This window comes from Chelonia mydas, chromosome 3 (assembly GCF_015237465.2).
Source record: "Chelonia mydas isolate rCheMyd1 chromosome 3, rCheMyd1.pri.v2, whole genome shotgun sequence".
NCBI classification, from domain to species: Eukaryota; Metazoa; Chordata; order Testudines; family Cheloniidae; genus Chelonia; species Chelonia mydas.
This window is the reverse complement of record NC_057851.1, coordinates 139313847-139385935: the sequence shown is the minus strand read 5'-3', so window position 1 is coordinate 139385935 and position 72089 is coordinate 139313847. Positions and strand designations below refer to the sequence as shown.

Here is a 72089-nt window from a genome sequence, read left to right as displayed (position 1 = left end):
AATTGTATTTGTTTATTTCTACAATAATTCTTTTCTAAGATGTGGTCTATCATTGTTCATGTAAAATTCTATAAAATAAATGAGATCATGTGCAATTTGCCAGGGACTGAGTCTCTTGGAAGGCCACTTTAAGCATGCCTCACTAAGGAAGTGTTACTTGAAGAACAAGTTCTATCCCCCTAGATCCAGGCACAGAGAGGATCCTTTGCTTGTGAACCTTCCACATGGAAGTAAGGATTATCTACCTTAATTGTGCTGTCTCTCTCTTCTCAAGACCCCGTATCTTTGCTTTTTGTGGGGTCAAGAAGTATCTTTTCAGGGCTCACAAGAACAGGGCCATTCAGGTGCACATCATCTCTTTACCAGCCCTCCAAAAAGATTCCAGGGAAAGTTAACACAGCCCTGGCACCACTCTGAGGCCTCCAAGGAGTTCTCCAGGGAATATGAAATTTGACACTTCCGATAGTTTAAAGGTTAAAAATAGAAAGAAAAAAACCCTCGCACATTGCTATTTTCAGTGCACTAGCTTGAGCTGAGCTAGCTCAAGTCTGTCTACCAGCACTGGGAATCTCACCTCCCAGCTGCAGTGTAGACATATTCTATGTGGCCAGAAAAGGGACCATTGTCATCGTTTAGTCTGATCTCCTGCAGAACACAGGCCAGAAAGTGTCACCCAGTACTTCTTAGTTAAACACTCTCAGGAACATTAAATAGTCTTTAAAAATGTCCCAGGTTACTTCCATGAAATTGAATGTTGTAAAATAAAAATAAGTCTTAAGAAGACCAGATGTATAGATTAAGAACACAATATCAGCCTTGTCTGTGAATTTTCTGGCTTTATTTTATTAAAATATATATCTTGTATTCATAATTTAAGTTAAATGTGTACCATTTAAATTTTCTTCAACCTCATGATAAAATACACAATTAAATCATTTACAAAATCCATCATTGTCTAACAGTAAACAGAACAGGCCACACCCATTATATGAATACAGAATTATTCTGATTATACCCAGAAAAATAAACTGCTCTTGGTAGTTTGTCATACAAATATGCTGCTTTTTATTGGCATCAGCAAAAAGGAAGAAATCAAAGCACTCGAATAAAATCTTTTCCTAGAACCACAGAAATGGAATTCTTCATTATTATTGCCAGAGGTAAGAATTTCTTCTCATAGTTCCAGTGATAAATTCCTGAAAATGCACTTCTTTACATGAATATATTTGGTATACGCTTGAAGAACGAAGTACAAAGTATTATATAGATGGCTTACGTGATGGAGATATTAACTGACATTCTCCCCAGAATAGTCATACAACTTGAAGTGCAATAGGCCCCAATCTTTCAAGATACAGGAATAACTTTGTGCATGTAGCTATTACCACTGAATGCTTATGTGCGAGACAAAAAGCCATCCTGTAAAAACTTTCCAATTAAATGATAATAATATTCCTTGTGACAAAAATATGTCAACCTCATTTCCCTAAAATGACCATTTGTAGCATACTGTCTTCTAGTTCACTTAATGATTGCATTGATATTTTCAGAGTGATAGAACCAAAGGAAACCATTAATATATAACAGACACAGAATGAGATGTTTTAAAGTAATGTTTTTTCATGGATCAATTCGCCTTCAGGAGATGGTCACAGTGATTGATGTAATTAAAATACACTCCCATTCCAAATAGGTCTTCAACAATATTTTAAAATCTACTTTGAAGGTACACTTAAAAACCTCAGACATACTTTTAGGTAATGCTCAAAAAGGTTCCAGCAACTTTTCCTGTTCCTACTTAACAGGAATAACTGTTCACTGTGAAAATTAAAATGTTCACATTTGAAAGATTTCTGATGAAACTTATATAAGTTCCAGCCAGTTAAGTGAACTATAAAGGATTATTTTTCAGCAAATAAATTCTGTGTAAACTTAGTTTCAAAAAAGCTCAGAGTTTTTTAATCTACTTCCACACTGTAGCACATTGAAAGTCTTTGACATCTTTAAGCCCTATTGTGATGGGGTGTATAAACTTCACACTGATGAAAAAGGTACCAATAGAGGCCCTAGGGGCAGGGCTAGTCCCACCCCTCCAGCCATGCATCATAGGCAGGAGACCTTTAAAAGGGAGGAAATTGTGGTCAGTTTGGGGATGGGGATGGGGAGGGAGCAGGACCAGGACCAGGACCAGGACTTCTGGAGCCACAGGAGTAACTTCCATCCAGAAGCTCCTCACCATGACCTTACGGGGCATGCAGCAGACTCCCAGGGAGAGATTAAAGAAGGCCCACAAGGAGAAAAGACCACATATAAGGAGTAAGGAACTAGGGTCTGTGCAGGAGCTCCCAGTGCAAGTAACTGGGTGTGGCCAGGTTCTCCCACAACTGAGAGACAAACCTCAGAGGACTCCTTTACAAGTGTGGAGAATGCAGGCATCCATTGCAGGCCCTGCTGAGAAGGGAAAAGGAAAAACCCACAAGAGAGGTTCTGAGATTCAAAAGACCCTCAAAAGAGGATCTAGAATGGCTGTTAAAATCGGTCACTTGAAATCCAGCAACAACAGCAACTGCTGCAACATCTCACTACCCAGCAACAACAATGGCTGGTGCAGGAGCAACAACAGCAGCAGCAGCTGATATGGGAATTAGCTACATGCCAACAGAAGCAGCAACAAACCCTGGTGCAGCAGATGCTGTGTGTGCTCCTGCCTCAAGGGACGATAGAGTGGGAGGAGCAAACATTAACACTCCCCCCCCCAGCACCCACCTCAGTGACACTGGCCAAGATGGTCCCAGATGATGACCCTGAGGCATTCCTCACTACTTTTGAGAGGGTGACATCTGCCACAGGATGGGCTCTGAAACACTGGGCTGTGCTAGTGGGATCCTATTTGTCTGGCCTGGCTCAACCCCCCTGAACCCAGAACTTGACTCAGCGTTGGCCCAAGACTAGGCAACGGTAAAAGAGGTGATCCTTCTTAGACATCACTGAGGAGATCACTGCCAGCGGTTCTTGGAGGAGATATACTCTCTGGGTGCATACCCACAGACAGTAACCCAGAAGTTAAAATATCACAGCGGGTAGTGGTTGAAGCCAGAGTCCTAGATGGGGGAACTCTTAGAACAATTTGTCCAGATTCATAGAATCATAGAATATCAGGGTTGGAAGGGACCTCAGGAGGTCATCTAGTCCAACCCCCTGCTCAAAGCAGGACCAATCCCCAATTAAAGCATCCCAGCCAGGGCTTTGTCAAGCCTGACCTTAAAAACTTCTAAGGAAAGAGATTCTACCACCTCCCTAGGTAACGCATTCCAGTGTTTCACCACCCTCCTAGTGAAAAAGTTTTTCCTAATATCCAACCTAAACCTCCCCCACTGCCACTTGAGACCATTACTCCTTGTCCTGTCCTCTTCTACCACTGAGAATAGTCTAGAACCATCCTCTCTGAAAGCACCTCTCAGGTAGTTGAAAGCAGCTATCAAATCCCCCCCTCATTCTTCTCTTCTGCAGACTAAACAATCCCAGTTCCCTCGGCCTCTCCTCATAAGTCATGTGTTCCAGACCCCGAATCATTTTTGTTGCCCTTTGCTGGACTCTCTCCAATTTATCCACATCCTTCTTGTAGTGTGGGGCCCAAAACTGGACACAGTACTCCAGATGAGGCCTCACCAATGTCGAATAGAGGTGGACGATCACGTCCCTTGATCTGCTCGCTGTGCCCCTACTTATACATCCCAAAATGCCATTGGCCTTTGCCATTTTGCCAGCGGCCTTTTGCCATTGGCCACTGCTGACTCATATCCAGCTTCTCATCCACTGTCACCCCTAGGTCCTTTTCCGCAGAACTGCTGCCTAGCCATTCGGTCCCTAGTCTGTAGCGGTGCATTGGGTTCTTCCGTCCTAAGTGCAGGACCCTGCACTTATCCTTATTGAACCTCATCAGATTTCTTTTGGCCCAATCCTCCAATTTGTCTAGGTCCCTCTGTATCCTATCCCTGCCCTCCAGCGTATCTACCACTCCTCCCAGTTTAGTATCATCCGCAAATTTGCTGAGAGTGCAATCCACACCATCCTCCAGATCATTTATGAAGATATTGAACAAAACTGGCCCCAGGACCGACCCCTGGGGCACTCCACTTGACACTGGCTGCCAACTAGACATGGAGCCATTCTACTGGCAGGAGGTTGGACGTGGCTGTTAATAATCAGGCTGAGACCCTGAAGGATGCCAGGAGTCTTACAGAGGTCTATGCAGCTACCTCCAAGCCCCCTGACATGCCCAGGGTCTGGTCACTGGGAACAGGGAGACTCACCGAGAGCCAGTGACATGAGATATGAAGTCCAATTTAGCCCTGCAAGGACCCTTTACAGCAAAGAAGAAGCTAGGCCCCCAAGCTGGGGCAGGGAGGAAGGATAGCAGCTCAGCAGAGTCACCCATAAAGGGCCTGCACCCACATAATAGAACCCACAGCAAAGTTCCAGAGAAGTCAGACCAACAGGGCAATGACTTTCAGCGACGTCCCCGATGTCTGCACCATCCAGTGGGAAATGCTTCTCCTGCAGGCAGGCAGGCCACTTCTGTAGGGACTTTCTGTATATGGAATGTGACTTTGGGCAAGTGTGGACCACAAAGTCTAGGGTCCATAAGAAAAGCCCTGCCAAACCAGTAGTCCCAGTGTCGGGGAGGGAAAGAAGGTAATAGGGCTGGTGGATTTGGAATGTAATCAGACCCTGATCCGCTTGCAGCTCATAGACCCAAGGAAGGGCACAGTGGGAATTATTCCAGGGTGCACATGGGGATATTAAACCTACCCCATACAGCAAGCACAGCTGAGGCATTTAGCAAGCACGTGGGTGGGCTAAGCAGCCATATTGACCTACCTGGTTATATTGGACAGGGATTGGGAACAATTCAGTGAGGTCTTGGCGGGGGAAGTGAAATTGAAACCTCAGGACCTAAGGCCTTCCTCCAAGGAGCCTGAATGGGTAAGTGGAACCCTGGCATGGGATCATGTAGCCAACCCTTATCCCACCTGAACCCTCCACTTGAAGCTGAGACCTAAAATGCCCATGCAGATATCCTCATCCACAATACCAATTTTATTCAAGAGCAATGGACAGACTCCACCCTTTCCCATGCATACAACCAATTGCCATAGCAAATGGGGAAGTTGTAGACCCCCAGAAAGAAAATCAATGGCCCTGCTTTGAATTACGGGGAAAAGCGACTTTATTGCACTGAATGAGTGAGACAGACTGGGGAAATTAGGACCCAACTGCTAGTCCCCCAAATTTATAGATGGGAGATACTCTGCTTGGCCCTGAGGTCCCCTGCACAAGGCATCCAGGGAGGGAGAAGACTTTTGATCATTTTGGTGCCTACTTTTATTGGCCTGGGTTGTTCCAAGATGTCACAGAATACTGTGCTTCTTCTTTGGACTGCTGACTCTCAACCGGTAAGGTGATCAAATGGGCACCTCTCATTTCACTACCCCTAGTAGAAATCACTTTTGAGAGGATAGGATTGGATCCAATTGGCGCCTTGGAGAAGAGTTTGGTAGGCCATCAATATATTTTAGCAATAGTAGATTGCACAAAACATTACCCAAAAGCACCCCCTTGTGATCTATCAACACAAGCACAACACAAGCAAGTTGATGAAACTGTTTGCCAGGATAGGGCCTCCTGTAGGAAATCTTAACAGACCAAGGGCCCAATCTTACATCCAACCTGATGCAGGACTTGTGTGGCCTCTTGAAGATAGACAAGTTAAATACATTGGTGTGACGCTGGCAGACCAGGTGCCAGCTCATGCCAAAGCCCCTGGCCTCATTGAATGCTTACAAATGCATAGCTGTAAGCCAGGCCAATCCACTTGTATAAGTCAAAGTGATTGTTAAATGTGTAAGAGTGTACTTGGTATTTAAACTTCATGAAAACTAACAGAATGTTGCATGCACTGTTTTCACTTATCTGCATCCCATTATATTGCAATTACAAATATTTGCACTGTATATACCCTTGTACCTAAATAATGCATCAAATGAGAAAGAAGCCTTGTATAATGCAAATGAAGTAATTTAATAAAAAAGTACTCATTTCAAAGATGACTCGTGCAGTCCCTTTTAACCCTGTGGTTCTATGAGTCTATAACACCACCAAGTGTGGGGAGATGCTAGCGGCTGAATAAAAGGCCAGATGGAGAAGCTGATACAAGCATTCCCGCAGGTATTCTCCGCCCTTCCTGGGCATAGGCACATAATGTACCTCCACACTGAGACAGATCCTTGGCAGATGGTGAGAGAGAGCCCTCAGCCCCTACCCTAGAAGATGTGGAACAGTGTCAGGGCCCAACTTCAAGCCATGCTAGCCCTGGCATGGTGGAGGAATCTCACAGTGCATGGCAGAGCCCCATAGTCATTGTCCCAATGAACAACAGCATAATGAGGTTTTGCATTGACTTCCGTAAAGTCAATGCACTCTTCAAGTTTGATGTGTATCCCATGCCCTGAGTGGATGAGCTATTGAAATGGCGCAGGGCAGCCAAGTACCTGTCTACAATTGACCTTACAAATGGGTATTGGCAGATCCCCTTGACTCCAGAATCCAGGGGGAAAATGGTATTTGCCGTGCCCTACTGTACCATATTCTAACAATGCCATTCGGGTTGTATGAGGCAGTGGCAACTGTAGTAGGAAGAGAGCCTGAAACATAAGCCCTTATATGAGGCCTGAGCAAAGGACTGATCAAAGATTTGCTAATATAAAGCAAAGTCAGGCTGTGAACTAGAGGCAGGGGCCCTACTCACAGAATCTGGCAAGAGCAGGGTTGATATTAGAAGAAACACACATTCCTAAGAAGTGCTAGGCACAGAGCACACACACAAACACATTTCAGAAGGGTGGTACTAGAACACCTCATACCAAGTATAGTACAAACACCGCTCCCCCGCACCCCCAGAGATAACTAGAACACACTGACCCCTCCTAAAGATAAGGTCAGGACGACAGCATGATGAATACAGATGTTTTGATCAAATCAACATGTACAAGGTAGAGGGTGGCACCTAGCCACGTCAGAGGGGCAATATGTAACTTGTTTGTATTGGTGTATAAAAAGGTTTCTCAGGGGGAATGTCTTTGGCCAGCATAGGGGGGAATGGAAAGTCCCAGCATTCACCGAGCTGCATTCATTGTCATGGGCATACATGTTTTAGTCTGCTGGGTGCTATTACTGTGCTTTGTCCACAATAACCTGGCCGGGTGCCTTCGTACCTTAATGGATCTTGTGGTCATTGGGTGGTTCGCTCGAGGTCTGCTCTGCCATCTATCTGTGCACAGCAGGGACTGTACACAGAGAGAACACATCTGGGACTGCACACAGAGAGCCAAACATCTGACTACAGCAACCTTTCAGAGGTTAATGGATCGAGTGCTCCTTCCACATGGACAATACACCATGGCTTATTTGGATGATATAGTCATATATAGCCCAGACTGGGGCAGCCATCTCCACGACATGACTGTGCTACTACTATCGATTGCTGTAGCTAGCCTGACTGCCAACCCAGCCAAGTGTAGATTTGGAAATAGCAAAACCACATACCTGGGATATATGGTGGAAGGTGGGCGTATATGTCCACTTGTGGACAAGACACAGGCCCTGACCCAATATCCAATACCCATGGCCAAGAAACAAGTCAGGCAATTTTGGGGGTTGGGTGGTACTACAGGTGCTTCATGCCCAACTTCACCACCAGCACAGCCCTTCTTGTAGATCTGACAAGAGAAGAGAAACCTCAGAAAGCACAGTGGTTGGATGAGTGGGATCGGATCTTTAAAATACTGAAGGTGACTTTATGGCAAGGGTTGTGCATTAAATTTATTCAGTGCATGCTTTGCAAAATCAGCTTTAATGGCACCAAGACCAAAAACAATGTACACCTTATTGCCATCTAGTCTCCTGTTAAAAAAAAAAGGAGAAATCTGTGTGGGACGGTGTATAGAAGCCCCAGTTCAGGAAAGCCTTCCTATTCAGGTGCTTAAATCCTTATATAATTGCCATTGAGATGCTTTTCTGAATTAGGGCCTATCTTTTGCCAGGTTGGGAACACCTGTATGTAGGACACATCCCATCATGGCACTTCACAGCTCCTCTCATGGAAGGCCTGCAGAATAGCCTCTCTGACATTCAGAGGAATTGGAATATGGCTGAACATCCACCCTGCTGTTCTGCTGCTGATTATAAAGTATTTCGAATGCACTTCTGTACAATGCTAGCCAGAGTTTTGTTCATAAAGAGCAGTTAGCAATGAATCACAGCCATGTCATTGTCTGTGAGGTGGTATTTTTGACATTGTCTTTTAAAGAACTCATGAGGAGCTCACTAATTTCTTTCTTTCTCGCAAAAATAGTCTAATTCTTTATGCAGATGAACTGTGGTTTAGCACCAGTGTCAGAAATTCTGATGCCTAAAGTGCTGGTTGATTATCTCTGGTGCCAAAAAAAAAAAAGGTACCCAGTTCTAAACTGTCTTTTAAACTTGGAAACATTTGGAATTCCCTGCTGGTTTGGACTCAGACTGTGGAACTTTGGCATTTATACAAAGCTTCAAGGCTCTCAAACTTGCACGTTTGTCACTTGCTTAGAACTATGGAGATGATCTGTAAGTAGGTCAGTGTACTCGGAGCAGAGTTTATTCCCTCTTACCTTACTATTTCCTTTTCATGTTTTGGATACAGTGAATTTCTGCTATTTGTGTATCCCCATGTAAAAGATAAAATAAAATAAAACTTTCCACAGCAACCGATCCTTAGCTGAGTCAATTATCATATCCGGATCAGGATTTTTTATCAAGCAATGCTGTCACAAATTCTGTTCACCAGTCTAAACCTGCTGAAGGCATTGAAGTTTCTCTGGAATTACATCAGAGAGCAGAGCATCTCTTTTGTATGCCTGGGGTTGTGCACATTGAGCCTGAGGATGGTGCAGCATGCTCTCTCAGTGCACGCGGTCAGCTGCTATGATCAGGGAAGAGCTAAGAGATGGACGGTCTCTCCTTGACTCCCTCTGTAAGTGTTAAGAGAGTACAGTCCCTGCACGATTGGGAAGTATGATGATCCCCCATTTTGCAGATGAGTAACTAAAGGACAGAGAGAATAAGGGACTTGTCCAAGGTCACACGGGAAGTCTGTAGCCAAGTGAGGAAGTGAATTTGGATTTCCTAAGCTACTACCTTAATCATTGGACCATCCTTCCCTTCTAATTAGAGCAGCACAGGTCCATTGAAATAAATTATCCATCCCATTGGCATCAATGGAGCTTCACTGATTTACACCATCAGAGACTCTAGCCCTTGTTCTTTTATTGTGAGTATCTCTAGACAATATTGTAAGACATATTCCCAAGGAAAACAAAACATCTCTAGCTGGGGTATAAAAGGAATTTTCAAGATTTATGAAAAAGTTTTTAGAATGAGCTATTTGTTCAATAAGGTGAAAGGAATCCCTAAAATTCTGTACAGAATATATATGGTGGTAATATCCTTGTGCTAGATTGAACGGCCATGTGATAAACTGCCTGACCCACTGACCACCTCACCTGCATCTGCCAAGCAATTCATCTCCACTGGGACTACTTCTAGCATTCCAAATCTCTGAGCAGCTTCAAACAGAGATTTGGAATGGTTGCAATATGCAAAACAAAAATAAATAGAACAGCTTGTTAAAAAATGTTTCCATCTTTCCGCCAAATTCAAAATTTACTTACCAAAATTATACTGGGCTGAAGCATAGAATGGGCATATTCAGTGCTGGAGATATATTTAACATCCGGTATTCTACAACCCATAAAAGCAAGAAATGGAAGCTTTCTTCTACAGGATAGGGGAGATTCCCTCTTTTATCCCACATCTCCTTTCCCATTAATAAACAAAGTCAACATCCAAGGTTCTCAAAGTGTTTTACAAATATTAGGCGGCAACTCAGCAATCCCCTGAAGCGCATGCTCTTAATTCTAAGCATGTGTTTAAATACTTTGCTGAAGTGAAGCCTTAATTCATTTAGCCTCATAACTAGAACCAGTTGGAAAATGAATCCTCCTCCCTGTAGAAATTTTGGATTTTCGTCAAAATGCTAAAAACCTGAAAAGCAAACGCTTTCAGCCAAAACCTTGCACCAGCAACATGAATTATGGCATTTCCTAATTTCTGAGGGCTGGATTTGCAACCTTAGAGTAGTTTTTCTGTGTGGAATAGCCATCATCTGGGTCAACACACCAGGGACTGAAGTGCGGGCCTCCGGAGCTAAAAACATGAGCTGCTAAACCTTGAGCTAAAGAGCCAATACTCTGTAGCTGGGGCTGTAGCAGATTCATAATTTCTGAATCTTAGGAACAGAGGGGGACCCGTGACATACACTCACTTGCCAAAGGGCTGCAATAGTTTATAGATTATGCATTTTATATTAAGGTTTATAATAATATGTGATGTTATTCAAATGGTACATATACATCTACATAAAGGTTGAGATTTTGTGCTGAACCATCAGGAGACACAGTACAGAATGTGCAGCCACGAGGAGGGTGGGCAAAGGTGGTTTTAAACCACTCTTGCATCCTTCTGATTCTAGAATGCTGTGGAAACCAATGAGACCCCTAGTGTAAATTAGAGTATCCAGAGGCTTCTCAAATCTATTGCAGCATTCCACCCCTATCAGGGCTGCCTATGGGATGCTCTGCAGCCCACAGAAACAGAGACTCTTCTTCAAAGTGCTATGGGGATTCTCCTGATGGGGTCCCTTCCTGATCCCAGCAGCCGATTTTAGCAGTCCTCACAGTGGCCATGCTACCAGAATTCTCCTCTGGCCAACTATGGGACTTTGTAGTCCCTGTAGTCCACCAGGATGGTGAAGGGCAATCACATCAAAGAGAAGAACATCTCCCAAGATTTTCCACATAAACATAGGATGGTTATCCAGTAGAACTGGGTGGATTATTTGCAGCACACAATTTATTAGATGTAGCCCTTGGTTCTGTTTGATTCTGAATCCTCTGTGAACAGACTTTGATTTAATAAATGTGTTTGTTATTCAAAATTATTGAATGAATACTTTATACAAATATGTCTCAAGCCATGGACCACCTACAAAGTGTTCACTGTGCTTATTGCTTGGAGTATTTGTTCTTCATAATCACCCAGTTATTCATACTGTGCAATTGGTTACTTCAGTCACATAGTATTGTTTCAGCATCTTACTGGATGGCTCCCATGCCCTCGGTCACATGTATAATCAGAGTGAATACATATTTGCAGTAGTAACTGCATGCAAACCCATATTGCCAGAGTATGCAGGAAAATTCATATGAACAATTTTTTTTTGCAAAAGTGTTTGTGAAAAGTGAATAAAAGGGGTCGCAAATACAAAGTGAATTGGGGGTTTTCATTTGAATGAGTAAAGCCAAGAGGTTTATTTCAGTATTCTCCGAGTTCTAATATGACACTGGTTCTTATATTTTAGACAGTCATGTTGTAGACAGTCCTTACATTGGTTTCTCTCAGTACTAACTTTATTTTGGCAGAATGGGAGTTTATTGTCTAGTATTCATAGAGCCTAGGTTGAGGCTGACTGCATACATTTTTTGATTCATCTGTGGTAAGAGATAGAGAAAAATGTCTGTTTCTAATGAACACCACAGTCCTATGATCTTACAAGTTCTGCCTCTGTTCATTTCCACAGAGAAACCACAAATTCCATGTGAAGGAGCCCTTTTCTGTACAATCTCCAGTAATTAGATGACCATAAATTGTACATGTGGTGGGATTTGTCTAATGATGTTTACATTCCCCAAACTAATTTTAAACCCAATCTTTTGCTCCTTAATCAAGCAAAAGTCTCTACTCTCTTCAAAGAGATGTTTACTTGAGCAAAGAATGTCCCTTTATCTGTGATTCTCATCTTAGAGTGCAATTCAGTTCTGTACAGAGGGCAAGCACTAGGCCTATATTACACTTAAGTCCCACTTAAACCCTCAAAATGGGACATAAGTGGCACTTAAATGTTGCTTAGGCCTTTGCAGGAGGGTAAATTTCACTCTGGCAGCATGAAAATATCATGGTAGGTGATTTCCACGGTTACAATCATTTTCAGGAAACTCACACTAAATCACCCCTTTGTCCTGCGGGACATGTATTAATGACTAATTTCACATAGATTGCTTAATGCAGTATATGTCTGCAATTTCAGTCCCTTTTGATGAATGCCTCCAAATATGGCTTTCTTTATCTGTAGCTCTCTGGGAAAGCTTGTGAAATTCTGCTTCTGCAAAGGATTTGTGGCATAGTATCTCGTTGGAGATACTGTCAGATAATATTTTTTTCTATAACAATACTGCAGAAATTAGCCCATATGTCCCCTGGGATGTTGTAAAAACAGTTCAGAGGGACAAGCTAATTACACTATCTGCTTGGCAGAAAACAGCCAGATTAGGAGAGACATAAGATAGCCTGCAATGTCTGGAAAGTACACCAAAGATCATTCCCTGTAAAAATAAAGTGCTCAGTGAATTAATAAAAATAAAACCAAGATCAACATGCTCAAAATCAATGAATCAGGATATGACTTTGAAGGATGGGATTTTTCCAAGGTATTCAAGTGATTTAGTCTCATTGACAGTCACTTGAGTGCTTTGGGAAAATCCCATCCTAAATTATTGAGTAGTAAAACCTTTCCTGGACAGGTTGGAATATTTCATCGGATTCTCAAAGATGTGATTTTACCAAATGGCTTCAGATATGCTGGATTGGGCATCCACATTATCCACAAACTGCATTAAAATTCAACCTTTAGTTGAATCAACGATTAGTACACAGTGGTATCTTGCATATTACAGTTGTAGGGAAATTATTCATAATACTGTGGGGTAACTAATATCAAATATTTGCTTTAATCCTTTACTTTTTTCAGAAATATGATAGGCATAAAATTGTATAAAATTGTATCAATCTTCCTCATCCTTAGTGCACCAATTGTCTCCTTACATTGCATGCTCTTTGGGGAAGAGCTATGTCTTCGTATATGAGTGTTCATAGCCCAGCACAATAGAGCACAGATCATTATTGGTGGACACTGTTCTTATGGAAATTAAAGTAATATAAATATTAAATGATAATCATATTAGTGAGCATCACTGTATCTCTTTGTATCCTTTACTTGTAGTGTAAGAGCACTACAGATGTCATGTTAGAGCCAAACTCAGTAAATCCTATTGGTTTCTCCTTGATTAGAAGACGGAGTAATTTATGAAGATTTCAGTACTATTTTTTAATTACTTTCCAAACATGAGGCGTTACCTCACCATGTGTGAAACCCTGATATCCATTTAAATCAATGGCAACACTCCCACTGATTTCAAAGAGGCCAGGATTTAGCCTTCTGGGCTAGATTCACAAGGGGGATTTAGGCGTTGTAATGCTCAGTGTTTTAGGTGCCCTGCTGCCTAGTGGAATTCACACGCCAGAGTTAAGCGCATTGCTCACTATACAATTCCTGGGGAGAATTAGGCACCTAAGAACGAGATCCACAAGAGACAGCATGCTGAGCAGTGAGCTGACCAAGCTGGCCAATAGGACATGCCAAGGAGAGGGGTGAGGCTTAGGTCCCATCCCTCAAAGGGAGTTAGGCACCTAACTCTGGGCCAGAGGGAGGCACCTGTCGCCAAGTGGAATTCACAGAAATGGGTGCCTAAGGCAGACCAGTCTTTTCTCAAGAAAAACTGAGGAGAAGTTAGTGGTTCCCCACCTCCATGGCCCAGCATTGAGAGCTCTCACTCAGGATGTGGGAGGCCCAGAGTCAAGTCCCCACTCTGCTTGATTCAGAGCAGGAACTCTGGAGAATTGCAGCTCAGATCCATAGAGGTGTTTAGGTGACTAGCTCCCATTAAAATCAATGAGAGTTAGGCACCTACATGTCATTGAGGATCTGGGCCAAAGTGTGGACCAGGGGTGTGAATTGCAGAGTGCACCAAAGAGCTGGATTCCATGATCCCATGTGGACACTGTTGGTGTGAACTAAAAGGTACCTAGTGCATATTAACACAGTCCTCTTTCAAACAGGACTACATTACCACAAACTAGGTACCTTTTAGTTCATGCCAGCAGCATCCACAGGGGGCAGTTAGAGAACATTCCCATAGGCTGCATTGTTGTGCAGTGTAGACGTAGCCTAAAGGACTAGCCCAAGGCAGGAAGTCTGTGTTGGAGCAGAAAATGGAACCCATTTGTCCCTATTCCCAGCCTAGCACCCTGGCCACTGGACAATCTTCCCCCTTTACATGAAAGTTGGTGAAAAAAGATAAATCTGAGCTGTTTGGATGTATATTTCATGTTAAATACTTTGAAAATAAGATCTTGCCTGAGAGACTGTTTCTGAAGATAATTATTTGGGAGCAGAAATGAAAAGAGAGCCATGTTTGCCATCTATACTTTCTTGTCTTGCAGGTCTTGATGGAACTGCCCTTGAGCCTCAGAAGGGGACCTTCTATCAAAGGTACTTTCTTTTACAGCACCTTTTCCAGGTGCCGCCGTCCATGCTAGATGAGGAGGTGGCATTAGCTCTCATGTGATTATGTCCCCTCTCTTCAGTTTGTTTTCAAAAGGGTGATTTTCTATCTACCATGCTATTTCCATCATCCTTTCCATCTTTTCTCCCAAACTAGTTTAATCACAAGACAAAAGGCTACATCTGTTGAATATTAGATGTTTATTAAAAATTGTACCTGCATCAATCTCAGGAGTTTAGAAAAGCCAGACATTTATTTATCTGATTTGAGCGTTGTTCTGAGGGCAATTCTTCTCCAGAAGAGATTATAAATATATTTTCCTCACTTCCCCCCATTTCATAATGGCTGTTTCCACCTGAAAGAAATAATAGCAGTTTTCTGTCCTTAGTTTTGATCCACCTAGAGTCTGGATCTGTGAAACTGCCAGCCATTCCCTGATAATGAGCGCCTTAGCCACAATCCAGCCTAGTTGGGATTAATGTAAAGAGATTTAGGAGTGGCAATTATTAGCTAACAGGAACTTCTGTATAAAAGTCTTGGAGCAGTAGCCTGTAGTTGACTTCAGGACTCCCTTTAGACAGGATCAGAGAAAATGTTGGTGTAATGGATCTCAAACTTATTGGTGATGATGTGAACTTTTAGCAAATATTCAAATGAGAACTTTTAACATCTTGTGGTGACAGGGTAGAGTAAGGGGAAGATAATAAATGCATGTGGGGGTGTGTCCTATGCCATTTTCTACCACGATGGTAAAAAGTGCACTGATGAAAAATAAATTGTATTGATTTTTTTTTTGGTGCTGGGAGGGGCTAATGATAATTATTTCTAAATGTGTTAAAACTTCCTAAATAAACATTCATTTTGGGGGGAAAGGACAAAGTGGGAAGGTCTGGGAGGTCTTTTCCTGGCAAGTTTTGAAATACCCCAAGCAATTTAGAAGATTTTAAAACATTTCAATAAAAAGAGATGATATGTAAAATCTGTTTCTGTGGTGTTGTTTAATCTGTATGGGACAGCTATTCACTTCAGGTGTTATTACAGCTCAGTCCACTGGGGGAAAGACTTGAAAGTTCCAGAAACTCTTTTGCTGTTGAGTCAGAACCTTGCCCAGGGAGATAGACTCCCTCTGGTGAGATTTTATTTATCCAGTCTTTCCTCAGATGCTTATTAGAGAGTATCTCTTATCACGGCTGCTACCCAGTTAAGTTTAAATGTGTATTTAGTCCAGGCATTGCCAGCCAAACAGCCCTAACCAAGACCTGGAAAAGGAAGAAACATGATTTTCATCTTCTGTTCTGTCGTCCATAGTCTTCCCTAACTTCCAGGTTGCCTAAAGCCTCAATCCTTTCTGGCTCCTCCCTGAATGGAATCTTTTCCTCTCAGAGGAGGCTGTTCTGCTCCTGGATTCCTGACTGATTGTTGACATTCTACAAGGAGGCTCCTTAGATAATGATTACAGGGGTGCCACTCTGTTACTTGCTGCCTGACAGCACAGCTTTGGACTGCTGGGTGGGAAGGAAAGGCAAATGGAAGCAACCCCTATATTTTTGGTGGGTTACATTTGCACCAGTAAAATGGAGCGCTTACCCATTTGGTCTATGATAATCAAGTTGTTGGTCTCCTTGCTATTTCTTATGAATGATCAGATGCCCACCGGCTTGCAATTTTACAGGTACATAGAAATGTAGGAATTCTAGAAATGTAGGACTGGAAGGGACCTAGAGAAGTCATCAAGTCCAGCCCCTTGTGCTGACTAATCTTAGAAACATACAGGATAATGAATATTAGCCATAAAACATCTGATCTTTCTGTGTAACTTTTCATTTTTTTAAAAAAAGGACAATTAAATAAAAAGAACATGTACTTATATGATGCAGATTTTACCCCCTGGTCTTGCACCAGCACCCATGGAAGCAACTGCACCTGAGCAAGACTCCAACAAGCTGCCTTACTCTAGAGGTCTACCATGAAAAAGAGAGAGAGAGAGAGCAGATTTAAACTGCAACCAGAGCTCCATAGGTATCCTTGTGGTAGAAGCTATCCCATGAGACACACTAAAATACTCATGTGCATTTGGGAGTTAGGGCTTTTGGTGCATGTTTTGCCAGTGTTTTAAAAGGGGCCAACTCAGCTTGCAATCTAGTAAGTATTAGAAAAGGGTCCCTGCCAATTTTTGTGGCTTTACAATTGCATTTTCCTGGTTTGAAATTTTTTTCCCTCTCCCTTTTTTCTCTATGAAAGTTCCCAACCAACAACAGGAGAAACTGACTGATTTAGGCCTTTATTCAGCAAAGCACATGTTTAACTTTAGGTAAGTGAGTATTGCCCTTGACTTAAATGGGAACACTACCTAACTCACTGTACAAGTGAAACTGACTATTATGGCTGTTCAAAATTGTTCAGAATTGATACCGTCAATGACATTTTACATCAAAAATCTTAATTTTCATTCAAAAATGAGTACACATTTTGTGTGACTATTTTGTCCCTTTTTCAACCAGGTCTACTGCTTATGTACAAGGCGAAACTGGTATAAATAAAAGGAGAAAGAACTATTGTGCATTGAATCTTCATTCAGTTTTACTGATCTTAGGGTGTTACATAGCATGAACAGAAAGTAAAAATGTTTGGACAAAAGTGTAATTGAAGTTGATAGTTGTTTAAATGAACAATACTAACAATTTTCTTTAAAATTCTAAACAAATAGCATGTGGATTCCAAAGATTCAGGTGTAAAATCAAACTCTAAAATATTCTCAAGTGTAGGTATTTCAGAATTTATTAGGAAGGAACCCAGCTTCCTGTCCTTCCCATTAATATGTATCTTGACTCCACACAGGACCCCTACCTTTCTATTCCTAGCAATAAGACTATAGCAATTACTCTGGTGTTTGGACAGATTTGTACAATAGGCTTCAGCCACATTAGCTCATCTTTATTTAATGAAAGCTAAATGAAAGTGACTTGCTGCCTTCAGGTAAATTCCAGAGGCATTCAAATGATTACGTTTTTTAAGTCAATTATCCTTTTAAAGTGCAATTAGTTATGTTCAGACATTTCCACAAATATCATTTCGTGAAGGAAAGACAGTACTGCACTTTGATTATGATAAAAATATTCCAGAATTTTAAATTGCCCAGGTTATTACAGTATTAAAAAATAAAACAGCTTGAAGATTGGTTGAATACAGAATGTATGTGCAAGGAAAAGGATAATGAACTCCATTTTGATACATATTGGTTTAGTTTTGTATTATTTAGAAATGCATATTAGTGCCCATTGCTATAGCATTGGGCATCCACTATCAATAACAACATTTTTGTCTCCTGTTTAAAAGAATATGTGTCTTTTCTCTTAAAAAAATGAGGGTGTTAACAGAGCTTGTTGAAAATTTTCTATTGAAATTGTTTTCAGTGAAAAATGAGTGCTCTTTCTACATAAAAATGTCAGTGAATATTCATTCTATTTGAAATTTTTCAGTTTTTTCAACCCAACGCTCCAGCATTTTTCATTTCTTTCCAAAATTATCATGGAAAATATTTACCGTTTTCCAAACGATTCTGCTTGTTAACACAAAACCCCATTCTCTTCCATGTTTTCTATTCCCCATGGCAGATTCAAATGTGGAGAATACTTGTTTCCACAGGGGTTACCAAGAATTAATCACTAAGGCATTGTGCCTGGGCCTATGAAATGGAATCTACTGCAAAGTAACTGTAGCATGGGGTTGTATTTACACTTGCAAGATGCCCTGTCCTATCTTGTCACACCTACTGTGAAGTAAGGTGACCTTAATGTAGATAAAAAACTAGCCTTTTGTGTATATATATATTTTAGTCTGATGCTCCATTTTGTACCTCCAACCTCGTCAATTAGAAGATTTTCAAGCTTGTTATTGTTGAAAATCCACAAAGGCTCAAAGTTAAAGGTCAAATACAGGAAAAAAGTTAGTGCTTCCTCTCAATTTGTAGAAGTAAGTGTATTATCTGAATGACTATTGTGAATTGCTAGTTTAATCCTTCTGTTTCTGTCTTCTTTTGTGTTCATTTTCTCTGGAGCATTTGGTCTCTGAACCATGATTCTATGTAACCGTCGACACAACTCTGCAACCTTACTAAAGGCTTCCTTGGCTCTGCCAGACAAACCAGTCATTTATCCAGTGTTGTGTTCCAGCTCAGTGGTGCACAGTTGCTTTAATCCCTTACAACAGCATCTTTTAAATAAGGCTAGGTGCATAGTTATGAAGTCTGGGAAACAATTGTAATAGATCTAGCTAGCTACACATTGCCCCCTGGATATCTGTAAAGAATATAGAATTGTTTTATATTGCTTAGGTTAACAACAAAAATGCAGTAATATGTAAGATTTAAAGCTAGAAAATCATCTGATTCTTCTCCTCTGCACAGTATAAAGCAGCTTCCTGTTTACAGAAAATATCTAAGTACTTCGAGGCACATATGTAGCATGTGTAGTGTAACCTAGTAAAGCCCTTTTGGAGTAAATTGAAGTATGAGGATTTGGACTAGCTGGGTATCTGGCTGTTTGCTTCCATTTCAATTTAAACAGCATATTTTTCTCCTTCTCTGACCCTTTCCCCCATGCCAACAGTGTTTGTCTGGAACTTAAGCTAACTGTTTGAAGACTGAGCTTCCCATGAGTTGTGGGGCCAAGACAGCAAACATTCTCAGCACCAAACTCTCACTTGGAAAGTACCAAACCATGGAATTCACTCACACCAGATGTATGAGTAAACCCAAATCTGGCCATATTCAGGCAAGTTGTATTTCTTTCTCCAGGCTATTTGTCATCTATTTGCACTAACACCCACTTCCTTTCAGCTTCCTGAAAATATTTTCTAATCTCTGTGCCCAATTCTGCAGCCCTTTCTTGCCTAAGTCAGGGCTATTCATGTAAGTGAGGGCTTCTGTGACAGGCCCTCTCACTCATGTAAAATTGGGGTACTACGGGGAATTATGTTTTTTCCCTCCCCAAGCAAAGAAATATTTTGCATATAATTTAAGCCGTAGAAAAAGAGCCCAGATTCTGTGGTGAGGGGTGCAATATAAAAGGAATTCTCTACAATATTTTTTAACTTACAAAGACATCCTCCTATGTTGCTGTAATATGATTTGCACTTTTCAATCAGCTACAATGCAAGAAAGTCCACAATGGAGAAATATATGTATCAGAAGTAAAGCTGGGCAATTTTTTTGGCTAATATTGAATTAACCAAAAATGCACCAATACTATTCACCAAGGAGGGGGGGAGGAAATGGGGGGAGGTAAGGGACGGAGGCTCCAATACTATTCATGGAATTTGGGTGAATCTGGCAAATCGTTTCAGCTGATTTTTTTAAATGAAATGCCAAAAAAATTGAATTGACATTTCATTTTAAGATAACATTTTGAACTGATTTTAGAAATGATTTGGGGGTTTTATGTGAACAAAATTGTTTGTTTTTGTGAAAACCATTTTTTCCCCTGGATTTTTCAACCTAGTCATTAACCCAATAACCCAATTATTTGCACAGCTCTAAGCATGAGCGATGAACAAATCTAAAGTCCTATTGCCTGTGTATTATCGCATACGTATGTACATTAGTGGAAACTGTTAAAGAATTTTGGAGGTACCTCATTAATAGGATCACAAAAAAATCCCCAGTTTATGAAAACTGCAGATTCTGCATTATCTTACCTATGTCTTTTTGCAAATTATCTGCTCTTATGTATTAAATTGAAAAATAGAATAGCTGTATGTTCTCATTTTTTGTGTTACCCAGATGACTTTGACAATGCAAATCAATTAATTGTTGCAGCTTTGCATAAAATTGTCCCAAGCCAAACACTATGTCTGTGTACATATGTGCATAGGGAAAGCAGATGTGACATTTCTTTACTAATAACATATTCTCTTCCAATGTGATAGCGCATGTAGCTAAACTCTCCAGATTGCATTAAGTCATAGAAAGTTTAGAAAATGGGTTTTATATTGGCTTCAGTAGAGTTACACCAGGAATAAAGTTGACCTTTCGTGTCTAGTAGAAGAAATAGCAATAACTAACAACATTTTTGTGGTAAGGACATTGGCAATGACATTTGGTGAAGACACAGAAGCAGTCTTGTCTCTCTGCTGTACAGTACCCCTCACTAATATAAAGATAAACTGATCTATTGCTACCTTACTATTGCTGATCTATTGCTACTTTCTTCATCTCTGAATGCAACAACATTCATTATCTTGTTCTTTTATGCATTACCCAATTTTCCAATATAGCCTAATAGCTATGAAACTTGTCCCTACAATTTTTTCTTGAAATAATTAAACTGTATAAATAATATTAGATATACAGTTCCATTTTTACTGCTAAATTGGTAATTTCTGGTCCATCTTGGTTTTTTACACCACTAGTTAGTGTCTAGATTTAAAGTCCTATTTTCTTGTCACTCGATATTGTACATCTCAGCTTTTGGCCTGATATAAGCATCCAATGTGTTTTACTTTTTCAAAGTGAACAAGGTTGTTGGGCCATTTTGAAAAAAAAAAACAAAGACAAGCATATCTCAGGCTTAGCATAAGGCTCGTGAAAGGTCAGTGGGGTGAAATATGTCCATAAAATGGTTAGGGTTATGCAGAAAATTATTCTGTTCCACCCAAAACTGTGGAAATGTGTATTTGCATAAATGGAAAATATTGTGTGTGTCCCCACCGATTTCTCCACTCTTGATCATGGTTTGGATTGCACAGGAGCTTAGGAGTGTAAGGGAGAGGGATTCCATCCTTCTCTTTACACTTGTCCATGGTTTCCGAGAGCCTTCATACCAGGCACACAGGGATACTGGGGTGGTGAATGCCATTTGCACTGCTGCCTTCCCTGAGCAGAGGAACAAGCTGTGAACAGAAAGTGGGAGGGTCTTGGTTCAACCCCAATGTTCCAGTAAAGACAGCTGATTTGGCTTGGGAGGTTTGTTGGTGATAATTTGCTATTGAAATTAACAAATAGCAAATTACTACTTCCTGGAGTGGGGGTGGGGGGAGATGGAGAGTATGAAGGGGATCATACAGTGGCACAATGTCCTCCTGTGCTGCTCCTGGGTGACGTCACAATAACACACCACTATTTTAGAAAGGGAAATCTAGCTCTATGCAAAAAGGCAACTTTACAGTGTAAAACACTTGCCATTTTGCCGCAAGAATAGTGCTCTAGGGTGAAACTGAGTGGGAGAGAAGCCACCTGAAAATGCTAGGAAACCTAGTTCTGAGGAAAACTGAAAAGGATCCTCAAGATTATATTGACCAGCAAATAGTCATCAGGAGACTGAGTCCCCAGATCTCAAGAATATCAGGGCATCCCCTGGAAGACAGGGTTAGTTTAACAGAGGCCCTTTGAACCCAAACTGAATAGTTGACTATCTACCGTTGACCACAGAGTTACCCCTCGAGAAACATAGAGGAGGGATGTCTTGCAAAACTAAGACACCTTTTCACATCAAGTGTGGTGTAAACAGGACTTAGGGTAAATGAAAATCAGGTCCGAGCTGTCTCTTTTAACAGAGATGGGCTGGAAGGAAAGAGAACCTTTCTTTATTTTTTTCCCAGTGTTACTAACTCTTGCCATTTTACTGCCAGTCTTGTGTTGTTTTGTATTTTTCCGAAATATCCAGCTCCTGAACTCTGGTGATTACATGAGAATCTCAGTTTCATTTGATGGGGAGGGAAAGAACATGTTTAGCTGTCATAGCTGTGGAGAAAATTTTGAGTGCTCAAAAACCAGAGGGGCAAATAAAAAGAGCCTACATGTATTATTTTTAAGCCAATCACATGATTTGACAAGGGGGCTGACTCATGTTTTTTGGATGCTAGAGGTTGGCAACACTGTGAAGCTGCTAGACTCACAAGCATCTGTTGCTGTTATGAAGTGATTCAGCTGCTCTAACTTTTTCCTCTCATACCTCTCAACCTGCCAAGGCCCAAATGTGGAACACAACATATGGCAAGACCCAAAAATGAGGGATACAACAAATTATTCATGCAGGAAACTTAAAACACAGTGGGATTCATTCCTGTAACACAAATAACTATTTGTAACCTCAGTTTCATGATTCCTTTCTGCTGAAAAGAATTTTCAGCACTAACAGTGATGAGGACATCAAATTTGAGTGGAATGATAGGTAGCTGTGGGTCTCCAAATGAATGTCTCTTGAAATAAGTGACATCCTTTTAAATGGCCTCAGATTCTTTTTTTATTGTTTTCTAGTAGAGGTATCTAGATCCCTCCTTTTCAAGCTATATATTTATCTAGGGTATTATACAGACCCCTTTCTTGTAGTATCCAAATACCTCACAATACCCCTGTAAGGTACGAAACTGCTATTGTCTCCATTTAACATATGGGGAATAGTAGTTTAAGTGACTTACCCAAGATTACACAGGAAATATGTGGCAGAACAAGGGATTAAACCCAGGTCATCCAAATCACAGGCTAATACCCTAACCACTAGGCAATTCTTCCTTTAATATAAAGGTCCTGTAGTTCATAGGTCAAAGGCACTAGCGGTCAGGGACTCCCCCCACCTTGGCCCTCCCCTCTCTTCAAGATCAACCTTAAATCAATCAATCAATCTAAAAATAAACTTGGGGAAGTAAAAACACAGGAAGAGGAGTCAGTATTTCTGGTAATCATAGCTGCCTAAAAGTTGCAGTTCTGGTTAACCCATCTCAAGAAAGGTATATTAGAATTGGAAAAGGTACAGAGAAGGGCAACAAAAATGATTAAGGGAATGGAACAGCTTCCACATGAGGAGAGACTAAAAAACCTGGGGCTGTTCATCTTAGAAAAGAGATGTCTCAGGGTTGGATATTATAGAGGTGTATAAAATCATGAATGGTGTGGAGAAAGTGAATAAGGAAGTGTTATTTACTCCTTCTCATAACGCAAGAACTAGGCAATGAAATTAATAGGCAACAGGATTAAAACAAACAAAAGGAAGCACTATACACAATGCACAGTCACCCCATAAAACTCTTTGCCACAGGATGTTGTGAAGGCCAAAAGTATACCTGGGTTCAAAAAAGAATTAGATGAGTTCATGGAGGATAGGTCCATCAATGGCTATTAGCCAAGACGGTCAGGGACACAACACCATGCTCCACGTGTTTCTAAGCCTCTAACTGCCAGAAGCTGGGGCTGGATGATGGAGGGAAAGGGTCACTTGAAGTTGCCCTGTTCTGTTTATTCTCTCTGAAGCATCTGGCTCTGGCGACTGTCTGAAGTTATCATACTGGGCCATGTGAACCATTCGTCTCACCCAGTATGGCTATACTTATGTTCTTAAAGAACAACAATAGATTTAAACAAAGGGTACTGATCATGGGAGTGGGGAGGGATAGCTCAGTGGCTGAAGAATCAGCTTGCTAAACCCAGGGTTGTGAGTTCAATCCTTGAGATGGCCATTTAGGCATCTGGGGCAAAAAAAAATTGGGGATTGGTCCTGCATTGAGCAGGGGGTTGGACTAGATGACCTCCTGAGGTCCCTTCCAACCCTGATATTCTATGATCTTCAAGTCATAATAATTTGAAGACCTCTGGAATCTAGAAGAAAATCTGAGCTCTAGGGGTTTGATCCAAAGCCAATCAAACTCAGTGGAAAGTCACATTGACTTCAGTAGAGTTGGATCTGGACATAGATATTTTAGAAACTAAAGGTGCAATTAATACTTAAAACTACAGTATTTAACATGTTTAGGCCCCTAGGCTGCAAACACTTAAATATTCAAGTTTTTATACCTGAGTGACTGAAATGATTAGTTACATTCAATCTAACTAACTCATATAAACTAATCTACTCATATAAAGATACTCACGTCCTTAAATATTTGCAGAAATACAGCTCAAGGGCCTGATCCTGCCCCTATTGTAGTCAATATTAAACTCTTACTGATTTCAGTAGCTCAAAGATCAAGGCCTAATCCTACCATATTTTATTTATATATCTCACTTACTCAGAAACCAGATGCTCATAAATCAATGATTTAAAGCTTGCCAAAATACAGGGAATAAAAAAAACCCCAGGAGCTATATTTTTAAAAAGCTATGTGAATTTAGCCTTTTGCAATCTTCTTTGGTCCATAGATTCTGTTCAAAGATGGGGTGAATAAAAGGAAATGGCTATTAAGTCTTAATGAAGGTTTAAGGAAGCTATCAAGGGCAGCTACCCATATGGCTGGATGTTTAAAAAAACCTGTCTAGAGAGTATGCTGGCTTTTATGCTTTTAAAACTAAAAAGTTTTTCGACATTATGAGAGTTGCTGTTGAGGAGCAAGTTCATTAAATTCAGTGTGGACCAAAAATGGAACCATGAAAATGCTCTTCTAAGGTTCATAAAACTACAAATGATAAAATAATGAGTTGTGTGTTGATGCGGGTTTGTCTGGCATTGAATCAATACCCTTCCTCTCTGTTGCTCTGATACTTTTCCTTTTGATAAAAGCATGTTTATAACTGGTGGGATTCCATCTCAGGCTTCTTCTACTCAGCTTGACTCCAGATTTCATCACTCAGGTATCTTTTTTCAGCATGCAGAAAAGCTATGCTGACTTGAACAGACATTAAAAACAGGGGGTGAATGCAGGGTACCTCACAGATCCCAAGTCACACTGAAAACTTCTTCCTTTACAATACCTTGCATTACCATACATTACATCATGTGCTTCGGGATTGGCTTGGTTACTTTGTAGGAATCAATCCCTATACAGCATGTTTTGTCCATACACAACCTGTTTGCAGTCCCCCGGGGGGTCCCCAGACCCCTGGTTGAGAACTGCTGTCTATACCATGGGGGAGTACCCTAACCATTAGGCTAAAGGTTACAAGGGAGCTCTGCCACTCCCCCCCCCCCCCATATGTTTTCTGCAACTTCACATGAGTGGCTTGATGTGGTAGGCAAGCCTCTGAGCACACCTGCTGGTTCTGGCCCCCTGCATGTGACTTAGGTAGCTGAATGCCTGTCTTCCCCAGTTTGTGAATCACTCTGGGGCTTAGGCAGGAGATAAAAGTCCTGGCACCTACAGTGAAGCTGCAGTGCATATGCCCAGTGGCAAGAACTGGCAGCCAATCAGAAGTTTTGTAGATTGCAGTGGCACCTAAAAATAAGACTTGAACATTTAAGTACCTTTGTGAATTTTACCCCTGGCATTCATACTGAAGCAGTCATGCTATGAGGGTGAAGAGGATGGAATAGGGGAGCAGAGTATGGCTTCCACTATGGGTGTGGACTAGGATTTTTTGCATGACATGTGGTTAGAAGGCCATATCCCAAGTGAATTGCTGATATTTTCCTATACAGAGGAAGGAGTTATCTTAGAAAGTCGGTGAGGAACTTGCTTCAGTAAATTTGCCCATTCCATAGGATTATTAAAAGGGAGGGGGATAATCTGGTTTTAAATTCCTAGTTAAAAAAACCCAGACCTGCAGCACTTCACAAAGAAGTCTTCAACACAAAGCCATTTCATGTTTATACCTCTTACTGCAGTCTATTTTAACTTTCAGGAACTTTAAATGAGAAAGGTAGAGTTGCTGAAAAAGCAATGAATCACTCAAGCTGAACTTTAACACCCGTTCAACATCTAATTAGTTGAATTAGAGTCACTTTGCAAGAGAGTCAATCAATTCTCTAGCTTTGGCTGCCCCAATGGTTCTGAAATTTGATGATGTTATCATTACTTCAGAGGAGACACTCAGCATTTTAATAAGTGCATTTTTCAGTACTTTTGCTGTGAACCAGAAGCTATCATAACTTAAAATTTTATCTGCAAAATACAGCCTCTCTTGGGGCAGTAGTGAATCCTCATCTGAAAACTTTTCATGGAACAGTCTTATTACTCTCACATGGATCAAGAGAATTACTGTCAACTAGTCCTCCATGATTTGTGGGATCAAGGTAATTAATAGGTCAGAGTCTGAACTGAAATAATGTGTTTCCAGGAGAAGTTCAAAATGAATTATTAAAATTCATTGTTCACATATGAATTATGCTGAGATGAGAGTTCTTCTATAAGGTGGAAACTAGCTTTTTATTGTACCCTTGATTATTAACATCTTATCAACTCCTACAAATTTGAACTAATCCACTTGAAATTTCATGAGTGATCTTGTTCCGACATGGAAGATTTCTGGAAACTTTGAGGCAAATCAGATAAAGTATTTGGGAAATATAAAAGTACAAAAATCAGAGGTGACTTCACTTCTTGAACATTTATGTAACTATTTTTGGCTCCTTGCAACTGCAAAAGGGCTTTCTTAAAAACTACCTGATTTCTTTAATCTCTTTATCTTGTTGAGAAGTGATGTTCTGTGAGCTACCAAATCATCTTCTTCTGCAGTAAAACACTGAAAAGAAAGGTGGGAGGGGATCAGCAGAGAAGAACCCTCATGGAGAATCACCCATATCACTGTATTGGGGAGGTTTGGCCCTCCTTCTCCTGGGAAATAGGTCAAAGGACCCATCCCAAACCCCGTGGGAATCCAGAAAGAGGCTTAGGCCATCCATATCAGTTTTGTAGCTCCATTTCCCCCCAGGCTTTGAGCAGCATAGCTCCATCCTTAGAGAAGAATCTCATTCATGGAAGGTGCTCTATAGACAAGCTAGTACACTCCCATGCTGTATTTGCTTTTCTCTGTGAAGTCTATTGGGTTGGTGGAAGGATGATGTATGTTCCTTCCAATCTGTCCCTTTCTTCCCCCTGGCTGTGCAGTCTCTGACCCTTCCCTCCACAAGATCTCCGGACAAGACGAGGTTTGTCACAGCGTGGCAGTGGCCCTTTAAGAAGGAAGGATCCAGTACACCGGTGATTCATTAGCTGTCTCACATTTGGGCTTAAAAGAGGGCACCTGGCCCTACAGGGGAGAAAAGTAGGGTGTGTGCAATAAGGAAAAGCTTATTGAGGTGAGAGCTGGTGAGAGCTGCCTGGGAGTGAGAGATTCACAGGTGAGAGTTCCCACACACGAGAGGACTGTGAAAGTTCCTGGATGGTAGCTTTAGGATGTTCCTGGGGGAAGGCTGAAAGCAGGAGAGAAACAGAAGGGTGTGTTGGCTGACATGTCCAAGCCAGAGAGCCAGGAATGGAAAAGGCTGAAGGTCAGAGATCAGCAGAAGGAGTTGCCTGCTGACTTCTATATGGAGAGCCAAACCTGAGGGCAGGAAGGAACAAAGGAGTTACCTGCTGATGTTTCCATGCTGGAACCAAAGGGCAGAGCGCCAGGAGGCGTGAAGGATGCTCTCCTTGTGGAGATGAACTCTCAGTAGAGAGGCTGTGGCTAGGTTCCTCCTGGGATGGGCAGGGTTTCACTCCAGCTGAAAGGGCTGGGGTGCTTGTTCTGGTAAAAGGACAGGCAAGGACTGAAGAAGAGCCAGGGTGTGGAAGAAGATGCTGGAGCGTAGCCTGTACTAAGTCAATTGACCAAAGCCTATGGGATTTTAAGGACTAGACACACAGGATGTGAGAAATGTACTCTGTTTGGGACTCTTGTTATAGACTATTTAAACTATGTTTTGGGAATAAACTGGCCCAGGGAGGGGCATTACTGACTGAGCCAAGACATCTTCCAATGGAGTTACTGGGGACCCTGAAGGAGTGAACTTAAGTCAGGGCCACCTGTTCTGCCATGCCAGAGCTCTGTGTAGGGTGACCAGATGTCCCAATATTATAGGGAAAGTCCTGATATTTAGAGGCTTTGTCATATATTGGTGCTTATAACCCCCCATCTGTGTCCCAATTTTTCACACTTGCTATCTGGTTACCTTAGCTCTGTGGGACCCAAGGAATGTATTGGGATTAAAATGTTGCAAGATGTCTAAACCTTCCTCCTGTGTGGACAAGAAGACCTCCCCAGGGCTGGCCTTAGGAGTAGGTCACCCAGGCAATCACCAGGGCGCCAGTGGTCGAGGGAGGGCCATGCGGCAGTGCAGAGGCGCATGCTGCCAGAATAGTGTCATAAACTGCTCCTGGCTGGCAGGGGAGCGTCACGTAGGGGTGCACCCAGATTTATCCCTGCTTCCTTCTGGTGGAAGAACATGGGGGAGGGAGCGAGCAGTGATGCACAGGTACTGCACACCCCCACAGCATTCCTGCTCATCCCCTCCCCCCCCCCCCCCACAAGGGGCTGTGAGAGTGGGGAGCGAGGAGCAACAGCAAGCGCTCCATGCATCCAGGTCACTTTCCCCAGCTGTGCTGTGAGGTGAGCATCAGGAGCTGCTGCCCTCCCCTTACACAGCCCAGGTGGGGAAAGTGACCTGGATGCAGGGAGTCCTGACATCTCTACTTGCTCCCCCCCACACACAGCCTCCTAGTGAGCGTGGAGGAGCAGCATTTTGGGGGGTGAGGTGAGCAGCAATGCCAGCTTCTCCGTACACCCAGGTCACTTTCCCCACATGGGTGTGGGGGGCAGGGGTTGCGGTGAAGGGGGGAGGGCAGGGGTTGGAGGGTGCAGGGATTAGTGTCACAGGAGGGGACACAGTGCAGGGGTTGGGGCACAGGAAAGGACAGGGGGTGGGGTGCAAGGGTTAGGGGAACAGGAGTTAGGGATGAAGAGGGTGATGGAGTTAGGGGCACAGGAGGGGAGTGCAGGAGGTAGGCACGAAGGGGGCACAGTGCAGGGGTTAGGGGCAAAGGAGGGGTGGGGAACCTAGAGAGCCCATGGGGGCCTGGGGCAATGGGGGGCACCCATAGGGACCAGGGGCAATGGTGGGGCATCGTGCCCATGGGGGTCAGGGGTGCCATTTTCCCTAAGGCCAGCCCTGGACATCCCCCTTCATGTTTGTAAAATGGGAATCATAATATTGCTGTACCAGCCACCATGTTCTGGTGGGGTTTTTTAAAACAATATTTGCCAAAATATGGGGTTTCATTGAAAATGATTTTTTTAGAGAGAAATGTTTTGAAAATATATATTTCTGTGGGGTTTTTTTAATGAAAACTTGAAACTTTTATGGAAAATTTGACAAGAACTTTTTTTTTAATCAAAACATTTCCTGGGAGGGAATCCCCAGCCAGCTCTGGAATTTATACAACCATAGTGTGGCCTTCCTTAGCTGTGCACTTTACCTCTAAGAAAACTACATGCAGTATGTACTTCTGTGTGGAATGATTTTTCAGTAGGCCATAATTTGAATCAAAACCACCTTTCAAAGGACCCTCAAGGAGGTCTATTTTCATGCCAAATTTCAGTTTTCTAACTCCATCTTGTTAGGCTTCATTTTGCTGCTCTCATAGTCAAAAACACTTGAAAGGCTTTCATTCACATGCTTCAGAACCACTCACTTTTGGGCAGGGACCCAAGGTGGAAAATTTCAGCGTTAGAGATAAAAGTTTCAGGAATTTGTGAATGACTGAAAACAAGGAGTTAGAATGAAAAGTACTTTGTGCCTGACCCATCATATTGTGGTTGCTACAGTACATGCTGGTTACGATGCCAGACTAGCACCATTTATTGGATGGTTGCAGCATTGTGGGGATTTTTCATACTGAACTATGAGGTCTATCAATATTCTTGCACTATACATGATGCTATATGTTACTGCATGCGTGCCCTAGATGGAATGATTTGAAACCTTAATCTCCCTTTGGAAGCTTTTGTTCTATCCAGATCTTCCCTTACCATAATTCAGAGCTATTCAGAGTAGAAAAAACATTTCACTAAAGTGATAATTGTACTCTAATAGAGAAATCTATCACATAAACCTTTAAAACACTTCTATTTAGCATGACTGTTTCTTGCTTTCGATAATCAGATATTATGAGATAGGGATGGAGAATGAATAAAACATAAGTGGAAATATGATAGACAATCATAAACCCCACAGAAGAGCAGGAAATGTAATAGTGACAGGGAAAGAAAGATTAGTATCTCAGATATCACACTCAGTTGAAAAGAATTAGGGTCAAAATCTCTGCATGAATAACTCCATTGCTTTCAATGGAATAAAACTAGCAGAGAATTAGTCTCTTCTCATATATAAACTATGGAGATCCACTGGAACCTAAATGTGGTGAAAAATGGGTAGGGAGGTGTGACACTTTATACCTCAAAATAGCACTCAAATTCACAGTTGTATTGTGTTTATGATATGTTTTGTACAGTGCATGCCTTGTGAGGTATCATTTAAAAAGTCTTGATCTGTTGAATATTAATATCCTGTTGCATTGTATGTACTATCATTGTATGTGAAGTATTGCTATATGCGTTACTGATACATGTGGTAAGTGGGAAACACCCACAACTAGCCCTTCAGTGGCAACAAAGGAGCAACTAACAAGACAGATTTACATCAGGACTGGCCATACATGTTTTAATGGTCTATCAAGAAGAATCCACTTTTCCAGAGGCTCCTCAGAGAGGGCACATACACAGTGGGGGCTATCTAACCCCCACGTCACAGTAAGGATCTTTGTAGCACCTGGATAGAAAGTATTAATGAGAATCGATGACATCACCACTTGGCCTCTCTCCTCCCCCATCTCAACACCTGGAAGATTGTTTGGAAGACAAAGATTTGAACTGGAGAGACTGGTCCCAGGCTGAGAAGAAATTCAGCCTGTTTATAAAGAGCTGTAAACTGCCTGCAACATCCAGTGAAGTGAGAAAAGCTGTTTGAGTAAAATCTTACCTATTCTGTTAAAGTTAAAATTTAGACTGCAATTCTATTTTTATTTCTTATGTAACCAATGTTGACCTCTGTGCCCTATACTTATAATCACTTAAAATCTATCTTTCTGCAGTTAATAAACTTATTTAATGTTTTATCCTTACCAGGGAGTTTGTCTGCTTGGGGAATCTGCTTAGATTACAAAGGCTGGTGCATGTCCACTTTCTTTTGATGAAGTGGCAAATTAATTAATGAGCTTGCACTGTTTAAGAGAAGGTCTTGAGCAACGTAAGATGCAACATCATTGGGGTGCAAGGCTGGGGAGATTTGCTGGTGTCTCTCTGTATGATTCATAAGTGGTTACAGAGCATTCATGCAATTTAGCTGGGCGTGTCTCTACATGTTGTTGGCTGAGTGATCACAGCACCTGGCAGGGTTTTGCTGCTTGTCACTAGCATGGCATTATAAGAGACAGCCCAGGGAGGAGACTTAAGGTGGTACAGAAGTCCCACAATTCCAGATTGTACGCTGGGGATATATCACAGAAGGATTAGTTTAAAAAAAATTGAGCACAAGGGGAATGAGAGAGTCATCCCCCAACAAAAATTTTAATACCCTGCACATGCAGCCAGTAGAGTGAACAGAACAGAGTACACTATAGCCATATATGATCAGAGGGTGATGGATTTCCCATTTAAGAACATAAGATCTGCCATAGTGGGTCAGACCAAAGGTCCATCTAGCCCAGTAACCAGTCTTCCAACAGTTGCCAATTGCAGGTACTTCAGAGGCAATGAACAGAACAGGTAATCGTCAAGTGATCCAAAACTACTGTGCATGGTTTAATGCAGGAAGCAAATGGATCAGCTAAGGGTGGTTAGCAGTGGGCAAAGCAATCAGTAAATTTAAGCACGTATCACTACAGATATCATTAATACTTTCTCACTTCCAGCTCTCTGATATGCCCCTCTCTATTAACATAGTAACTGAGCACTTCAATCTTTTACTGTATTTATCCTCACAACACCTTATGAGTAGGGGAAGTAAGGATCAAAAAGGCTAAGGGCTAGATTTTTAAAGGTATATAGATACCTAAAGATGCAGATAAGCACCTAAGCACTTCTGAAAAATTACACTAATCACCTAGCTGCATCTTTAGGCACCTAAACACCTTTAAAAATTTAGCCCTAAGTGGCTTGTCCAAGGTCACACAATCTATAGCAGAGCTGGGACTTAAACCCAGGTCTAATAAATTCTGGATTATTGTTCTAAACACTGGCCCAATCACCCTTTATCCAGCTTGCTTCTGAATTGGCACAATTTCCACTGAAGTCAGTGCATCAGCGGTTAACTCAAGGCTGCTTTGGGCTGCTCTCATTTAGGCCAACCACATCCACTTGACTAGCTATGCCTCTCCTACCATTTAAAGCATACGACATGCATTTTGCACACCCACATAAATACCAAAATGGTGACAACAACACCATCTTCCCATTGGACAGATAACCCTTGCCACCTCTGGATTTTGTCCTTGATGGCTATAAATGTAAAGATTGTCCAAAAACTGGAAAGATGCTTTGACAGAGCAGAACTTAGATTCTGTTGTAACATCTATTAAGATTGAGAGTAACTCTCTTGAGTTCAGTGGAGCTACATCTGTGAGATTATGACCAGTCTATCAGGTGTTAGGATTAGAAAGGGCCTCATGAAAGCCTTCCAGCCACTCACAAGTATTTTTAGATTTTCTGGTCAAGAAATAAAAAAAAAAGAGAGAATATTTAAATGCTGTTGCTATTTAGAAGATCTAATGTTATTGCAAAATTGTTACAGTTCTGTCCATTGCTACATGGGGGCTGTAATGTCTCACTCAGAAGACACTTGAAAGCCACTGCTTGTCACAGGGTATAGCTAATGTGTGGAGCCTGATCACCCCTGCGGAGCTTGGTTGCAGTCTTGATTTCAGTTACAAATGCAAATGAGCTCAAATGTTTATTCCTATGATGCATAGGTTTACGCACAAAGTTTAGGTCACTATCTGCACTAAATTAGGTATATTTTGCATCTCGTGAGCTGGCCAAGTGAAACACAAAACAGATCCATGAAAAATGGGATGATATCATGAAATATAAGATGAATGGTATCTCTGATGGTGCCTACCACACATTTCCCCCCACAATTGATAGACTTAGCTCAGGAAAATACTATGAGCAAGGTTCTGATCTTTCTTTCACACTTTTTTGCATCTGTGTAACTTTGTTGGTTCCAATGGACTGACTCTCTATATATAAAAATCAAGGCTCTCTGAGATGCAGATCAGGACTGGAATCGATTTCGGGAGAGGGGAATGGGATAGGACCAGGGCCCTGATCTTTCCCACTGAGTGCAATAAAGATTTTTGCCACAGACATAAGTTGGAGCAAGACCTACCTGGCCCTTGCAAAGCATCTCCATGTGTTATGTTTAACTCAGACTGGTGCTATTTGTCCCTCACATGCATGGGCATAAAATTTACTCATACATTTTTGAAGGGGAAAAAAAATGGAAGACATAAATGCAGTTCAGCATGTCTGAGCTACTGGAACAGTTAACCTGTCTTCTCCCTATAAATGTAGGTATGAGGCTTAGAAGGAAGCAATGTGACTGACAAGAGTTAATTTAGTTTCCATTTGCTGCCTATCAAAGATTATAAAACAGCAAAGCAGAAATGAAAGTTACAGAAAAATAAATTCATAATAGACCTACAAATCATTTTTCATGTGGAGAATAACAAACGTGTTTGAATAGTTTACCATTTTAAAAGATTTAGACATCACACTGGACGAAACATTTGCACTTAAAGGCATAAGCCAAAAGCAATTAAAATAGTTTCTTACCAATTCTCACTTTTCAGCATATTTAGAATAGTCCATCAACAGGCCAGATCCACCGCTGGTGTAGGTCAGCATAGCTCAGTGAAATCAATGGAGCTACACTGATTTACAGTAGCTGAGGATCTGGCCATTATTTGCTACAGATGCAACAGAAGTTGCCAGTTATTTCCTTTTCTTGGTATAAAGAGAAACCACAGTGTCTTAGAGCCAGACTGTCCCCCATGCAAAAATAACCCACAGTATTTTTCCCTTGAAGGTGCAGGGCTTGTTCTTCTCTATGTGGAATAAGGGAGGAGTCTGGCTAGTCAAATCAGCAGAACCCTTAAACTATGCCCATATCTCAGGTGATTGGTGGACACCAAGGCAATCCACATGACCAACAAATACCATGAACACAGGGCACAATCACAGGGGCTTTGATGCTCAGTGATTGATAATATTTTTGTAAATGTCTGTGCAGTCTTTCCTACATGCTCAGGACTGGTCAGACATGTGTAATAGGTGTAATGTACATTGATATATGTACATTAGCAAATTGCATTCTGATGAGGGCCAGGTGCCCAGTGCTACAGTTATTTCAGATATCTTTAAAGAGTGATCAGACGCACCTAATTTCATTTCCAGTGATGGTGGAGATGGCAGAGATGAAGGGTAATGAAGGGAAATGAAGACCAGCTTTACAGAGCCAGAAATTACCATTATAACTACAGAAGTTACCACCCACTCAGGAATGAAATGTTAGTACTCAAGTGTCCTCTCTTCTCAAAAGAGAAGCTACGTGCTCAGGATGCACACAGGATGTGGGGGAGGCCAATGGCAGGACAGTGGAATCATGGCATGATCTTGGATATCTATCCTACGCAATCATGAATGCTGCCTTTATGCCACATACAGCGATCATATCTGTGTTTCTTATTTCTATACTGTTGTCTTCTTAGTTTCCTCAGAGGGATGTAAGTATATGTCATCTACAATGTCCAATACAGATGGTAAGTTTGCTGGGGCATAGAATTCGTATTCTGTAGGCAGGCTTGTCTGATTTGTAACCCTGTGGATCATAGCATTTTGAAGTCCTCCAGGCATAGAGGCAACAGACTGGCTGATGCCGATTGAGTGCACTATGAACTCTGAAGGAACCCTGTATCCTCTCAAGGAGCCGAGTGCTGTGCTGACTCTTGGACAGAGATGACATGGCTCTGCTAGGTCATTCTAAATGCTCCATCAGTTCCTCACACATATGCAAGACAGCTGAAGGTGTGGCTGTGTATCTCTGAAGGACCTGTGCATCAGTGAGGTTCTTCTGAGGCTCTTAGATGCTATAAGAAGGATAACGGCATCTCTTTTTCTATGTTTCCTTCTCCCCCTTGCCCACTGCTTCCTTTCTCTCACTTGCCCCATTATGTACAACTCCACGATGGTCAGAGCCCATAGTGCAGCCTCTTGCCAAATGCTGTACCCAACCCCACAAGGACTCCTTTCCCCCAAACTTTAGTATACATATCCCTTAACCCTCCTTGCCATCCCCTAATCTCTACAAACTTTCATTAATCAATATTGTGTGTCTCCTGCTCTATTCCCGGCTCTCCTTTGTCTGAACTGCACCTGTAGGCTTTACACTGCGTGCTGCCTGTTTTTAAGGCTACAGAGCGGCAAGTGAGGGGCTTCCATACTAGGTCCATCTTGCCCAGTATCCTATCTCCAATAGTGGCCAATGCCAGAGATTCAGGGGAGTGTACAAAACAGGTTGACTATGGAGTGATTCACCCACCTTCCACTTCTGGCTCAAGGTTTAGGGTTGCTCTGAGCATGGGGTTACATCCCTGATCATTTTGGCTAATAGCTATTGATGGACCTATCCTCCATGAACCTAGCTAATATTTTTAACACCGTTATATTTCTGGTCATCACAACATCCCATGGCAATGAGTTCCACAGGTTAGCTGTTCACAGTGGGAAAATGTTTCTTATTTATATTAAACCTGCCTTCTATTAATTTAAATCAGGTGACCTGTCGTTTTTGCATTTGTGTGAAAGAGAAAACACTTCTGTATTCTCTTTTTCCAGACCATTCATGATATTATAGACCTCTATCATATCCCCATTCATCATCTGTTTATAAGCTGAACAGCCTAAATCTTTTTAGCCTTTCCACATATGTAAGCTGTTCTACACCCTTGATCATCTTTGCTGCCTTTCTCCAAACCTTTTCCAGTTCCACTATATCCTTTTTAAAAATGGGGCAACTAGAACTGGACGCTGTATTCAAGGTGTGGCCGTACCCCAAACATACCCCGTACCCATGAATTTATATGGTGGCATTATGATATTTTATGTCTTATATCCCTTTCCTAAAAGTTCCTAAGATTCTGTTAGCATTTTTGACCACTGCTGTGCATTGAGGGGAAGTTTTCAGAGAACCATCAACAATCACTCCAAGATCTTTCTTGGGTGATAACAGCTCATTTAGATCCCATCATTGTATATGAATAGTTATGATTATTTTTTCCATTGTTACTCCTGGGGGGATTCTGTGTGTCTGCGCGCCCACAGAAAACACGCCCCCCCCCCCCCCCGAAGTCCCGTGCTTCCCTGCAGAAAATGGCGGGGAAGCAAAGGGAAGCTGGGTGCGGTCTGGGGGGCCATGGCCGGCTCTAGGCACCAGCAAAACAAGCAGGTGCTTGGGCTGGCACAGTTCTAGGGGCAGCATTCCGGCGCCGGCCATGCCGCCCCTAGGAATGTGCCCCCGCCGCCCTAGCTCGCCTCCACCTGCTCCCCTGACTGCGCCGCCGCGGCCGCTCCGCTTCTCCCCCCTCCCGCCCAGGCTTGCCCCGCGCCAAACAGCTGTTTGGCGCGGCAAGCTTGGGAAGGAGGAGAAGCCAAGCGGGGGCGCACTGGGGGGCGGAGGCGGTGGTGGAGCGGAGGTGAGCTGGGGCGGGGAGCGATTCCTCTACCCCCTCCCCCCCCCCCGCTCCGCCTGCTCCCCGGATCGCGCTGCCTCTCCCTGGCCTGAGAGGGACGGGGGAGACGCAGAGAGGCGGCGTGTTCAAGGGAGCAGGTGGAGCAGAGGTGAGCTTGGGCGGGGGGGCCGCAGGAAGCAATGAGGGGGGGGGGATACGGCACGCTTGGGGGAGGAGGCGGGGCCGGGGATTTGGGGAAGGGTTTGAGAAGGGGCGGAGTTGGGGGGGGGGCGAGGGGGCACGAAAAAAAAGCGCGGGCGGCCAAAAACTCTTTCGCTTGGGACCCCAAAAATCCTTTGAGCCGGCCCTGCTGGGGGCAGCCACGGGGTGCAGTTTTTTTTGGGGGGGGGATTGCCCCCTCCAAACAGAGGGGAGGCATGGGAGGGCACACAGGGTTACGTGCCCTGGGCCTCCCCCTCTGCAAGCGCGGAGCTGCCCAGCTGCAGGAGGCTGTGTCTCAGCTCCCCTGACTCCGCTGCTGAACACCACCTCCTGGGTCCTAGTGCCAGTCGGGCTCCCCTACCGTGTGCTGGGAGCCTTCCTGTTTTCTGTGCAGCCCTGAGTGCCTGTGGTGGGGCTGGGTTGAGGACGGGGGTTGGGGGAAATGGAGGAGGGGGGGTGAGGGGGTGGAATAGGGCAAGGGGAGGGGAATGTGGGAATCGGGGGGGGGGGGGGGGAATGGAGAAGAAAAGGGGATGGGGAAAGGTGGGGGGAAGCTGGAGCCCGGCAAGCAACATCCCCTCGGCAGCAGCTGGGCCTCCCCTGTTAAGCAGGCCCATCAAACCCTCACCCTGACAAGCCCTACCCCCCTACACTGGACCCCTCCGATGAGCCCCCCAGACCCCCACCCCACTGATCCCCAGCCATCTGCACCTAGACCTCCACACCATTCATCCCCACTCCCCTGGCACCTGCACTGCCTCACTGAGCCCCACACACCCAGACCCCGCCCCCCCCGTCCGCTGAGCCCCAGCAACCTTCACCTGGATACCCTGCAGAGTCCCATTGCCCCTGCACCCAGGATCCCCAAACAAGCCCCTGTGCATCCAGATCTCCCACTCAGCTGCCCGCACCCAGATTCCCCCACACAGAAACTTCTCACCCCACACCTGGATCCCCCCACACTAAGCCCCTCCACACTTGGATCCTGCTGGGCTGAGCCTGCCCACCCACACCTGGTGCACCTGGCGCAGAGGGGCAGGGCTCCGGGTGTTTCTGGAGCAGACCCAGCCCTTGCACTGTGTCAGGGTCAGGTGTAGCCTCACTGCCTAGTCCCTGTACCGGGGGACGTTGAGGCTTCAGGGTGATCACCCACCTCAATGCAGCCAGTGGCCCGTGCTCCCCATGGCCATGTGGGAGCCACATTTATTTATTGACAAAATTTTCAGAATTTTAAAACATTGTGAGCATAATTTTTAATTTTTTGGCACAGAATTCCCTTAGGAGTACAATGTGCGCTACTTTGCTCTTATCGATGCTGAATTTCAGCTGCCATTTTGTTACCCGGTCACCTAGTTTTGTGAGATCCCTCTAATTTCTTCAGTCTACTTTGGTCTTAACTATCTTAAATAATTTTGTATCATCTGCAAACTTTGCCACCTCACTGTTCACTCCCTTTTCCAGATCATTAATGGATATATCAAACAGCACAGCTCCTAGTACACAGATCCTTGGGGGACCCTGCTGTTCACCTTTCTCCTTAACCTGCATTTCCTGGTCCATTCCTGCCTCTGGTACAATGAACTTATGAGCACCTTAAGAGAACTTCTTAAAATGGTAGTCAAGCATACATTTCCCAAATCACATTTCTACAGCCCCACCCTCCTCCCCCCCACATACACTTTTGTGTATATCAAGCTGTTGGGCACTCAGATGACTTTGGCATGGCCAAATACCCACCTAGAAATTCTCTGGGGCACCCAGCTCCCACTTCCACCCTGGCCAGATACCCAAATGGCTATTTGTGCCCTCCTTTGAACATTTTATCCAAAAAACATAAACAGGTTCACCAATTCCAGCCATTACTCTGTATACCTGCACCTGGGATAAAATGTAATGCCCTATAGCATGCAGAGGACGGAAGAGATTTCGTATGTCAATATTGATTTTGAGGCTTGCAGGCTCCAGCAATTAATATTATAAACTTGTCACCAGACAACGTGTTGTTTCAGAATTCTTCCACAAGTACTTGTTGTGTCTTTTGAACAAAATGTGTTTAGGAGGGGTGGAAGTTAATATATATGAAATACTTTAAAATTATATGCTTAAATACTCACACACTATGTTTTCCTGTTTATTTTTTTAGTTTATACTGGATTTTTTTTCTGGATGATGGAGTATGGAGATTTGTAACAATGAGTGTTCTCTTTGAATCTCGCATTTAAACCTTTGCAGCGTGAATGTCCACTGCCTTGGACATTGTTCAGTCTTTTACATAGTAGCACTTTACAGTGGTTTTGCACAACGGTAAATGGCTACACAAGATGGAAGGCAGTGGAAAGCAAGCCCCTGAGGATATCACAACCTTTGGGGCCTGATTCTGATCTCACTTACACAGGTGTAACTTATCTGACTTCTTTGGAAAATCTCCTGATTTATACTTGAGATGAGAATTAAAAGCCTGATCCATGTTCCACGGAAAGAAATGGAAAGACTTCCATTGACTTCAAAGGGCTTTGAACCAGGCCCATATTGAATCTCTTGCAGTGTAAAGCTAAAAGCAAAAAGAATATAAAATTGTTTGGCCATAAGTCAATGTACTGAAAGTTACTACCTAGATCTTATTGTCAATTAAAGTTTCAAATGAAATATGGCAGAACTCTGCTTATTGCAAAGAGCATTTAATTTAGAAAAAAAGATGACTTTCTATTGATTTTTGCTGAATATGTGGCAAAATGCAGACAAAAGCAGGTTTATGTTTTTGAGAATTCCTATCAGACATATTAGCTATAGTTTATGTCTTTTAATTTATCTGTGTTTTGTATGGTTTTAAGATTATTGGCAAGGAGACCACTGTTGTATAATAAAACAGAATGAGATCTAACCTATGAATCTTTAATTCAAGGATATATTTTGAATCCGACACTTGAAAATGGATAGCTTTTCAGTTAGAAAGCGAGAAGATTAAATATCTATTCACTTTTTTTATTATTGAGTTTAAGTGTCTTTATGATTTTGATGCTATAAGAATTATGCTGTCAGGGGGAAAAAATGGCTAGTTCATCTTTGGTGAACTGGTTCACTTCTCTCCTAAATGACACTTACTGTAGAGTTCTCATTTCAGGAGGAAAAAAAGTTTTATGCTTGGATTAGCACTTAAAAAGAACTTTGCAACTTATAAAATAGTCATAAAAAGAATGAATCTAATATTTTGTGACACAAGTACCTTCATCATTTTCAGCACATTATGATTCATTTCCTCTTCACTGTCAGCACAATGCTCCACCTGCAGCACTTTTGCTGTGGCTTGATGAGGCTGCATGTACAAATCAGAGCTGTGCAAAACCACCATCAGATCAGGCTGATGACTTTCACAGAACTGCAGTACAGGAAGGGTCGGGATTTGGGGTCTGATTCTTATGTAGACTCAGGGTAAGTCTCCACTGGGGGGAAAAAAAAAAACCAACCAACAACAACCACCACCACCTGCAGCAGTGAGTCTCAGAGCCTGGGTCAACTGCCTCGGGCTTATGCTACAGGGCTAAAAATAGCAGGGTAGCTGTTCCTGCTCAGGCTGAGCCGGAAAGTCTACGCTGCTATGTTTAGCCCCATAGTGCAAGCCCAAGTCAGTTGACCAGGGCTCTGGGACTTGCTGCCCCGTTTATTTTTTTGCAGTGAAGACATACCTTAAGATACTCGGGCTTCTGCTTTGGTGCTAAAAATAGCTGTGTAGACATTCTAGCATGGGCTGGAGCTCAGGCTCTAAAGCATGGGGAAGGGGGCGGGACATAGCTGGAACATCTACACTGTTATTTTTAATGCTGTAGCGTGAGCCTGAGTCCCTAGACTGGGGCTCTGAGACTTACTTCCGTGGGTTTTGGGTTTGTTTGTTTTTTGCCAAGCAGACATGCCCTAAAGCCCCCTTGCGCTATTCTCACAGCATGCAGAGGTAGGGCTTTACAGTGGGTGTGGAAAAGGCTCCTTTACACTGCCAGGGCAGTGTAGAGAGGCTTTAGTGTAAATGAGAATGAGGCCCTTCTATTTTAAATGTTTGAAGTGACAGAAGAATGGTTGTTTACACCAGTATAAATCAGAAGTAACTCTATTGAGATCAAAGGGGGTTCAGTGATGTAAAACCAGTGATAGAGAGAGGAGAATCAATCCGAACACATCTATTGCTAGTTTCTCTGTTGGTGAACAGTCCATTTTTATTCTGGAATAGGGTAGGAGGAGTGTAGCTGCTGGGTTTAACAATGGTTTCAAAAGGATAAAGCCATTGTCTGGTCTTTCTGAAATCTAGTCCAGAAGATGTACTCATATTTTCTCTTTATTAAAAGAATTTCAGAAGCAATAGCAATCACATTGTTTGCGGAGATGGGAAATTACATATAGATCTACTCCAAATTTTGGGCAGAAGGTTGTAATTTCCCCAACCACACACTGCAAATAGACTATGGATCAGATCCTCAGTTGGCATAAACTGGCACAGCTCTACTCACTTCCAGCTGAGGATCAGGCCTTATACTATTTTCTCCAGACATTTCTGTTTTCTGTGCTATTATATATCAGCGCACAGAACATAATAGGCCTGATTTTAGTTTGTTCAGTGTTAATGACAAAATATATTTAGTCCCAGGAGGATTAGCTTTTTGTCAGTAAATGCTGGTATACATCGAATTACTGCACACACACACTGATCAAAAGATAATGCCATTCAGAAAAGCCAAAGTTTACAGATGGCAAAGTAAAAAATAAGTAAATTAAATAAATGCCGCTTGAGAACTTTATTAGAGTCCCATGTTAATGTGCTTAAACCATGTTGTAATGCCAGTGTTAGCGGAACTGGAGCACGATACCATGTATTATCTGATCTGCCAGTGACTTCATGCAACTGTGCCAAGTTAAAATAGATAAAAATCAGAAGAATGCTTAAAAGAAAACATTGATATTATCCATCATCATTAAAAAAATAAAAATTGAATCCTGCCAAGCCTATACATCTTTAGGACATACCTAAAAAGACTCTTCAATGTTTATTTGTCTTCGTAATTTTCCAAAGTAATGTTAAAGTACTTTTGGACTTGTATTAAGTGGACTTTCTGAGCAGGAATGTTGCGGAGATTAAAATGCTTTTTCAGCCTTCTTAACACAGCCCGTCAAATGCAAACACAAGCTTGCTTTTCTGTAAACAAACTGTCATCCTGTTTTATGATGATACCTCCATGTATTGTCAGAAAAAAACGACAATAATGTAAGTTGCACTGCTATCTGTTTACAGTTGTCAGGAGCTTGCTTCTGACGAGATCCAGATATGAATTGTGCAGATTTGCTGGGTGGAACAAAACCGCATTTAAAAAAAAGGAAAAGCTATTTACTAGTAATGGTATTTTTCATTATCCTTCTCTTGAGCTAGCCAGAATCATGTCAATCTACCATAAGCAGAAGCTTGTGTCATTCATAAGTGTATATGACCTAATCTCAGCAGAGAGTGCCATCACAGGGTGCTCTGCTCACTGCTGGAGCACCTCCTTCTGGCCACATCTGGGGATTAGCTCTGCCAGTCTGATGTCCCTTTCTGCGGTGGTTCATTTCATCTCTCTCTCTCTCTCTCTCTCTGTCTTGCTGTCTTTGGACTTGACTGCTTCCACTTAGTCACTTGGCCCTCCGAGTCCAGCCAGATCACTATAGCTTTCCCCTTCTGGTGGTGGTGCGTGTATCAAAGTCTCTCAGGATCCACTGTCCAGGCAATCTTCCCTTTCACCGCCCCTTAATGTTGCCACTTCCTCAGTGGCTGGTAGGGGAACCCAGGCCCACGCTTTATATTGGGTTCTATCCCAGAGACCCTACAACAAGCAGTCAAGGTCTGAACAGTCCTAAACCTCAGTACTGTATCCCTGGAATGCTTCCTACCTTGTCTTCTCTCACCCTGAGAGCAACTGCAGCCTCATTCTCAGCAGGCCTCTTCTACTCTCACCTACTGGGCTTTATACAGGCCTGCCTGTTCCTGTCCATCCGCACTTCATCTCTAATAAGTCCTCCTTGCTCCCTGTCTCCTCCAGTTGCAGCCTAGGCAGTTAATTGGCCCATGTGGCCACCTTAACCCTGTCAGGCCTTGTATGGGGTAGACACCCCATCATAGGTACCTTTAATAATTTAGACAATGAACAGTGCATGCTAGTCTAAAAAAGAAATGCTAATTCATGAGAGACACATTAGTCCTTATCAAAAAACTCTAAATGCATTCACAGAAATGGAATCACCCGCAATGAATTATCTGCCAGTTGGAAGGGGGTTGTGTAGAATTGACCCTTTCCGTCCCACGTTTTCCAGCAGCAGTTGAAAATGGGAAATTGCTTTGGTGTGTTTGAAAGGGGAGCTGCTCGAAAATCCTGTATTGCAGCTGTTCCATGCACCTAACTCCCAATAAATTCAAAGGGAGATCTACATATGAAAGGACTATAGAATTAGGACTGTAGAATACGAGTTATGCTTGTGGTTTTGGAAACAAAATTTGTTCCTGTGGTTTCTGAAACAGGAGCTCAAGGAATTATGAAGAGATTGCTACTCTGGGAGTGTGAGGAAAAAGGGAGGAATGGAGGAAATGAAAGGGACAATAGGAGGGGCTGGAAGACCATGGAGATGGTGAGAGTGAGTGACAGAGATGAGGGAAGAAAAAGTGAAGAGAAAAGAGAAAATATTTAAGAAAAACAGGAATACATAAAGAAAAAAGTTTAGGAGCACCCTGAATCATCGGGTTACAGTATATTTCCATCTGAGTTCTAGTACCTATATAAATTACTTAGGCTTTGCTCTTGTAGCTTGTGATGTCAGCAGAAATCCTAGATTAATTATAGCCCTGTAATTAACAGTTGCATGTTACTAATTCATCATAATTCTTGATGAGTTTCCTGTTTGTTCTACCAGAAACTAGCAAATTAAGGTTACCCTGTAAACAGTTTTTAAAAAACAAAACAAAACCCATAAATTTTGGTGGTAGACAGGAACCCTTCTTTAAGTACCATGCAATCCTATTGAGATTAATGGGCAAAATTCATCCCTAGTGTAACTCAGATGAGGTCACTGGTGTTACACCAGAATGAACTTTGCCCAGTGGAATGGTAGGGTAAGATTCGGTCCATATTACATTGGGTAAACTTTCCCACACAGTTTTGTCATTGCATTTCAATCCTCCTTATTAAATCCCACTCTTATTTCAGTGCTGGGCTCTTATTTGTGCAGAGATTGACAATTGTCTCAAGTTATATGGGGATTTTTACTTCAGCAAAGGGGGTCAACTTGTATGGTGACATAAGTGATGGTCTAAGTTATTTGACTGATGTAAATTGAGTAGTAAATGGTTGCATATGGTAAAGTACTGTAATATACTCTGCTTTAACATTAAGTGGGTGTGCATAATGAATATATGTGCTATGGTGGTAGGATGAAGTGAGTATTGCAGCAAATAGACAGGGGGTATAAGATAAAGCAGGTCATCCGCCTATAATTTAACTTGCACCCAAACCATCCCAAGCACTCCTACTGAATGCCAAGTCAATGTAAGTTTATCACTGAATAACATATCAGTGCAAGCTACATGACTAGCACCTTCTAACTTCCTATTTCTTGAAGTCCAAAATTTTGGAATGGCACCAACCTCATTCACAGAATACAGGCATTAAAATAAAATTGGAGAATAATTATCTAAAAAAATTAGGAAAGTTTCAGTGGTTCTCAATAAATTAATAGTTGATATGGTGAGGTTTTTTTGTTGTTTTTTTTTTTAAAACCCATACTTCTTTCAAGAAAAAAATGTTTATGAAGATTTCACACAGCTCTCAAAATGCTGCAGGCTAATATCATGCATAGCTCCCTTGACTTCAATAGACTTCTGCTGAGTTATAGCAGCTGCGGATATAGCTGAAAATATTCTGACCTCCACATTATTCCTCAGTTAACCTCCACAAAAAAGGAAAGAAAAGACAAAGGAAATATAAATATGTTCAAGGAGAAATACCTGAAGGACCCCTGCTACTCAACCAAGTCCTCTCCAAAAGAGCACCCATTGCCCAACTGACAGTTGTTTTGAGTGTCTCAACTGCCTGACTTCTGCCATAATCCCAACTATACATACCAGAATACCAGACACTCAACCGAAAACTCCTCCAAGAGTCTGAATTGCCTGACTGGCATTTTTCCTGCAACCTCGGGACTCCACAGAGGGCATCTCATTGATGTGCCATCTTCCTAACCAGTCTGTGGTGTCTCATTCAGTATCATTGACTGACATCCCATTATATGGTGCTGGCTGCCCAGTGTGAGGGGGCTAAACACTAGCTCTAACAAAGAGCAGAAAATGTTAAGAATACTCACCTCTTCTATGGCTTTTCCACTCAAGGCAATGGGTAAAACTTTCAGAAGTGCCTTAGATGCCTACATCCCATTGACGGTCAATAGGGCTTAAGTACTTAAGTTCCTTGAAAATTGTACCAGGTCTTTTCAAAAGAAGTAATTGAATATTTTGCAAGGTCTTTGCCTTGATGTTGCCAATAATGTATGATTGGATTGGGACTTCAAACAACCCAAAGCCTGAGGGTGTTTAGATCTGGGGTCTCCATTTCAATCTCTTGTAGAAACCAGCTGTGAAACTGAAATTCCAATTTGGTTTGCCCATATTTCCAATTAAGGCCTAGCTAAAAAGCATGACATTCATGAGACATTTCATAGAATCCTAGAATATCAGGGTTGGAAGGAACCTAAGGAGGTCATCTAGTCCAACCCCCTGCTTAAAGCAGGACCAATCCCCAATTTTTGCCCCAGATCCCTAAATGGCCCCCTCAAGGATTGAACTCACAACCATGGGTTTAGCAGGCCAATGCTCAAACCACTGAGCGTATTTTGAATAAGAAATTTAACTGGCTTTAAAAATGATGCAAAATAAAGCTCCTGCCTTTTCTTTCCAGAGATAGTGTATGCTAATGTGTTTAATCTTGAAGTTTCACAAGGATAAGGGGGAGAGGATAGGGTGGTCTACCAAAATGTTAATGCTACTAATGTTTTCCGTATGAAGCAAAAGCAATATAGAATCTGCACTCAACCTTTGCATACATTAAAAATGTTGTATCTCAACAATGTGTTTATTAATTGTAGTTAAATTTTTCTTTAACAATGCATTTCATTAGTGTGACATTCCTGTCTTGTGTTATCTGGACCGGTGATCTGCTAGGTCACTCCAATCCTTGACCCTGGGAGCCAGCCTTAACCTGCTATGTTGTGAGAACCCCTTCCTCCTGAGTCGTTCACACACAGCCTCTGGCATGTAAACTGCTCCTTGGATTGTGCAACCAAATGGTGCTAGCCCATATCTCTGGTCCCAGACACAATCCTAGGAACCTCCATCTTGCAGTGTCCAGTTATGTCCACTTATGTCCAGTTATGTTGGGTGAGGTTCTGTGGCCTGCAGTGTACACGTCAGACTAGTCGTTCGTGATGGTCCCTTTTGACCTTAAAGTCTGAGAATGGGCCAGAGGGAAAGGGACACAGATGACATCTCCCCCCGCCTGCAGGCTTCAGCTGAATCCCAAACACCACCTGAGTGACAGTTATTACCATCTTTGATACCATCTTCTAAGATATTGTCAAACAAAGGGGCTTTTCCTCATAAGAGTGAACTTCAACAACAGCAGCAATGACATCTCCAGCACATCTTGGCAAACTTCTTCTCTTTCCCCCAAAAGGACAGTTATTGTGCTCTTTGATACAATGTAAGAAACTGTCAAACAAGGAGGGATTTCCTTTAAAAGCTCTCCAGTAAGGGGAAGGGCACAAGGGATGGTGTTAAAATGAAAGCCTTACTTAATCATTTACATTTCAAATGCTTTCACTGTTTTACTTCTTTTATGTATCTTTTATAAAGCTTAAAAGGATTTTTAATAGTGTGTTTGCCATGGTGCTATGCAGGCTGATGTCTCTGCATACCAAGCCCCTGACCTTGTTTAACACGGTTTAATGTTGGACAGTGACTGGGTTAGAGTAACACCTTTTGGCCCATTTATTCCATCTAAATTAAAACAATGACAATCCCTCTCAAGTTCTACTTCTTGTCTTCTTTTTGAATTGACACTGTTTCTACCACCAAAATTGCACAGAAAATGCTCTCTAAGTCATTTATACGACCCAATACAAAGTGTGCAACAGAACTCAGACTAAAAGGTTTTGGAGTAATATAGCCATATAAATGCTGCATTGTTTCTAAATTATAGCATATCTGTAACAGAATTGGCTGGTGACATTAAGAGGTGCATGCTAGAACCAAGCTATCAAAGTCTTCACAGTAACTCTGCTACAATGTTTTTCCACAAGTAAGTGAAGTATTATTTACCTCCCATTCTCGACCATTAAAGAAGTTCTTGTTGCATTAGAAAAAAGAAAAGGAGTACTTGTGGCACCTTAGAGACTAATCAATTTATTTGAGCATAAGCTTTCGTGAGCTACAGCTCTAATGTGGATGCCTGTGGAAGTCTAAACATCTCCCTCTCACTTGATGCATTGTCACTTATTAACATTAGTTTCTGGTCCAGTAGCCAGTTTTCATTCCATGTGAGAGTGCTCATCTCCAAGCCAATTTGAATTACTTTTGAAAATAATTCTTTTGGTGAAAGTAGGTATCAAATGCTTTACTAAATATTCAGTAGGTATTACATCTATTGCATTTCCTTTGTACTCTAATTTGCTAATCAGATTAAAGTCTGATGTAAACCAGCAATTCTCCTGGATTGCAAAGTTTTTGCTAAAAGTAAAAAAGCAACACAGAAACATTGCTTCCCTAATACGGATATTGCTTCTGTAGCTCATGGTTTAAATAAAAAAACATACTTTCTTCTGTCTGTACAGACACCACCCACACATCCAGATTAGGCATTAAACAACTCAAGATCTACCAAGAGCTACTACACAATGATATGCAAATACTGCAATAACTGCTTGTTTTCAGAATAGAAAACGTACATTAGGCACCATACCATAATAGTAAAACTCTTGGTAAATGTTGACTTTTTAATGGTGACCACTGTATTTGTAACATTTTGGCATAAACAAAAAGACAAATATTACAGGATACCTGCTAAATATGTTTTTTCTGCTTTGTTGTTTTCTTATTGATCTAAGAACCTAACATTGGCTGTATGATTATACTTATTCAAAAGTCTTGACAGTAATAATTTTGAAGGGGTGAAGAAGAAAAATCTATTATTCACAGCATAGTCAAAACACAGTCAAAATCTGAAAGCATCCTTTTTTGAGAACCTAAACAAATGTATTCTTTCTGTCTCTACCCCACAAAAGGACTGAATTGCTCATAATGTTTCAAGATTGTTACAGATTTTTGACTCACAAGGGAATTGTTTCTTTCTGTTCTCTGTTTTAGAAAAGGAGAGGGGAGAATTTAGTGCTAAAAATTATTAATAACGTGTTAAAGCTGCACAGTGAAACTCACAAAGGAAATTAAAGTTAAAATGGCAAAAAATATTGTTAACATATTTGCATTGCCCCCAGGGAGTATTTTTTCTCTAATCAATTTTTATTCTGGCTAAATGTGAAGGTCAGCATGGTCCTATTTTTGTCATAAGCGGTGTACCATAAAACATACAGGATTAGATCCTGAACTGTACTGAATGGAATGTAGATTCCTGTTTTTGTGTCTTTTTGTAACTTAAGGTTTTGCCTAGAGGGATTCTCTATGTTTTGAATCTGATTACCCTGTAAGGTATTTACCATCCTGATTTTACAGAGGTGATTCTTTTACTTTTTCTTCAATTAAAATTCTTCTTTTATGAACCTGATTGCTTTTTCATTGTTCTTAAGATCCAAGGGTTTGGGTCTGTGCTCACCTACGCAAATTGGTGAGGATTTTTATCAAGCCTTCTCCAGGAAAGGGGGTGTAGGGTTTGGGGAGGATTTGGGGGGGGGGAAGACATTTCCAAGTGGGCTCTTTCCCTGTTATATATTTGTTAGACGCTTGGTGGTGGCAGCAATAAAGTCCAAAGGTAAAATAATTTGTACCTTGGGGAAGTTTTAACCTAAGCTGGTAAAAATAAGCTTAGGGGGTTTTCGTGCAGGTCCCCACATCTGTACCCTAGAGTTCAGAGTGGGGAAGGAACCTTCACAGCTTGACTCAGCATGGCTAAGAAGAGGCAAGGAAACAAGGGTGGCCTAAATTTTTTGTGCTTCCTAGGTCCTTAAGCTTGTCTGGGACTCTAATTATCCCTGGCTGCAATTGCTTAGGCATTGCCCTGGCAGCTTTCTTCTGACAAGCCCTGGGGCTAGGGGTAAAGCCTGCTGTGACAACTCTGTACCTCCAGTCTAGATTTACAGACCTTTTACCAGTGGAGCAGTGCAAGGAGCCAAGAGCGTGGGCTAGGATCTGGCCCCGAGAATATGGAATTGACTTTTTTATGTTGCATTAAAATTGTTTTTGCGTTTACTGAGGAATAATGGGATTCCACAGGAAATAGACAATGTAACTTCTTGATCACAGATACTTTGATAAATCACCATGGACCATGCCTTATTTCACTCTACAGCCAAAAGCTGTTGCATGCCCATAATTAATAAGCTGGCTGGAAACATTTATAGTAAAGTTTATAGGAGACAGTGCAATTTTTCAAGAGCTGTTAAAATTATTTCAGTGCCCATTAGACATTGAACTTCTTTGCAACTCCTTGTCATATTGAGTGATACATTGATTCAATAAAACTCTGTCAAATCAATTCTCTCTCTTTGAGCAGGATGTACTAAACTATCTGTATTTAATTGGGATTGGTGGTGAACCATGATATCCAGCAATTATAGTGCTCTGATTGATTTGCTACATTTTCCAAAGTGTTTCACTCAAGTTATATCTTGCCATGATAACCTCAAGAAAGTAAAAGCACCCAGACAAAAATTGGTATGTGTTAGATACCCATGGGCTGGATGTCAGAGAACGATAACCACGTGCAAAAGTTATCACTGTACAGCTACCTTAAGTAAAAGTGTATCTTAAAAGCTGACTTTGATGACCTGTAAAATGGGGCTAATGGTACTTAAGGCGTATGTATATGAAAAGTTAGTGTGTGACAATCTGGGATGTAAAGCTACTGCCTTCTAGCATGCCGTGCGTTATTTGGCCCTGTGGACCTTGGTACCACACACTAATAGTTCCGTAGGGTGCTTTGCAGACTGCTGTTTGAAACAGGACTAGGGAACTTTTAGTGTGCAGCAGCAGGGTCCACATGGCCTGTTTGTGCCTGGCACACTGTAGATTTACACCCAGCTCTATATAAACGTACTGAGGCAAGGCACCTTCTCCACCTCAGCTCTTTCCTCTCTGGCAGTGGCCGGCCTGGAATAAATCAGTCCCACTCTGGACAGTGTTTATTTTCCCCCTTGGGGTTTATTTCTTAATGTTTTCCAGTTAGGCCTTCAGGTTCCCTACTTTTGACCCTTTGACCCTCATGCCTGTCCCTGTTTTTTTTCTTCTGTTGTCCCCTGAATTTACTTGAGTCCAGGGCTCAGTGGCTCCTCCCCTTAGGCAGGGGAAGGGGCCTTTAGCGATGGGCGGGTTAGCACCTGCCCTCTTCCGAGAACCCCATAGGACCACTCTCTTACAGCTGTCCAGCCTGACTTTGTCACAAAACCTTTAGCTACCTATTAAGGAGCCTTATTTCATTAATATTTGTAAAGCAACTTGAAATCCTTAGATGAACTAACAGTAAATACAAATTATTTATTTATCGGTTTATAAAAAAAAATCCCTGTATGTTGTTCCCCTTCCCCTAACTTTTGTCTGCTTGTCTGTTTGTATCCACAGACTGCAAACTCATGGGAGTGAGGACTATCCCTTCTTAAATATCTGGCAAGCATCTAGCACATCGCTGGTGGTAGCATAAATAATTAATTAATGCTAATTTAGAACTAAGGGCCAAATTTAGCCCTGCTGAAAAAGGGCACTGCTCTATCACCTTCCACAGAGTCATGCCTAGTCACACCAGGTGTTAATTTGGGCCTGTTTAGGAGTATTAACCTTAAAGTTACCTGATTTCTTCAAAACACTCACATTAATTATTTTTTTTCTTGTTCAGGTTAAGCTCAGCAGGAGCTGAGAAACTGGAGCCCAAACCAACATTGTTTGGCATTGAAGAGGGCCCACAGGCAGGAATGCAACATGCATTTCCAGGGAGGACACAAGGAGTCTTGTTGTCATTCTCAGTAAGGGAAAGAAGAATCTTGTACCTGGTGGTGATGGGCAACTACTCCTCCATATCTAGGGCCATCACCTGTGGAGTCCCACAAGGTTCAGTCCTCTCCTATTCAGAATCTGTGTGAATCATTGGCAGATAGCACAGGATACCATGGCCTGAAGTGCCAGCTATAGGCAGATGACACAGCCCTACATTTAATTAATATCAGACACTAAGGGCAACATCTTTTGGTGCCTACAAGTTATTAGCACCTGGATGAGGAATAGCTAGTAGAAAATGAATGCAGTGAAGACAGGAGTTATACTGACGGGGAATGGAAAATGCTTTGAATAACTCACCACATCCCTGATGGCCCAACTGTATGTACCTTTCAGTGATCAAGATAATCTATAGTCATGTGGTCCTTTTGTTCTCTTCATTTCTTCTAGATGCCCAAATAACAACAGCTGCTTAAAACACCTGCCTCCAACATCAGCTAGAAGATTGTACAGTATCCTATCAGATTCTGATCTGGGCACAGTGATTCACATGTTTGTGTCCTCTTGGCTTGATTATTGTTTATTATTACACCTATGAATGAAGCTACCAGTGTTGATGCCAATAGTTACTGCATATGCACTAGAACTGATAGAAAAAATTCTGCCAATTTCTTTTAACAGAAGAACAATTTTTATACAAACTTGTTTTGGGGGTGACTTTCTTTCTCCTCACCCCAGGAAAAGAAACATTTCACAATGAACTCTAACTCGCACATCTTCTGGGATGAGCAGGTACAAAAGTTTGAGCAGCTTATTTTCAAATTTGGTCATGGTTTGCTCTCTGTGTGCTTAGTCTATTCTGGTCTGGGAATAATATTCAGTGTGAGGTATAGTGTTGAAATGAGTTCAAGTCAGACACTTGAAAGAGCTGATTTTAGGTTAGTGACTTTTTCCGCTATATCTGGGCGATGGACACTGGAGCAAAGAGTCTGGAATGCTGAAAATTTTTATGAGAAGGGATAGGAGAGTTTTGACATTGAATTTCATTGTTATGTGTTTCCAAATATAGTGGTTAAGGTGTTTTTACCCATATGTTGTTTGATCTTTATGATTATATGTCTGTATCTATATGCTTCACTATAGATATTCATAATTGGCCAGCGGAAGGGAATCTACACTCAACTAGAGGGCATTTGTCTGCTTAATTAAAAAAGAGCCAATTAACTATTTTACTGAAAACTGCAAAACGAGAAAAGATTGATTGCCACTAAAAATAGGTTACTGGCTGATTTGCTTCTGATGTCACACTACCACTAGGGAACTTCTAGGTCCTATGGAAGGGAAAATATTTTTCCATCAGAAAATGCTGATGCATCAAGAAAATTTCTGAAAAAGAAACGGACACCCTCAAGCCCCAGCTCTGCCTGTTTCAGAGCAGAGACTTGAACATGACTCTTTGATATCCCATGTGAATTCCCTAACAACCAGACTTCTGGCTATTCTAGGTCTTGTTTTTGTCTGGGTTGGGGGGAGGAATACAAAAGGTTTCACATTTGTTCTAATGTGGGATGAAAACAAATTTCAAAACCTCAACATTTTTGCAAAATAGAATTATTGTTTTGCAGTCAGCCCTTTACGCAGAGCCCCTAGCATGGGGGAGGGGCAGTGAATTGGGTACCCTGCTATGCAGCGGAGATGGAAATGGAGAACAAACAGAGCCTTGGGAATGGGGGCAAGGGAAATGAAGGGGCACCCAGACCCCTTAGCATGAGGGGAAATGGAAATGAAGGGGAACATAGGGCTAAAGATAGACCGGGATGGAAGGGTGGGACACCAGGGTTGTAGAATGGAGGGCTGCAAGCAGTCCCTGGCTTGTGCCATGAGAAGGCCCACATAAGCAATCAAACGTGCAGTTACCCACCATTGTCTAGTCCTCAAAAGAAGAAAAGGACTTATAAGAGGCCCTAATTATGGGAGACCTCTTTTAGCTCAAGTGATGGTGGTCTTTGGGCTGGAAGACAAGAGTTCTACTCTAGTCTCTCAAGCATCTGTGTGATATATCCAGGAACAATGTCTATTTTCAACATATGGATTCTTTACATCTATTGGAAATCTTAGAAGAATGGATTTTCTTGTGAAATTGAGTCATTGTTTTCAGTTGAGCCAGAGAATACCATGAGAATTGCTTTTCTCGTGCTTTCTGTGCTCTTTTGCTCCCTGGGCCTGGTCAGAATTAGGAGGTACCCAGGCATGTAAAAATGAAAATTGGTTTAAAAAAAGTTATTGAAACTTTTCCACCTTTCAAAAAAGGGTCAATAGAGGCCCATTTCCAATAGAGGGCCTATGACTGGGTCAGTTTTCCCATCCCTACTATCTCTTTTGTCTGATATGAATCTTTGTGTACCTTTGTGGAGAAATGTATGCTCTTCTATTTTCATGTGACTTTCCAACTGGCAGCCTAAAATAATTTGAATCAAACCTTTATTCCTGAGATGTTGCTTCACTTTATCAAACTGACATAATGTTTTCAATAAATCTAAGCTTTTATCCAGGGAAAACAACCTTTGCCTTGTTGTAATTGTCCTCATTTTCACTGGCTTTCTTCAGCACTCCTTTTTGTCTGGGAATCAAGGAAAATAGGTAACAATGGCCTCTGCATACTGACCGCTGAGCCGAATGTGTCCAGGAGTGGGTAAATAGAAGCAACTGTTTCCCCTTTGTTTTACATGCTTTGTTCTGCGTGGAGCACTTTTTCACGTTATCTGCTTTTCAGTTTTCAGATGATTCATTTGCTCAAGTTGGTCATTTCAGAATCACTACATTCAATATCTTCCAGATCATTCACTCCAGGGCCATATCCTTATATTTTCCATGCGGATTTTGAAGAGGCCCCATCATTTCCTGATCTCCTAACTTTCTGCTGCAGTCCTTTATTGTTATTTAATAATTTCTCTCTCATGCATTTCTGTTTCCCTATTAAGTCTCTCATACTCCAGTTTGCCTCTAAACAGTTCTTATGCCCCAATCATAAAGGAAAGCCTCTCTTGACTCTTTCTGCATCTCCAGCTGCTACCTTGTGTCCTGTTTACCTTCTAGCTCTTGAGTTTCTCTCTTCTGATTCGCTTTTGGTATCTTACAATCTAACTTCCCACACCACTGAAACTGCCTTTTTCATCTAGGTATGTCAAGTTGGGTAACTAATCAGTGGTGATTCGCAGCTGTACACATAGTGTGTACCGTTGGCAGGGGCAGAACTAGGGAGGGCAGTAGTTCAGTGGCTGCAGAGGAGCTCAGAGATGGAGTATGACACTGCACCTGGGCAGGCTGGGCTGACAGGCAGGGGTTTAACGTGGCATGGACTCTGCGGGCAAACTGCTGGGGCCAGCAACTGCAGCAGGGGTGGATGCACAGGGATTTGTGGTGACGCTTGGGATCTCCCCAGGTATCATTGTGCTGGGCTCAGTGGTTGCTGCACTCAGGGACTGCTCCACTCTTTGGGGGTGACTCCATGTTGTTTCCTTGCTCTGGGCAGGAGTTTTGCTGGAAAAGAAACTTAAGGCCAGTACCCCTGGAAGCATCATGCATTGTGCTGTACTATGTGAAAAATTTCTGGGGTCACCCCTGTAACTGCAAACGGAGGCCCCCAAAATTAGTGGACAAATCAGGCCCGTATTCTATAGAAATGTTTGTTTTCCTTCCAAAAGTATAAGGGATGTCTTCAGCAAATTCTAAGCAAACAGAAAACAGAGTTACACATACAAGATTTCACTCTCCCCTCATACTGCTGTAGATCAAGAGTCGTTCTAATGAAGTTAATGGAATTAGTCACCCAGGAGAAAAAGCAGAATTAGGCCTTTGTTGGTATTTATAAAATATTTGCAAGACTTTGCACTAGATTTTATATTGGCAAATATTATGCAATTATTGCAGAGTACATTCTTCCTGTTCAGTACCCCTAGGACTCTATTGCCATGCAATTTTATCTCAAGTCTCACAACATTTGGTATTTTTCTGAAAGCCCTATCTCTTGGAGTCAAGAGATTGCATGAGAACCTTAGCCCGTGTGGGAGTGGAGAAAAACTTGGACATGTGAAGTGAGTGTGCCCCAAACGCTCAGAAACCAGAAGACAAATAAAAAGAACCCCAAGTGGTTTTTTTAAAATCTGATTATTTTTAAGCCAATATTTTGAGGCCTGACTCATCTTTTTGAACACTCGGGATGGCAGAACTGCAGCTGTGGCCTTTCTAACCACTCCTGCGAGAGGTGAAGAGGACGGCTGCCAGCAATGCAGGAGGTGCACCATGGCAATAGCAGGTGCTAGAGGGACTCTGCCTTTATAGAAAACAAGGAAGTCTGCTGAGTGGAAGTGTCCTGAGAAGCGGTGCTTACGCCTATGTGGTGCTCAAGTACCATGGTACAGGGCATGGTACAAGAGCATTGATAAATAGATAGAATTAGGGAGGATGGTCTTGTGGTTCATTGATGGGGGTGCAGTTCAGGACCCTGGGTTTAACTCTTGAGTCTGCCACAGATCACTTGTGTGACCTTGCTTGGGTCACTTAATCCATCCCTTGCAGTCCCCCATCTAGGATATAGGGAAAACTTTCCCACCCTTATTCCATCATATTTGTTTAGACTGTTGAGCTCTTCAAAGCACAGATTGTGTCCTAGTGTGTATGTGTCCTAGCACAATGAGTATCCTGATCTTGTTTTGACCTGTAGGTGCTACTGTAATGCACATAATAAATAATAATAAAATAGATAGGAAGTGCTGTCGCATCCCCCAGTAGACGCTGGATTCAGTCCATCAGCGGGCACAGAAGGTCCTGCTCCTGCCAAGCACTGCCTCTGTCAGAATCTGGCCCATTTTAAAACAGGGACACACTGGGTCACGTGAGAACATCATGGATTTGATAGAGAAGTTTAGAATATGTGAATCTTGCTGGGCTGATGAACCTGATAGGGCTGCTCCACCATTGCCTATGAAATAACATTCCAGACTGAGGGAATCGAGAGTGGGATTTTCAGAACCATCTAATTGAGTTAGGAGAATACACCCTATCACAAGTCATTTGAATTTATACTCTTGAGTCACTTAGGTGCTTTTGAAAATCTCACTCTGTATCTTTCCTGAGGGACAGTGGAACAAGCATGTGATGGGCCACACAGGCCCTGAATGGGTTAATTCAGTTATGTTATCTGGCTGTCCCTGGAGGGGGAGCCAGGCTTAACTGATCCTGAAGCCCCACTGTGCAGGAGCAGGCTGGTTAGTATAAAGGGACGAAGTCTGTCACAGAAAGGGGTTGGTCACTCTATTTGCAGAGGATTGTGCTCTGTGAGTTAGAAGCAGTAACACTTAGGAGGCAGAAAAGAGACTCAAGGCCTTATGAGAGACCTCTGACTAGGGAAATGCATGGGATTTCAAGTTCTCCATTGCCAAACCCAAAGGACTGATCTTTACAAAAAGGAAAGTTACAAAGGAATGTAAATTGTCTCTGTATGGAGAACAAGTAGATATAGTTAAAAGGTTTAAATTCCTAGGGGTAATATTTGATCCTAAATTACCTTGGAAAGATCATATAGACAATGTTAAAGGTAAACATAGAGGAAGGATTACACTGCTTAAAAGTCTTGCTGGGTCTAATTGGAATTTGGGATGGGGAGAGAGGCGGATAAGAAAACATTGCTGAGGTAAACAGAGCCTTAATCAAACCAGTTATTGACTATGGCTGCCAAGCTTTTCGGTCAGCATCAAAATAATTTAAAAAAAATAGATTTAATAGAAATCCATGCCCTATGAACTGCATGTGGTACATTTATTGCAATACCTATATGTGCTACAGAGAGCTTCTAGTGAAATGCCAGTTACACTACGAATGAAACTACCGGACCTAACTTTCTGGGCAAAAGTTAATGGACATTGTAATTTATGAAAGCATCAAACAAATATGAGGATTGTTGGGAATTCAATAGGCAAACTATAACATGACGTTAGAACTCCACACGACATTCCAGTTAAAGTGTGCATGTGTAATACTGACAGGCCCCAGTCGTCAGGCAGGATCAAACTGGGGATCTTTGGGGCTTCATGTATGAGCCTCTAGTGCATGAGTGAAAAGCCAACTGGATGTTAGCTAAGGCTGTAGTGCAGACTCATTTTATCTCTTTCTCTCCAAGTGGTCTCGGTGCCACTAGATGGGACAGAACACCACACCTAGAAGGTGTGTGGGTTACACATGCAGAAGACAAGGAAAAGCTAAACAACATCAAAACTTTTAGTCATGGGAAAGTTAGTTATGGATGGAAAGTTGCATGCCCAAGTGTGGATTTAGCTTTCTTTTATAAACTTAAGGGTAAAAAAGAGACAGCAAGTATTAAAAATGAAATGTGGCACTTTATAGATGAAAAGTGGAGTTGGTTTTGTCACATACATACAGATGGGACCAAAAAAGAAAAAATAACCAGGAAGAGTAGAGACAGCATATTCTATTCCAAAGTGTGGAATTAGTACATCGGAAAGAAATCTGACTTTGTAGCTTTCATGATAGCTGAACTAGTAGCAATTATGCTTGTACAGCAGAAACCTCAGGAGTTACGAACAGACCAGTCAACCACACACCTCATTTGAAACTGGAAGTAGACAATCAGGCAGGAGCAGAGACAAAAAAAAAAAAAAAAGCTAATCCAGTACAGTAATGTGATAAACATAAACTACTAAAAAAAAAAAAGGAAAGCAGCTTTTTTCTTCTGCGTAATAAAGTTTCAAAGCTGTATTAAGTCAATGTTTGGTTGTAAACTTTTGAAAGAACAACTATCACATTTTGTTCAGAGTTACAAACATTTCAGAGTTTGGAACAACCTCCATTCCCAAGGTGTTTGTAACTCTGAGGTTCTACTGTACTACACTAGATCTGCGATGTACGTCCAGCAATGGCAGTCATTTTTTCAGATTCAGTCTCAGGTTTTATGGGGATAAAAAGGGAGTCTCAGGATGCAGAAGCAATTTAATTAATGAAATTATGTGTCTAATAATGGCGTTAGTACAGTTGGGGATAGATGTAGCATTAACTTGGATCCCAAAGCATATAGGGATAACAGAGAACAAAATGGTAGACAAAGCAGCTAAAAATGATGTAAGAAATTGAAAGATTGACATAGAAATACCCTGGAGTAAATAGGAATTCAACAGCCTAGTACAGAAAAAATTAAGAGAAATGGCAAAAAAAATTGGACTAATTAAAAAAGAACAACAAGGTTTTTTAAGTTGTGCCTTAGAGTTGAGGATTACAATGCACTTCAGGGCTTGGATAGGAAAAATGAAGTGATTTGTTTAGAGGACAAACTGGCCATTGTGACTTAAACAAAAATCTTTTTGGAATAAACAGACACAAAGATGGACTATGTGTCTGTGTGAGGTGGAATAAGCAATTGGTCACCTTTTCTGACTATGTAAGGGCCTTGATAAAGAAAGGGAAAAGCTTTTTCAAGGATTCAGATGTCTTAAGGTAACAAAAGTTACATTATATTATTTAGTAAAAATGTCAGGGAGAAAGGTAGTGTTTTATTGCCTAGAGGATACAGGGTAGATTGAGAGAATATAAACCACTAAGTATTTAGGTATAACACTTGGTGGCAGTTATAGTCTATTCAGTGAAGTCTGCTTCACCAAGGGTGGGGAAGCGGGGGGAGGGAAGAATATGCAAGGAGGGAGTCTGCAGTCACTCTCTGGTAACAGAGAGGTGGTGAGGAGGAAAGTCCTGGGACCCTAGTCATGAAAAAATGGTCAACACAGAGAAGTTGTGAGGAAGAAGTCCAGGGCCTCAGAGCTCCTCTGGATGGCCTGGGCACAGGGCTCAGCCAGGGCTCGGGGCTTCTCCGAACTGCTCTGGGCATCGGCGGGCCAGCCGGGGTTCAGCACTACTCTGGGCACTGGTCAGGGTTCGGTGCTGCACTTGTGGGCCGGTTGGCAAGAGCGGGGGGGGGGAGGGAGAAGGGGCGGATTGGGGGCAGGACCATGGGTGGAAGAGGTGAGGCAGAGGGCTAGCCTCCCCAAATGTGGGGTGCACACGCTGCCCATGGCTAGAGGGCACCAAAGTGTAAGATAGCTGCTGTGCCATGGCTGGCCACAAAGAGGTGCTCCTGCAGTGAGTGAACCCCTTCACGGAGGGTTTTTGAAATAACTATTAATGGAGGTTCTAACTGTACATGTGACTACTCTCCTTATGCCATATTTGACAGTATCTTGTGGGGGAGGGAGGGTTTGTTTGCGTTTTAAACACTGAAGGTTTATTCTAAGGAAGGAAGGATGCCTGTGATTATAGGGCTCATACTCATTTTAGCAGCAACAGCTGTTTTTATTTTCCAGTGTGAGTGTGAATATAACCAGTAGAAGAACAGGTTGGGAAGTTATTTTTGCTTCTTTACACAAGGAAGTATTTGCTGCATGCTAAGGTTTATGAGTGATCTGAAGGAAAAATCTTATATCAAGTGGATATTCCCTGGTGGCTATGTCCCTGTACTCTGCACAACATTGTTGATTTGGCAGGCTTTGACAGGTTGGAGACTTGTGACAGGTACAATCTGGTTCCCATAGGCCACCTGCAAACCACACAGGGAAATGTGCCTATGCTCCTTGTGACATTATGTCAAAGTGTCAGAAAATTCACATTTCAGCGTTAAGACACTTGGGAACATAGAAGTAAAGTATTTGGCCTCATTCTTTGAACATGTACTTTTCAGTGAGGACACGAACGAAGAAAGTGGCCTGTTAGGCATTGTTGGACACTATGTGTAAAGAAGACATAATGACACCTCCACATCCCAAAGCATTACACATTTCTTCTGCATTCTGGTGCACGTGAATCTCTCCACTGGCTCCCTGAGCTCCACTGTATCAAGTTAAAGCTTCTTGTGGCATTCGCAAGGACCCAAGTAACTCTGCCACTCTGAGCTTACCCTATATCCCTCTGTAAAATTGCACTTCTCCCCACCCTGGCCCTTCTTTTCTAGCAATGATGCCACTCCAATGCCCAACCCGGCCTCTTCCCCCACAACTGCCTCTGTGCTTTCCTCCACACCATCCCTTACACATGGTGCTTTATGAGCCAGTGTGCACAGTCACTGGCCACTCATCCTTCAGATCCATCCAGAAAAGACTCAGTCCATGATTTCATTTCAATGGGAGTTAGGCACCACATTCCTTTGAGGATCTGGGCCTTGATGCCTAACTCGCTTAGATGCCTTTGAAAATTCCAGCCTATGTCAGAATCTGGCTGCACTTCAGGAAAGCATCCATGTTCAACACAGCACCTCAGCATGATTAATTTAAATACACCCTTTTAAAGTCAAGTGCTTAAGCCCACTTCTGTTCAGGAGGACACATAAGCTTGACCTCAGTGGGACGTACACACATGCTAAACTTTCGGCAAGTGCTTAACAGGGTACATAACATGCCATACAAGGCAGGAAGGGGTTAATGGCCTACTGAAAGCCCAGTTAGCCCAAATTAAGACACCTGGAGCAGGAGGCAGGCTTCCAGGGAAGGGCTTAAAAAGAGGAGCCCTACTAAGTTAAAGGAAGCAGGCAGAGAAAAAGAGAGAGCGTGCGCAAATGTGGAGCTCTGACTGCAGGAGAGAACTCTGGCTAGGGGCAGGGACTGGGGAATATTGGTGGTTAGTAGATCTCCTGAAGGAAGCGGAAGAGTGTGTCTGTGTTGCTTCATACTTGTTTTGGACCTTTGTGCTTTTCTGAGTAGGGTCTTAGTCTGTAAATGCTGTAGGGCAGCAATCATGTGTTTTTATCTGCAGAGTGCACCGTAGGGCAACGTAGACTACATAATAACAATAATTTTTGGCCCAGTTATTTTGTGTCAAATGTGTGACCAGTGAATGGATATCACTGCAATGAGGATCTGCTTTAAGATCATTCCTATTCTTATGCCTCCATCCTTGAGCAATTTTTGGATATGATGATATGTCTAGTTCTTTTTGCCTAGTTTTCTTCTGTTGATTTTTACTGTAGTGTTATCAACTTCTCCTCTTTAACTTTACTTTATTCTCAAACTTAAGAAAACTAGGCTAGATCCTGAGCTGGTGTAAATTGGCATCTGTCCCACATTAAGTTACATACAAACGTGTTTTCATGTCCTCTTGTCTGTTATAAAACTTCTGTGTTGCTATATCATCATAACAAAATAGTTATGCTGCATGTCTAAACCACAGACTATCATGATTCTTTATCAAAGTTTGTATGTTGCAATAAATGGAATCAGTAGAATTTTTGTAATGGTATTGAGGATCTTCATGGTTTTTGGGTGCTTCCCTGTGAATTATGTTTAGGGTGACCAGATGTCCTGATTTTATAGGGACAGTCCCGATATTTGGGGCTTTTTCTTATATAGGTGCCAATTACCCCCCACCCCCTTTCCGATTTTTCACACTTGCTATCTGGTCACCCTAATTATGTAGCATGAGGCTGCGTTGCCACAAGAGTTTTAGGAAATGTGCAAACTGTGTATATGGAGGACGAGGAGGGATATTGATGTGGCTTTTTTAAGGCAGGGAGTTTTGTACATTGTTTGGGAAATATGTATTTACTTTAGGGGACATTTTTCCATTGTGCGGAGGGGCATTGTGTGTGTGTGTGTGTGTGTGTATATATATATATATATATATTTTAGAGACATTGAGATTATCTTATTTCATATCCTTTGAACAAAAATTCCCAAAATATGAGCTTCCGTCCATAAATTTGGCAGCACTTGAATGCACATGGAAGTGAATACAACAGCAATCGTAATTATGCATGATTAAAGTAAATGTCCCGCCAGCAAAAAAGCATCAGATTAATTTCCACATCAATATGCATCATTCAGGCTTTTTGTTGGATTGTTGTTGAACTACTGGGTTAATGCCACTGTTCACATATACAGTGAATACCAACTGCCTGTTCATCACATCCCTATGAAACATGTTTCCTATTCTTCGGCTGCCACTGGTGACAGTGAAGGTATATAACTATGATAAAAATTAATTTATGGCTGGTTTATCAAAGTGGTGGGGAGAACCTTGGGGTTAGCAACACTAGTCTGGTACTGATGAATTTCACCCATCAAACGGCTTTGAAGACCTGATCCAAAAAGCCTCGCAGCACTTCAATGGGATTTGGATCTCTCTCTGAAAGCAATGGGAAACTTATTTGCATATAAATTCCCATTATTGTCAAATGCTATGTGCCTCTCATGTAGCTGAGCTATGGTAGAATAGGTGGTGAGAGAACAAATATTTTAATCTTTTGAAGGCAAAGGGACCATTTTTCCTGAATGAGGTTGCTTGTACATGTGGGAAGAGGTGACCCCTTTCATCCTCTTCCCCCATGTATGAGCAACCTCACACAGGAAAAACAGTCCCTTTGCCTTTATCTGAGGCACAGTTTCACATGCCATATAGAACTGTCAGTAAATAGGGAAGGAAGGAAGGAAGAAATTCCACTGCTAAACATATATTCTCACCCTACATAGCAGCGCTTCTTCTATTTAGTATGCTGACTATTTACCCATCCCCAGCAATGAATATCATCCAACAGAACTAACCATGAAGGTCCTACAATAAAATGCAATCACTTTTAGAGACAGAGAAGTGAGTTCATTTCCAATGTTTGCTTTCTTGATTGTTTTCTAAAGGTAAGGAAATATCTGCGATTTAGCTGACAGACTGCAGGAACAGAATCAGTAATATCAAAGCAACAAATTCTGGAAATCTAGAGGTAGTGTAATTATAGTACTATGACAGATTTGTTAATCTGTATTCAACTAATTTTCCTATCTATATATGATGTTTTTTCTCTGATTTATTTTCCCCATTCCTTTCATAATGTGAAAATGTTTCCCTTCACCTAAGGGGATTAAATTCACCATTTCTTTCTTTTAAGTGTGTGTAGGGGGTGGGAGGCAGGGGAGAGGGGAGGGGGAGGGGAGGAAGATGGTTAAATTTTTCCAGCAAATTTAGGTACCAAAATTGCCAGAATTGCTGTACATTGAATCATAAGAGTGTTCTGATATTTTTTCTTTAAGACCCTGGTTCAGCAAAACACTTTTGTATATGCTTAAAATTAAACACATAATTAAGTCCATTCTTATTCAGCAAAGAGCTTACACATCTACTTAAAGTTAAGCATGTACTTAAGTGCTTTGCTGAGACCAGGCCAAAATCTTACATTTTGAAGAAATATGAAATATGTATGCAATAACTCAGTCCTTCAGAACTGTAAAGTTGGACCCTTTTTAACATAGTGTTAATAGGTCTGCTGCAATTTTGTGAGAAGAGACTGAGAAATATTGCCCCCAGCCCAAAAAAAATTTTACTTAGGAATTGCCATAGTCAGAGAATCATAGAAATGTAGGACCAAGTACACCCAGTAATGAAACCTGGTCTTAAAAACCTCCAGTAACAGGGGTTCCACAACCTCCCTTGGAATCCTACTCCAGCGTTTTATTATCTTTACAGTTAGAAAGTTTTTCTGAATATTTAACCTAAATCTCCCTTCCTGCAGATTTCAGATTTCCCCTTTCTGCAGAAGTTCAGCCAATAACAACTTTTCCTAGCTTCAGTGGACATAGAGAGCAATTGATCACCATCCTCTTTATAACACCCTTAACAAATTTGAAGGCTGTTATCACATGCCCCTCAAACTTCTTTTCTCAAGACTAAACATGCATAGTTTTCTAAATTTTTCCTTGTGGCTCAGGTTTTCTCAGCCTTCTGTCATTTTTGTTGCTCGCTGGACTCTCTCCACTTTGTCCATATCCTTCTTAAAGTGTAGTGCTCAGAACTGGACACAATACTCCAGCTGAAGCCTCACTAGCGCCAAGTAGAGCAGGACAATTACCTCCCATGTCTTACATACAACACTCCTGTTAAGATACCTCAGAATGCTAATAGTCTTTTGCACACATGCATCACATTGTTGACTCATTCAATTTGTGGTCAACTAGAACCCCGCAAACCCTTTCAGCAGTACCACCAGCTAGCCAATGATTCCCCATTTTGAACTTTGCATTTGATTTTTTTTTTCCAGCCAAAGTGAAGTAATTTGCAGTTGTCTTTATTGAATTTCATCTTGTTGCATTGAGAGTCCAGTTCTTCAGCTTGTCAAGGCCCCAGCATGATTAGTCAGGAGAAGATGAAGCCCCAATGGAACTGATGCAGATTTTGGATCCAGGCATCAGGACACTTATTTGAGCATGTGTGGGGTTTCTGTAGGAGAAACAACAATGGTTCAAGGGAGAACACTAGATTTGTTTATGTGTAAACTGATGGCTCATGGGAGTATACCAAAGTTGTTTTGTTCAGGCTAGACAATAGGAACTGATCATTCCTGGCTATGGGCGGTATTCCTTGGAGGGAGCTCATGATGCAATTAGGGAGCTTCACTATTTTGGATACCAATAAAGGATTTATTAATAGAATTGGTCTGATAACTACTGAGCTGGGTGTGTGCAGGCATGGGTTCATTAACATCTGGTGCAGAGATTCCCCCATCAGGTAGTGGTCCCCTGCTTTTCTGGTCCCAGTGTTCCATGCAGTTCTTGCCTTGCAATCTCTGTTCTCCATTCTGTATGCTAACGGAGATGACTCCCTGTCCCATCTTCCTTCAATGCAAATGAGGCTAGGGCAGTCTCCTTAATCCTGTCACCCTTGTCCCAGGAGTTTAGGTGTGTCTCCCACTGCCTTTTCATTGCTTTTTGTAAATCTTTCATCTGATCGGTTTTGGTTCAAGCAGAGGCTGGGGCAGGGGTGAAGGTCCTTCGTGAGTCAGACAGGCTGGGTATTGCGCCCTGGTCCCCCAAGAACACAGAGCTGATAAGTAACAGCTCACACTATAGGAACTCTTCTATATTTACAAATTGTTTGTTTGTGACTTTGCTAAATGTATTAATACTCTAACTCAGTAACGTAGATAGAGGGACTACAGAATGTACATCTGAATATCCATATACTCACATCATCCCTTGCAAAACAACCTGAAAAGTTAGCCATTGTCTTTCTCATCATCACCAATGGCCATCATTATAGCACCTCCCAACAGCTACAACTCTCTCTTCCCTACTGCCCTCAGGCTGGGATACAACTTGTATAATATGTTATGCTGACACCACTATGTCCAATGCATAGTCATTGCGGGTTTCTCCCCTCTTCCTTATTTTTTATTTCCCCACCCTACTAATGTTGAGATAAGTTGAGATCATTAATATACTAACCTATCACATACATCAGTTCGTTACCATGGCACTCCTCTGGTCAGATATCTATGGATGTTCTTTCAAAAGTTTCCAAAAGCTCATGTTTCTGAGGCAGGCTGGTGTCGTTATGGACCATCTTCCCTCTCACACTCTATTTCCAGTTCCCCAAAACTTAGGGGTGACCATTAGATCATTTATCTGTGCTGCAGTTCATAGGCCTCAAGCCTTATGCTAACTGCTGAAGCCAATGTCCTACAGGATACAGGCCTGTAGGTTCCATGCATTACTGCTGAATATAATAAAGGCAGAATATAATAGAGGCAAGACAGTGAATATAATAAAGGTAAACTAGCCCTATGGGCTACACAGCAAAAGATCTCTCTCTCTCTCTCTCTCTCTCTGGACCAACTCTGAGCCTAGGTCTCCCCTGATGGCACTTCCTTTCTCTGTCTTTCCTATTTTGGAGGCTAGTGGGTTAATTAGCCTTGTCACTCTCTTCATTTTATCTCCAATCTATCAGTTAGCAACAACTAATTGTTACATTTAATCTCAGGCAATAAATTGGCATTGCAGGGACCAGAGTGCTGGTTAAGCTGCTACTGCTGCCCAAAACTGTCACAGATGCTATTGTGATTGTTTTTTTCCCAGTTCTCTCCCAACCTTTAGCCCTCTGTAAAGGAGTGAGGAAGGGCTTCTGTGATAATGAATACAACAGAAGACGGAGTTGACCCAAATCATCACATGAAGGTTGTGGGAAGTATTAATGGATAATGCATTCTATGCACAAATGCAAGGAGTACAGAAACTAAGCAAGAGCTTCTGTACTAGAATTGTTACGAAAAAGGTGATTATGATGACACAATGGTCATGTCTGAAAAATGGTGGGATAATTCTCATAAATGGAATGCCCATACAAAGAGGCATTATGGAGCTGTAAATTATGAATTTGTATACAATTACATACACAAGGTACAAAGGCAACTGTAGAGAGAATTGGATAATGACAGAAATCATGGAACATGAAGAATATAATTCATAGACCAATGACTTTGTTGGAACTTTTGATGATAAATCATTGACATCCTCCTTAATTCACTATGACATTGTGCAAACTAGTCAACAATGATACACTTGCAGTTAGCTGAAACTGCATACTACATTGGTCTCCTGCAGTATCTCATACAGTTTTCAATGACAACTGAAAAAACACTGGGTGATGTATTGCTTTTAAACAGTGCAGAATCATTGACAGACTCTTTCGGCAGCTGATGCAAAGATATGGTCATGATGCTCATGGGAGATGAAGTTCACTCTATGAGAAATGCAAATGATTATTGGATTCCTGCCATTAACTTGGCCAGCAGCACTCACCTTTTTGACCTGGGAAGCCATCCATATAAATTACATAGATTTATTGCATAATTCTATATGTTTCACCTACAACTCATTACGTTTGTCTTCATTCATTCAAGCAGTCAATATTCTCTATACTCCCTGGTTCATTCTTCATTCATTTATATAAGCACAAGTCCCCAAGTAGTGACAAATAGAAATGTAATAAATTCAGCTGATATCAGCAATGCCCTTACTAGAGAGTTATCCATCTCTCTGTTTTATGATTTTACAAAAAGTGGCTTTGCCTTGAGCCCTGAGCAAGTCAAATCATACCTTAGTAAATAGTTTCCATCATAACTTAAGCAGGGGTATTGTATGACACTCATCACTATCAGATCTCTGTGCCCCTCAAGCGTAAATTAATTTAGCTTCACATCAGTCACATGAATTGAACATTATCCCCATTTAACAGAAAGAGAGGTTAAGCAGAGAGAGGGTAAGGTCAAAAGTATCCACTAATTTTGGCTACCAATCTAAGAATAGGCCTTGATTTTTTCAGAGCAATTAGCATTATATATCACTTTATATATTCAAAGCACAGCTCCCATTTGACTTAATTTGTAACTCTGTACACTCAGCACTTCTGCAAATCAGACACGATCACCCAGAAAATGAGGAACGCACAATTAGTGAACAGCTGTGAAAATCCTGGTTTAAGTGCCTTTCACAGCATCACTGAAGAGTTTTGTGGCAGAGGCAGGGCTAGAATCCACTTTTCCAGGGCAGCATTCAGCTGCCTAAATCATGAGACCATCCTATCTATTCCTGCAATTCTTTATCATTCATTACGCACCTTCCAAACTTCTGTAATAAATGAGGCAGGAGTCCTACAGACAACAGTCTCCTTCACTACACAACCCTGATTCAACCTTGAATAGTTCCATCCAGTGCACTGAATGAGGCAGGGGTCCTGTGGAAAAAAATAGCATGTGATCAAATAATTAAAGACTATACCATAACGCCTATGCACAAGGGCGGGGGGAAGGGGGAGAGGATGTCAGCATCCTCTGAAGAGGTCAAGGGCTCAACCCATCTCTTGCAGGCTGTACAGGGGGAAATTAGACAACTCAGGTTCACCTGGGACTAATTAGCTTAGTGAATAACTGGGAGACAGTTAATTAGGCAGGGAAGCACCTGGGCATGATAGAGGAAGATATGCCCAGTGGGCTGGGGGCAGGAGAACAGAGGCTTCTATGAAGAACAGTCCCAAGAACACAGAAAGAGAGAGCTCTAAAAGAGGACCTGGCAAGGTGGCTAACCATCCAAGAAACCATGGAAAAATGCTCCTAGGTGGGAGAGGTTCTGTAGTGAAGTAGCTATGAATGCCGAGTCTCAGCAAAACCTGACTACCATGAACAGACTTCACTGGAAGCCCCAGATCAGAAGCCTGAGATGCTGTTCCAAGGAAGCGTCATCATGGTTTGACCGCTGCAGGGACCTTGACTCAAGAGAAGAGATCCTTCCTCTGCTGATGACAAAAGATCTTGGCACTAGAAGTGGGTTCCAGTACAAGAGGGCTTTGATGGCAAAGGACCTGGGCATAAATGGAATTAATGGACCAAGGTTTAACGCAGACCTCACCCCTTCCAGCTATAGACGCTGGGGTGCAGGACTGTTCATATCATGTTCCAACTTTGGGTTAAACAAACTAAACCCCTGACAGGCACCGTTCAGTAAGTCCGATGAGGCTTATGTATATTGAATCCCAGTGAGGGAAAATGAGGCACAGACGTACCTGCAATGCTGGGCTGCTATGGGGCTCTCCAGGGATGATGGCTCCTAACACAGGGGAACAAGTTAAGGTTGTGCAAGCTAGCTTAGTTCTGTCATTCTCTAACTTTTCAGTGTTCGAATTCATAACCTTAATGTTATTTTAACCTAGTTCTTTGTGTGTAATTTGCTGGGTTTTAAAAAAGCAAACTGGAGAAAAAAAAAGAGCCAAGTCTATCACGTGGCATTATATTAACACCAAAACGAGCCATCAGCCAAGTTGGAACCTTAATTCTGCCCTCTTGTGCATATGCATTATGAATATGATGTCCATATTCTATTGTGTTCCTCAGGACTCCTGGCTCCATCAGTGCACAGGAGGAACCATACTCACTTAATGAGCTGCTCTTCAATATTTTCTTTTCTCCTCATTGTTCAATACCTTATTTACCTCACACTGTTCAAACCAGAATAATTAATGTTCAGAAGACAGAATAATTAATGTAGCACAAAGACAGGCCTGTGCTGAAACACCTTGTTATGTTAGGGCTTTAGTCGCTTATGGTCTGATTCTTTAAGGTTCTCTGCACTTTCAACACCTGCAGCTTACTGGGAGTGAGAACTTTCATCTCCTCACCAGATAAGGTCATTAGTTGTCTCTTCAGCTTTCAGCCCAAAGATACCAGGAGGGCTACAGCTCTTTGTCTTTGTAAATAAAACTGGAAAGTCATCTTCTTTCTCCTTGCTTTAGTTCATTGTATAGACTGTGGACCAAGTTCTTAGCCTGGATACATGCACATCCAAGGCCATAATTTGGCTCTGCAATATCACATTTATACACACTTTTTGTAAACCACTTTGATAGGTACTGACAGAAGATGCAATAATATTTCACAGCAAAAATAAAAAGGAGCAGGGTCCTAATCCTTCGCCCTTTCATGTCAATGGGAATTTTGTCATTGAATCAAATGAGAACAGGCTCAGGCACGAGGAAAGTAAATGATGTTTTAGCAAAACATTGGTTTAAAAGAATCAATGTTAACTTGGGTTTAATATTGGTTTGCAATATAATACAGGCACAGTTATGTGCCCTCTTACTTTTGGTGGAATACATCAGCAAATTTCTCTGTAAACAAAATAGAGATTCAGTGCTGATAGACCATAATGTTTTATGGTAACGATTAATTTTCCTAAAAGAGAGGTGGGGTTTTTTTAAAGGCAGTTTTGCAATTTACTCAGTTACCTCAAATTATAACAGTAGGTCAGGTAATCAATTTGTTGTAAACCTGCTTTCTCTTTCAAAGAATTCAATAAAGCAATAGTGGTTAGGGTATTAAGTGGTAGTATTAGTGATCACTCAACTTTTTTTTTTTTTTCTGGTAACAGGAAAATCAAAAAATGTAAATTTCCATGCTGTGCTTTCTTTTCATTTTGTTTGGATTTAGAATTCAGTAAATTTAATTCTCTCTCCCTCCCCATCTAATCAACTGCCTATTAAGATAATGGACTTCATAGAAAATATTTATGAACACCTGTAATAAGCATGATCTCTAATGAAAGTTCAGCTACAAAGCAGACATTATTTCTGTATCACTTCTGCACTTACCAAGGTTTTACAGTTTAGAAATTCTCTCCGGTCTTGATCTTTTATTTTACTGGAGACTTCATCACCAAAGATAAAATTAGTTCATCAAGCCAACGCTGATTATTAATGTTAACACTTTAGAGATTAATTATCTCTCTCCATCTCCATGTGGGAAAGGTAATTACAAATGTATCCAACTCAATATCTTGAGCAGAAATTCTGTCTGAAACTGGGTGAGGAGACAGTTACTGGTGCTAAGCTACTTGACTATTATATTGTTAAGATTATATTGTGGACAAATTATTATGGGCCAAATCACCTACCTCACCAGGGAAACTTCCAGAAGGGGGTCAGAAAGGCTGGTAAATGCCATGAAGTTCACCTTGTTGGGTTTTCTGTACAGTACTCCCTTTGCAGGGCAAGTGTGGGGAGTGGAGTAGAACTACAGAATTTGAAGGGGTGAGACTTCAACTCCCCACAGATTCTGAACATCATTGAGGAAGTGGCCCCCCCCTTTGGAAATAGGTTCACATGAGTGGCTCCTGTCTTTCTGCTCTTGTCAGTTAGAAAGGGCATTGGAGAACACAGCTCCTTAAGGAGCTGCACTGCTATTGCTAGTGAGGAGCACAGTAGTAGCTACAACGGGGACTTAAAGAGTGAAAGCATCTGTGTAGCTGCAGTATATTATTCAGCCACTAGATGTTTCTATGTGATGTATACAGTTCAGACAGGCTGTAAACAAGGGAGCTGGATCTATAGTGTATCTGCAGTTGTGATTGCTTTTATTTAATAAACACCTCCTGTTTATGATATAAACAGAAATGTATCATGAAAGAGTTCATACCATTCTTAAATTGTGCACCTCATGACCTCATAGTACAACTTAGAGTTGTGTTAACTCATGACCACATTTCAGAGAATGCAGGGGTCAGCAGGGAAAAAGATGACTCTGACAGAGGAGTTCTGATCCTTAGCTATTAATACCTGGGAACTCACTTAGTTATTACTAGCATAATATCATCTCATAACCTGTTGGTTTCAGTATCCTCTAGAGAATCCAAAGATCCTGGAATGAGGGGTGGGGGGTGGGAGGGAGGGAAGCCTTTCTAACACTCTGGCAGCATCAATGGACCACTGCTGGATGCACAGTGACGCTGGAGCAGGTGTACATCTCTGTACTTCATCTCCATTCGCTGCCTCCCAGGTAGGTGGTACTCTCTGCAGACCTCACAAAACTAGTGCCCAAAGTCTTTAATATAACTAAATTAGGTCTCAATTCACGAAGCACCGCTGTTCAGCACAGCATGTTAGCACGTGCTTAATTTTAAATACATGTTTATATTTCATTAAGTCAGTTGGGCTTAAAAACATGCTTAAAATTATACACGGGCTTATGAGTTTTCCTGAAACAGGGCCATAAGCAAGATAAGCAGTTACCAGAAGCACATGTCTGAAAGATAGGGTGGAGTGCAAGGTCACACAAAGGGTGGTGGGGATGCTGATTTTAGAGAGGAGAACACAAAGAAAATGAGAAGTCATTGACCTCATTGGAAGTAATGCGTGTTCAGCTCCCCTGAAAATCAGATTGCTTTTATTTCAGTGATTAAATATTAATTTAGCCATCTATGAAAATGTTGGCCTTGCACTCTGTTAAGTATAAGCACCCACTTTGTGATGCTCTTCTACATTTGATGAAAACAGCATGTCTTGTTCTGTTTATTCCATTTATCAAAATAACATTTGTATTTTCCTGAGCATATCAG

General features: G+C 41.9%; 1 long non-coding RNA gene across 2 annotated transcripts; it reads left to right on the top strand.

The window, feature by feature from the left end:
- The first annotated feature begins 34791 nt into the window (after nt 1-34791).
- Nucleotides 34792-53950, top strand: LOC122465140. Of its 2 annotated transcripts, none has more exons than XR_006289739.1 (3): nt 34792-35018; nt 51299-51425; nt 51847-53950. It is a non-coding gene; the product is annotated as an uncharacterized LOC122465140 (long non-coding RNA). The 2 variants fall into 2 exon arrangements; XR_006289740.1 differs by having other exon boundaries at nt 34792-35054.
- Nucleotides 53951-72089: the final 18139 nt, after the last annotated feature.